The sequence below is a fragment of the Chrysoperla carnea genome, chromosome 2 (assembly GCF_905475395.1).
Source record: "Chrysoperla carnea chromosome 2, inChrCarn1.1, whole genome shotgun sequence".
NCBI lineage: Eukaryota > Metazoa > Arthropoda > Insecta > Neuroptera > Chrysopidae > Chrysoperla > Chrysoperla carnea.
Window position 1 is genome coordinate 91,031,284 of NC_058338.1, and position 71,548 is coordinate 91,102,831.

Here is a 71,548-nt window from a genome sequence, read left to right on the forward strand (position 1 = left end):
GTTTTTCAATAATTTTAATTGTACATTTTCTATAACATTAACCTGTAAAGAACTGCAAATTAGTCACAATTTAACAGCCTCCTTTATAGCCAAAATTTTTCACTGGAAGCGCTGGCATCAATTTTATTGCAAATACAATTTTTATTGCAAATACAATGCAATTTTTATGTTAAGTCATAATAAATATTCTGATCAAATCAAACGTAATGTACGCCCATATTGGGTTGCCTACTAAATCAGAAGTATGTCTTTTTTAAACTAATATTACAATTAATGCATACAGTAGTTAATTCATACAAATACAATTAATTTATAGTACTAAAAGTAGCTATAATATTAAACTCTTTAAAGAATCAAAAGTATTTGAATTCTAAAATCAATACTTTAAATTTTCAGAAAAATATCTTAAATAAAAAAGTAAGCGTTACATTTATAATGTACCAAGGTACGAAAGGAATATATTTTCTACCGGGTGTCCCACGACATCACTCGTTCTTTTTCTTTGAATTTTAATTCTGTTTTATAACCTATTTCGTTCGCAAACGGAACTTCGAAAAAAAAATAATTTTTAGGTTTTTTTCATTTCTGTGGAATTTTTGATTTCACAATTTAATTAAAACTAATTATACTGAAAAGCCATATATTATTTTTAAAATAAAAAATTGCTGATAAGAATTTGTTGATAATTTATACGACAGTTAAAGGAGAATTTGGCAGTGGTTTTTTTCCCGTTAAAAAAATGAAGTATCTATTTTATTCATTAATATTGTTATTGAAATATTATCGATTAAATTCGACATGAATACAGTAGTCGATGATTTTTGCAGTGTGTAGTGCATAAACAATAATAAAAAATAAACTCGCAAATTATCAAAAATTGTTTATAATTTTAAAAGACTGTAGTTGTAGACTGAATAGTTTTAGTTTTTTATTATGTCTCCTAAAACCAAACAATTCCGTGAGTAATCATTTATTTTTTATATTATTTATTCGTATTAAGTCCAGGTACGAAGGCGAACACCAAACAACAACATTAATAGGCAAGATTACCAAAACAGGATTTAAATTCGCAAAATAAATACAATCCCTTATGCAATAGTAGTATGTTTATTTAGGGTCCCCGTTTATTTATGTTCTTTGTTATTTACCTCACTGTTTAGCCGCAAAACAAGTTAAAACTTTTTAACAATTAAACAATTTTTAACAATCAAAAATTGGAGTCGTATAACCAAACAATCTGTAATTACTCTTTAGAACTTTATAAAACAGGGGTGACCAACCTGGGGATGGCGAGCCACATGCGGCTATTTGAAGGCTTATTTGTGGCTCTCGATAAATGTACCCGTATTCCCCTTTCATTTTTGTGCTATTATATTTTTAAAAAATTATTGTTGTTTCATGTGTGTTTCAAAATGTATTTAAAACAAATGAAAACAAACAATTAAATGAGTTAATTGTTGAAATACCATGTATAGACAGTGTTGATGACGCAATCGTTAGTTTTTTGATGTCACGTAAGTAAAGAAAGATATTCACTATTAAATAGCCACACACACATAACTGATATTCCAATATAAAACAAACTATAAAATTTTCACCTAATTTGCGCCCTCGTAAGTAAGCATTGATGTTTACAAAAAATGTTTCAAACAAAAGTTGTTTATTTTTTTATAAGGAACATTAGCTACATTTAAATTTTTGTTCTATCTCTAACGGTTTACAAGATGGGTCCTATAGACCCAAGACCCAATTGACCTATGTTGCTATTTTGCAATTTTTACGTCCTAAGTACGCTATAAAAATTTCATCTTAATATCTCTTTCGTTTTGAGTTATCGTGATGACAGACGGAAATGGATTAATTAAGTGATTTAATGAACATCTATACCAAAATTTTGTTCATAGCATCAATATTTTTAAGCGTTACAAACTTGGGACTAAACTTGGTATATTTCATATACATGGTATAATTACTGATAACAAATATGAAAGACCAAGTGCAACGCTGTAACAAATTTCGTTTCCGCCCAAGTTAAGAATGATATGACTCATAGAAAACTTTACAAAAATCATAAACAGTGGTGTAATCGTCAGAATCAAGACCGATTTTGAATTTGTAAACTTTTGTAAAGGATGGCGAATGTTTATTTAAATAATTTGCATATATATTTTATTATTTAATATGATTAATTTTTGATATTTAAATTCAATACACTTATTTTGTACTTTTCTTTATTAAATATAAATTTCAAATTTTCAAAAATAGCTCAAACTATCAAAGAGCTTAGCCAATTTTGTTATAAAAGATGTTCAAACGCTTTAAGATCTTGAAAAGCTCAAAAACTTTATTTATTTGTATTAATTTTCAGCTTTGAAAATAACCGTTCTGAAGTTTTTCCAGTAATTTTTTTCAATGAAAAGCGGTGAATTTCAATCGCCAATAACTCGGAAAGAATTGAATTTTCGAAATATGCTATGATGACACTTGTTGCTTAGAATTATCCCCTCTTTTGATCCTCGTTGACATTTTCACCCTTTAACTTTTTCCACCCTCTGGAAGGGAGGTCTATCACCCCCTGGAAAAAAGCACCACTCGGCACCATATAACTTGTGTTTCTTGGAATCTTATCTACTTACCATCAGTGGAGAGCCGTTAAATATTTACCTCGGAATACAGGGATAGTCAATGAATCTTTATAAAAACGTTTCGCCTTGTTAACAGTGGACATTAAAAAGTTAAAAAAAAATTGTGCTATCTTGTTCAGGGGTTGGGGGCACCCCTTCTCGGGGGTGGAAAAATTATGCAAAAAATGGCAATGGGAATTGATTTAGGAATGAATTTTAAGCAAAAAGTGTAATTGAAACATACTTCGAAAAGTCAACACTGTCCGAGCTATTGGCGATTGAAATTCGGGGTATTTAATGCCAAGTAACTGAAAAATTTTACGATATTTGAAAAAAGTATATCATACACTTTTTAAGGTACTATAAAAAACTTTGAAAATGAAAAACGTTTCAAGTCATTTGAACGAAAATTAACGGAGTTATATCGAAAAGAAAGTTCCTCGTACCGTTTTTTTTTTTATTTTTTATTCATCACAAAAACAGATGTATCTACCACGGGAGATAATAATTAACGCTTGCCGCTTTGCCATTTATTTCATTGTGGTACTAACAACCTGCTCAAAAAGTTCTAGCGATTTCGTATAAATAATTTTTGAAATATTACAATTAAAATGCAAAAAAATTTTTGGAAAATAAACCCAAAATGTCTTTGTCGTTAAATAACTAAAAAATTAAATAAACTTTCAAAAAAAATCTAGGAGACAGAAATTGAGCTCTTTTCCCGCAAAATATTTTACCTTCCAGACTTTTTTTTGGAACTTTAATATTTTTCATGTTATTTAACGATAAAGACATTTATTGTTACTTTTTTCGATAAATTTGTTTCTTTTAAGTTGCAATATTTAAAAAAATATATATCCATTATAACTGCTAGAACTTTTTGAGCAAGTTGCCAGTACCTAAATAAAATAAATTGAAAAGCGGCAAGCATTAATTTTAGTTCCCGTGGTAAATTTCTCAGTCTTTGTGCTGAATATAACATAAAAAAAGGTAAGAAAAACTTTGTTTTCATTATAACTCCGTCAATTTTCATGCAAATGACTTGAAAATTTTTACATTTTCATGGTTTTTTATAGTACTTTAAAAAGTGTACCATGAACTTTCTTTAAAAAACTTCAAATTTTCAGTTATTTGATGTTAAATACTCCAAATTTCAATTGCCCATAACTCGGAGAGTATTGACTTTTCGAAATATATTTAAATGACTTTTTTTGCTTAGAATTCACCCTTCTTCTTCTTCTCGTTGTCATTTTTAACATAAACTTGTCCACCCCCCAAGAAGGGGGTGGCTCCCACACCCTGGACAAGATCGCATAAATTTTTTTTTTTAAATTTTTTAAGTAAGCTTTAAACAATGCATTCGAACAGTTTGTTATAAAGATTCATTGACTATCCTTGGATTCCCAGCTTTTAACATATTTATACCTTACGGATCTTTGGAAAGAATTTAGAGGTTTAAACTTCGCTCTATATATTTCCATAGAAATTTTTTTATAACCACGAGTGCTCGAAAGAATAACGTTTTTTTTTCTCTAATAAAATGTCAAATTTTTTGATTGAATGTGAAACTAATATTATTAGTATAATAATAAATACATAATATTATAATTATTATGCAATGGATCAAATCATTCAGATAGCAAAAATTTATGTTGCTTTGCATATGGGCCAAGATTTTTACAGCCCGAGCCATTTCTTAGCCCATAAAGTTTACTAAGTATTTAAGTTTTATTTAAGAGTAATTTATGAGTTCGAATTTACATATATGTGAGTATATATAATCCATAAACCAGGTTCAAACACTGCATTATACAGTGTGTCCACGAATAGAGGTAACTCTACTTGTAAATTTTCTTATTTTGCATTTTAAGAAAAAAGTCATTCTTTATAAAAAATTTCCTACCATAAGACATTTTTCAGCCAAAACCCTAAATTTTTATAAACTTTATACAGTGTATGTACATTTATCTCATTAACTGCTTCTGTGAATTTTTGGTAGATCACAATTATTACTTTTTGTTTCAGAGAACCATAAAAAAAATCTAGGGGTGTTAAAACATCTTGAAATTTTGTAGAGAGTCAAAATTGTTAATTCGAAGCAACTTTTCTTAGAAGCATTTTTTCAACTTATAAAAAGGAAGCGTAGTTTAGCAAAAAAGAAGAATAGTGATTCCTTTTTGGTTACATTGTACATTATTTAGAAGTTTTAAGTATGCCTATATACTTTTTAGAATAAGCAAAATTTTTTAACTTCCCGCTAAGAAAATAGGGAAGTTGTTGTTTTCACCCCGTTTTGTCAAAATCGAGTTTTCATCAGATCTCGACGTTTTAAGGTATCAGGAACTTCCCTGACTACTTCCGCGAGGGTGTCTGTATGGCTGTATGTATGTATGAGTGTGTGTGTGTGTGTGTGTGTGTGTGTGTGTGTGTGTGTGTGTGTATGTAAACCTCTCATAACTTTTGAACGGCTTGTCCAATTTGATCGCGGTTGGTGCCATTCGAAAGGGCTTGACAAACTTAGATTTTGAGGCCTATTTGAACCGATAGATTTCGAGAAAAACTGCAAAAAAAAATTTTTTTTTTAGTGGTTTTTTTTAATAACTTTTAAACGGCTGTATCGATCAAAACTAATCAGCTCTCAACATCCAAAAACCACGTCGATCACCACCAGTCCGGTCAAAATCGGTTGATTCGTTCGTGAGTTATCGTTGACGAAAGAAAACCCAAAAAAGCGTTTTTTCGGAATAACCTCAAAATTTTTTGTTCTATCAATTGAAACTTTAAGATTCTTCATGAAGCTTCAAAAACTGCGTCGAATGTCACCAACCGTTTATTTTTCATTGTTTTTCGCTAAACAATGAAAAGTTGAGTCAATACTTAGCGGGAAGTTACAGGGATGACCTGCAGGGTCAACCGTTTTCCAAATTTTTTTATCAAGAATGACATTTTTTCTTAAAATGAAAAATAAGATAATTTACAAGTATAGTTACCTCTATCCGTGGACACACTGTATATTGCATTATTATAGAAACTGTTAAATCATATTATTATACCTGCATGAAAATCGGATTAACACGAGTAAACAATCCTCAATAGATTTTTACAATTGATATAAATAACATTTTTCTAAGTACATTATACATAGGATAATTATCTTTTTAAGTAACAATTATTTTAAGTATTATATTTACAGGATTAATAATTTCTAAGAATGTGATTGTCCGTCATAATATTGACATAAATTATCTATTTCGTAAGAACTGATCGGATTGATAAAAAACACCTTTTTGAAAAAATTCGAAAAAATTACATAAATCAGATTCATTTGAACATTAAGATCTATTTATAAATAATTTTGTGAGTAATTTTCAAACCACCCAAAATTCTTCGTCTCAAAAATAATAAGTTAAAATCTGTCCACAAAGAAATTTTAATTAAAAACAAGTGAAAAAAAACAATTGACTGAGTAAGTTGTTGAAATACCATGCATAGTCAGTGTTGATTTCTTTATCACATTACACAGACAAACATGTGACACATACATAACTGATAATCAAGTATAGTACATATTATAAAATTTCCGCCTAATGGCGCCCTCACAGGTAAACAGTGATGGTTACGAAAAAATGTTTCAAACAAAAGTTGTTTAATTTTTGATAAGGAACATTTTTTACATTTAAACTTTTGTTCTATCTCTAACGGTTTACAAGATGGGTCCTACGGACCCAAGACCCAATTGACCTATGATGCTCATTTACGAACTTGACCTCACTTTTTACGTCCTGAGTACGCTATAAAATTTCAGCTCGATATCTTTTTTCGTTTTTGAGTTATCGTGTCCACAGACGGACGGACGGACAACCGGAAATGGACTAATTAGGTGATTTTATGAACACCTATACCAAAATTTTGTTGGTAGCATCAATATTTTTAAGCGTTACAAACTTGGGACTAAACTTAATATACTATGTATATTTCATATATACATGGTATAATGAAAAAAAAGTAAATATTTTCAATTTTTCAAGAAATTAGGTAATTCTGACCCAAAAATTATAAAAATCTGATTTATTTAAGCATATATTCTCTGTCTATTTCTATCTTGGGTCTTTTGAGACTTAATATTATGGACCTTGTGAATTTGATATATAAAAAATCATAATTCAAAAAAGATTTTAGTCAATGGTAACTATAGCTTTTGCCAGATTAGCCAGATTAACGGTTCTTATATTGCATCAAATACCCCACAATTGCACCCTAAATTTTATCATCGAATTTTACTTTACAGATGAACCAAATCAATATGATCCTGATTTTCGTGGACCATTAGAAAAAAGATCTTGCACAGATGTAATTTGTTTATTAATTTTTATAATTGTAATTGCTGCATGGATTTCAATTGGAGTTTATGGTAACAAAATTATTTTTTTTAATCCAATAATGTTTTAATATACAGGAGGTTAAAAGCATATGGTCACGGCTAAATAACTCATTAATAAAAAGAGAAGATATCGAAAATGGAGATATTGGATTCATTTTTTATTGCAAACCCCTTGTTGAGCTTTTAAGAAGAAAACACGAATAATTTACGAATTTTGAATTTTATGACCTAGTTAATTGAAAAAAAATAATTGACTGAGTTAATTGTTGAAATATCCTGTATAGAAAGTGTTGAATATCAGTACTTGTATTATTTTTTATAAATTTTAATAGTTTTACAAAACACAATTATTTGATTTTCGAAAATTTTCGAAAGTATTTTGCTCGATTTGTTTTTCGTTTTTCGAGAATGTTTCATAAGATCACTATTCAAGCTACCTGCAAATTTTCAATTTCCTATATTTTATAGTTTTGAAGAAAATGAACACCAAAGTTTTTTCCTAATATGCGCCCTTACGGGTAAACAGTGATGTTTACGAAAAAATGTTTCAAACAAGAGTTGTTAATTTTTTTATAAGGAACATGACGGGCGGATGACGGGAAACGAAAATGAACTAATTAGGTGATTTTATGAACACTATTTTCTTCGTATCATGAATATTTCTAAAACTTGGAACTAAAATTAGTATACCTTGATATATATTTCATACATACAGGGTATAATTAGCAAAGAACAATTTAAGTATACCTTTTATAATGTCTGACGAGTTATTCAACCGTATCCATACTTCTGAAGATACCCTGTATAAATAGTAAATAAATATTTTTGAAATCTTTTATAGCATTTACAAATGGTAATCCAAGGAATTTACTTATACCACGTGACAGTGATGGAAGATACTGTGGTGTTGATGCAGATTTAGCAAATAAGAAGTATCTTTTATTTTTTGATTTGATGCAATGTGCAAAACCAAATGTCGTTTGGGCTGGATGTCAAACACCTCAAGTAAAATTTATTTTTAAAATAATTTCAATTTTTTAACTATAAAGGTTCACTCACATTAATATAAAATTAATTTTAACCCGCAACCTCAGCCTCGTGTAATTATATAGCTTCCTTACCAAATTCTGCCGATCAAAATGTTGCCAGACACTCAGAAATTTCTTTATATTTTTTAGGTGTGCATTAACGAATGCCCTTCTGATACATTTATATATAAACGTGATCAAGACCTGGATATAAAAGATTTAAGGAAAAAATTAATATGCCATCCAAATGTTACAAATGCAGAAATTAACAAATTTAATAAAGCAGATATCGAAAAAAAAATTAATGATACAATGTGTGCAGATTGGTATCTTCCAAGTATTTCTGGTAAGTAAAAAAAAAAATTAAATATCTACACATAATAGATTTTATTCTGGGGGTATAACTTTTAAAAAAAATTGGGTTTGCAAAATTTGAGTAAACTCAGCGCCGTAACTAGGGCGTGGCAATGTAAACACTGGCCACAAGTGCAAAAGAATTTGAGATGCAAAACAAAAAGTCAATAATGAATTATATAAAAGACACAAATATATCTTTTTTCATGCTCAAATTCATTATTTTACAGTTTTTATTATCCCTATATATTATAAATGTGAAAGTAAGGATGTTTGTTTGTTACGCTTTCACGCAAAAACTACTAAATGGATTTGAATGAAACTGAACAAAAATGTACCTCATACATGATAATAACACATGAGCTATAATTTAAAAAGATATATATATAAAATATTAATTTAACCTGACATTTTACTGCTACATCTATGGTCATCATTTTGAACCATAAATTACAGATTTCTGTAAAAATTTAAAATAGTAAATTTCAAACAAGTCAAGGCCATCTTTTCTGATATAGGCAATGAACGATGACTATTTTACACTTTAAAAAATTGAAAACTGCATATATTTTTGCTATGTCAAACAATCCCTTTGAGTGTTATGGAAGGGGGATAAGTGAGATCAAGAGAAGTGAAGGCTATAAAGCGGTGGTTTTTAATTATAAGTCCAGTGATGCGGGCGGTATCAAGCTAGTCTATAAATATATAAAAAATATTATGTCCGTTTGTGTATTGCTTATATGGACTCAAGTTCTCCATCGATTGATCCCAAATTTTTACACAATATACAACCTGATTCGAGAATGGTTTTTATCTATTTAACCCCCAGGGGGTAGAAGAGTGGAGGTGGAAGTGGGGATGAAATTTTGTATATGGAAATCCCATGTAAATAATTTTATAGACAAATTAATACAGATCAAAGTTTACCAAAATGCCATGCAACCAGGGTTTTTTTCTAATTTCATGTGATTTATAATATACAGAGAATTCTAATTATTATTCTCACAAGCAGTATGTTAGGAATATCTCTTTATTAATCGAAAATGTGAAGCTATATTTTATCGTTGTACGAAAAATTTGAAACAATGGTCATAAAGCTGTATATGTAAAGTTCGAATCGTTAGAAATTGGCAAACCATTTAAGACAGAAACTTGAATTTTTTAGCAGATTTCTAAAGCAAATACAGTATAAAAGATTTCCCTTACAAGATCAAATATAGAATGAACATTTGATACAGAACTTCTAATAGTTACGGTTCTATAAAAGATCTACCAAATTTTTTCTTTCCTGTCATGGACATGCATGTTCTTCACTTTCATGAACAGTAGAATATTTTCAACAATTATATCAAATAAAAGAGCATGACTTGCACATTACAAAACTGTTATCCCGATGCAAGAGGATATGGGGGGAGGGGTGAAAGTGGGGATGAATGGTCGAATATTTTTAAATATACCCAGGTCTGGCACCACATAAAAGGGTATGACATGTAAATTAAAAAACTGTAAGTTACGTAAAAATCAGTTCAGTCGTTTAAAAGTTGTGAACTCTTTTATCGGGGGTTTATCAAATTTCATAAAATTTACTAGATCCTTCTCATCTATTTTCGTGCAACTATTATGTCCCACAGCGAAGTGAGGCGGGGAACAGCTTGTCTTAATTTGTAAAAAAAAAATATTTGAACGAATTATTCGAATACATCTTTTATTATAAACATAAAAAATATTAATGAAATAAAAGCCGACAGTAAATTAAATGTGGTATATGTATATATGTATATATCAAGAAGCTCGACTGCATTATATAATGCTTTTTTAATGTCTGCTTTATGCTTTTCTAGTGTCAGTGTTGCGTGTATACATGTATAGAAAAAAGCGCACTATTGCATTTAATTTTTGCCGCCCTTAAACTAATATTTTTCTGAAAAATGCCACTCTAAATTTTACCACATACTAATTTAATGTGGTTTGTTAAATTTTTTTCAGAATTTTTAGATAATAAAATTTAAGAAGTATTTAAAATGAGAGGATATTTGGTAAATAGTCCCATTCCGAATTTAGAAAGGCGGAATGACAAAAATGGCACCGTTAATTAATTGTTTATATAACCAATTTTTTCGTATTTTCCGATTTTACCGGTATAATTTATTATACATATTTATATACTTTATATTTTACTTTATTACTGACTCGTTAAAAGTCATCAAAGATAATGGCAATAAAGTTATTCATTAAACTTATCATGATTTATTTCGTAATAACATTTGGACCTAAGTACTTAATTATCTTAATTAAAATATAATTTTTAATTTAAAAGCACTTGTTGGGTAAAATGGCACCAAAGAAACTGCCCGGTTCACAGTTCAAAAAGATTAGACAACAAAAAATATCATTTCATTAAGGAGAGGCGCAATCTAAGTACTTGACACAAGCGCTATGTACCCTCGTTACGGTTCTGGATATAAGCTAATTAGCAAAATTATTGATTAGTGTGAATTAACGATTAAGGATTATTGACTATTATTATTAAAATAATTAATTTTGTTCAAAATACTTACAGTGTATAAGCGTTGTTTTCCGAAACCAGATGTAGATCTTACTGATTTTATTAAATATGGAATTATGGACGAAGATACATACAATTCAGCTGTGGCAAATTTAAAGAGAATAACGCAATTGACAGAGGTAAACTTATTTAAAATACAGTAGACTTGGAGACACTGACACTAAATTTCCAACCATTAGTTACAGTATATGACGACCCGTTAATAGGTTGAATTGCGTAATTGTTGAAAGAAAAATCATAGTCACAGACCTATGGGTCGAGGGATTATCGCAGATGGATTAAAATAACTTATTATATGCGTAATTTTATTTGTTAAAGCTGCTGTTTTTTTTTTTCACTTATCATTTCCTTTTGCCATTCACGAAAATAATCATGCCATACTTTTCCGCCCGTTCCAAATAGGCACTTTAACGTCGCAAATATAACCACCATTTTTCTTTCAAGAACTACATAAGCGGCCCTATTAACGGATAATCTTAAATTTGGGGCTCAATTCATGACATTCTTTTTAGATACCTACACAAAACCTTATAAATAATTTTATATTTATTTTTTATAGTTTAGTTACACGATAGTAGAAGATGTATCCGGATCAAAATGGTCAATTTGTTTTGCTCTTGCAATGGCAATGTTATTATCATTTGTATTTATAGTCTTAATGCAATGGATTGCTCCAGCTGTCTTATATGTTTCTATGCTCGGAGTAATTGCAGCTTTATCTTTTGGTAAGTATTCTTGTTTTAATTTAAGCACTCAAGATACTGCAATTCCATTTACTGAAATTAGAAAACCTCGAAAATAACAGTTGCACTCTTAACAGTATAACTATGCAAAAATGGAAAGCAAAGGATGTGTGTCTATTTGGTCATCTACTAGGGTTTTTGTTGTCTAGAAGTTAGAGTGGCTTTCCGATAGCCACTTTCGCATATCTATGGACTTGAGACTATTTCTTTCGACATTTACTGTCAAATGGACACGCAACAAAATACTTTCTCTTACAGATAAATATACAGGATTTTTTATAATATATTTACGTATGTTCATAAGATAACATAAAACTATATTTTTAATAATATATTGGAATGTGTAAAAAACAAATTTCATGTTTATACAAGCTCATAATTTTGTTGTCAATAAAATCATTGTATAAATTTAGTATTATAATATGCACCCACAAAAAAATATTATCTATTCCCACTCTAATGTTTTTATTTTATTTTTTTTTCAATACTAAATTGATGATTTTATTGGTAACAAAATTATGAGCTTGTATAAACATGAAATTTGTTTTTTTACACATTCCAATGTAAATATATTAGTAACAAGTGAAAACAAACAATTGACTGAGTTAATTGTTGAAATACCATGCATAGTCAGTGTTGATTTCTTTATCACATAACACACACAAACATGTGACACGTACATAACTGATAATCAAGTATAGTACGTGTTAAAAAATTTCCGCCTAATTGGCACCCTGACGGGTAAACAGTGATGTTTACGAAAAAATGTTTCAAACAAAAGTTGTTTAATTTTTGATAAGGAACATTTTTTACATTTAAACTTTTGTTCTATCTCTAACGGTTTACAAGATGGGTCAAACGGACCCAAGACCCAATTGACCTATGATGCTCATTTACGAACTTGACCTCACTTTTTACGTCCCGAGTACGCTGTAAAAATTTCAGCTCGATATCTTTTTTCGTTTTTGAATTATCGTGTCCACAGACGGACGGACGGACGGACGGACAACCGAAAATGGACTAATTAGGTGATTTTATGAACACCTATGACAAAATGTTTTTCCTAGCATCATTATTTTTAAGCGTTACAAACTTGGGACTAAACTTAATATACTATGTATATTTCATATATGCATAGTATAAAAATATAGTTTTATATTATCTTATGACTCCTCCTTAAAAAAACGCCTTTGACTAGCTATGCTGAAAAACCCTGTATAATATTTTTATTTATTTCTAGGAATATATGTATCCACACAAAAATATAAAAAGCGCAACGATTGGGAAAATGCTTGGTTGGCGTTTATTATCATTTGCAGTGTTATATTATTTATAATTCTTTTAATACTAATATTTTTAAGGAAGCGAATTTTAATTGCAATTGCATTAATTAAAGAAGGCAGCAAGTATGTTTTAATCCTATAAATTTTATTTATTGAAAGAGTGCTTTTGTACTTTTGACTCAAGCGAATTTTAATTAATTCCGTTGAACAGAAAATATTATGCTAAAAAAATCAAAATTATTGACTGTTTAATTACTGAAATATAATTACTCAAAGTTAATAAATTTTATTGTTGAACAGAAACGACTATAGTAATAGTATAGATAGTTGAAAAAAGAAGAGAAACTATATTACGAGAATACACTTTATTTTTTATAGAATATCTCCGCATTGTTCTTGCGGTAAATAAAAATGAAACCCTACCTTATATATCAGATATATTTGATAGTTGAAAAATACACATTTTTCAATGTGCTTAGTGCCACCAAATATTTCTGATATATATAAGGTGTTTCATTTTTATTGACCGCAAGGACATTAGAGTTAACAACAACGCACTAGTTGTCTATGCATGTGTAGTATAGATATACATGCTTTTTATAAGTATAGCACAAAAAAATATTTTTAACCCCCGAACTTAAAAAAGGGGTGTTTAAATTATGACCGCTATGTGTGCGTGTCTGTCTGTCTATCTGCCTGTGGCATCATAGCGCCTAAACGGATGAACCGAATTTGATTTTTTTCGTTTGAAAGGTAATTTAATGGAGAGTGTTCTTCAATATGTCTCAAGCGCGAGTGTAGGGTTCCGTACCAAAAAAAATTTGTCTGGGAGTTTTTTTAATCTTGTAATTTTTACTTGTGAAATAATATATTTAAATTTTTATCCTTTTCTAGAGCTGTGACAAGTATATTTTCATCATTATTTTTCCCATTATTTCCATGGTTGCTACAATTAATAGTTTTAGTCTTTACTATTTCATCAGCTGTATACTTATCAACAATATGTCATACAAACTATGTGGTTTCTGGAGATTTTTCTGAAGATGTTGACTGCAAATGTAACAGTTCACTGGGATATTACGTAAGACTGTGTTTATTTTAATTAGGAATTCCATTAGTTCAGATCCGCATAGTACGAGCATGTATGGACGATGCCCAAGAAAAAATTAATGTTTAGAAAAATATCAAGCATTGAGGTTCCTCAAAATGTCTTGCGCAATGGTCGGCATTAATGATATTGGTAGCATTGGCACACTAACTGTGTTTATCGGATACTTTTCTGATTTCGAGTAATAATAGTATTTGGTTAGTATCGATATTAAAATTCGATTATCACAATTGTATACAAACATTTAACTTCGCACAGTAAGCTTGTTTAAATCCAGTACTGTGTTCATTTTTTAAATTAACTTTATGACGTCGTAAAAATTTAAAAATGTTGATTATGCTGCACCACACCAAAATTTTATCCAATTTTAATCAGCCAAGTATGTAATCCTACTAATTTTGGGTCACACTTTTCATATTTTCAAATTTAACGTGTCTTCAAAAAATTTCGAAAAAGCAGTATCGTGGTTTCCACATTTGGTATAGAGGGCTACTATAAACCAATAACTACCGCAAAAAATTAAAAATATGGCCCAAATTTAGTGAGTTTTTAAAAAAAAAAAAAGAAAGAAATCTACACAATTTTTCAGAAATCTACTCTGCCGTAATAAAGTTAAAAAATGTATTAAAAAAAACTAATCATTTGTTTTTGTAAATTTATAATCCTGCCCGTCTTTTTTTACTTTATGCTCGTACTATTAGTTAGATCTGGCTACGGGTCAGCTTGAATTCATTTTGTTAGATTAAATCTATAATATTTTACAGGAAGGGGCCAAATGCGAACCAGAAACGTTTAAACAATTTTGTAAGACCAGTAGCGGTGGCGAATGTGTTAAGGTGCAATGTCATTATATAGGTGTATTGAATCCAGAATACATGAAATATTTACACAGTAAGCTATAATTATATACCCTTAATTTTAATAAAGGAAGATCGAACCTGGGTAAGCGAAAGTTCAAGACCACTTCCTTTCAAGACCAACTGTTTTTCGCTTATGAAAGTTTTTCACTAAACCAGTTTCTCACTTATAGTACAATCAATAAGCCGAGATGACGGGATGCATAAGAAAAGTTGGGAAGCAGCACCGATTTTAATGAAACTTTTTGTAACTTGTTTATTGGACCATACGATTACGAATCCGATGTTCGATTACACGGATTCTATAATGTCTTCCGAAAAACGTGTCATTTTTGCTAGTATCTAAAAATTAAATATTTTTTTCCCAAACATAGTCTCTGGAAAAACTAATACCTTGATATAATTGTGTAAATGTTAAATTTAGTGTTTCCAATGTCAAAATTTAATATTTTCTGGAATAATATGGTTAAAATACCCCTAAGAGCATAGTTTGGACGATAAATACTTAGTTTACCGTTTTTGTGCCAAAAAATTAAGCTTGACCTCTTAAAAAATCCAAACGAGAATATGAAGCATCTTATAATTAATATTTTTTTCCAGTAACTAATATTGTGGTATTTATTTGGGCTATGTTCTTCGTATCTGCGTTGGGAGAAATGATTTTAGCAGGAACATTTGCTTCATGGTTCTGGACGTTCAATAAACATAATGTACCATCTTGTACTTTATTCAAAAGTATTTATCGAACATTTAGGTAATTAAAACTATTTTAAGATATGTATTAGCGTTTAGATCGTTCAAAATTTCAAAGATCGAATTTAATTTTGTTCATAACTTCATTTTGACGGGTTGGCGGCAAACAAGAATTTTGGGTGGTCAAACATGGACAAATCGTTACCAAACGAATGACATCTGTTTTTTGTAAAAATTTCCATTTTGGGGGCTGATGTCAAATTTTAATTTCCTCAAAATTTAAGATTGAAGGGATAGCAAAAAAAATTTTGGATGGGCAAAAGTGTACAAACCGTTTCCTAACGAATGCCATTTCTACTTTGTAATTCACATTTAGGGGTGCTGGAAAAAATTTTAATTTCCTCATAGCTTAAAATTTAATGGTGGACAAATAAAAATTTTGGGTGGACAATCGTGGACAAATAATGTTCAAACGAATGACATTTGAATTTTATGAAAATTTGCATCTGGGGGTGCTGATGTAAAAATTTTTAATTCGGCCATAACTTCCAATTAGAAGGTGGACAAATGATGGACAAACGAATCCAATCAGCAATGTATGAAAATTCGCATTTGGGGGTGCTATTTTCACAGGGCCGTACAAGTTGCCTATTTACTAATTTTTTAAGTTAACTTTGACATGTCATTGACTCTTTCATTTAATTAATAATTTGTAGTTTATATTAACTAATAGAAACATGTGTCTCACTAGCTATAATGCCTTACTAAAGATATTTGTCACCTAAGAAACACATTCCACCAGGTTTTCGCAGAAAGCGAGCCATTTATTTCATTTTCCTTAATTAGTCGATTTTTGTAACATCTTTTATTGCATTAATATCATATCTATGTTTTAAAGACACTCTATACTTTATAAAAGTTGTGTTCTGAAATCAATCCAATATGCTGAGCAGCATGGAATTGCTATTTGCATTCATTGATTATTCCATCAGCGTGCTGGATTGAATTTTAGAACAGAGGCAAAACGATTTTAAATATGTGAACAACAAAATTTTGATTGTAGGTATCATTTAGGAACAATAGCTTTTGGATCTTTGGTTATAACAATTTGTCGAATAATTCGATTAATATTAGAATATATCGATCAAAAATTAAAAAAATGGGATAATGTTGTTACGAAAGCCATAATTAAAATGTTTAAATGTTGTTTTTGGTGTTTTGAGAAATTTATTCGATTTATTAATCAGAATGCGTATATTGTTTGCGCAATATATGGAACAAATTTTTGTAGTAGTGCCAAAGAAGCATTTGGTCTTCTTGTTAGAAATGCAATACGTGTTTTTGTGTTAGATAAGGTAAATCTTAAAATCATTCTCAGACAATATAGTAGAAGCACTTACTTCAAATGAAGTTTAAACCATTAAGTACATAGACTGAGCTTCGCCTATCTTTTCCCGTATAATGAGAGGTGTGCCAACATCTGAGGTAATTGCTTGGGTCAGTTAAGGACATTTATCAAAAAAACATACATTAAATGTCAAATTTTCATATCACAAAATTTTTTTTATAAAACATCGTGATCTCACTGAACTTTTTCGCTTTTTGACTTAAAAAAATACTTATCACGTATCTTTTTGTTTTGTTTTGACATTTCCACACCGCCGCCATGATTGATTTGACCCAAGCAATTACCTCAAATGTTGGTATTGGGAACTGACATGGAGGCGTGGCTTAAAAAACATGTCGGAAAGTAACTTACACTTTTAAATGTTTAACCCATGTGATCAGTCAAAAAACGTTAAAAAAACCTTTTTCGTTTTCTATTCGTCGTTTGTTGATAAAAATTTATTTATAATTAATATAGACTTTAATGAAAATTACGTAAAAATTATGCTCAAAGCTTTAAAGTTGGCGTTTTTTGAACGATTATTACATGAGGCGTGTTTACTCAAAAACAAAAATCCATCAATTTCAGAATAATTATAATATCCACATAATACCTGGCAGTTACATTGAATGTTATGTAAGCGGCAGACAGAATTCGTTGCGAAATAAAATATAAACTAAAGTGTTTGCAGTCTGGAAACTGGAAAAACAAAAATTTTTATAGATCTTACTAATGCCCAAAGTATTACAATGTCGATAAAATATTTAATTAATTTATTATTATTATTATTATTATTATACAAATTTAACTTCAAAATAATTATTATAATATTTGTAGTAATAAAAAATTGTTATTAAAAAAATTTTCTAATAACACTGTACGATCGCTTGCTTTTGGAAATTAATGGGAAAACTACGTTTAAATTTTTATTTGCTTTACTCTTACTGCACAAGTTACTCTATTTTTTGTTTTAACACGTTCTGTAAAAATTCCCACTTCCATTTAAATTTTATTTATCGAGAATTTATTATAAACAATTTATTGCTAATATAAACAGTATGTATTTACTCGACAATTGTAATCCATTAATGGTTTATTTTTCTACCACCAGACTGCGTGCCTCGATTTGAAAGTTATCATATTTGTCGCTCAGTCCATGTACTTACTTAATGGTCTAAGAATAAAATTCTTCAAGTATTTTGTCTGGGGGATAAAATATTAAATAATTCAAAAATATACGAAATATAATTTCTTTTTTTAATTTAGGTCACGGATTTTCTATTTTTCTTAGCAAAAGTTTTCATAACATTGGCAATCACCTTCGCATCATACTACTTCATTGTATATCGTCATAACGATGACAACGAACCGTCAGAGCTACATTATAGTATTGTACCTGTGATTTTAATTGGATTAGGAACTTATTTTATAGCATCAGTATTCTTTAGTGTTTATGGCATGGCTGTCGATACATTATTTATGTGTTTCCGTAAGTAATTTTAAGATATTTTGAGAGTTTTTATCGTTACTCTGTAAATTAATCAAGCCTTTTCTTGAGAAAAATGTCCTAAAAATCTATTTCACGAACTTTTACAAAACCTTTTAAAAAACCCGGTTTCAGTTTGCTATCCCATAGGAACCGTGCATTTTTCCGGGATAAAAATTAGCCTATGTCATTTTCTGACCCCTAAACTACCACTACCTATGCAAAAAAGTCATGTCGATTCTTTGCTCTATGGAAATTTAAAACAAATCCATCCCACGAGAACCATACATTTTACTGTTATAAAAAGCTATCACTATTTCCACCAATATCTCTGTGCCATATGTCATCCTAATCTGTACGGTAGTTTTTGCGTGAAAGAGTAACAAACATCTATCCATCCATCCATCCAAACTTTTACGATTATAGTACATAATCGATTGATTGTCTGATTTATCGCCCGATTAAGTGCTTGTCAAACCCATTTTTCTCATTTGCTATTGATAAATGTTTTAAGTAACCAGGTGGTCTAAATTGGAAGTACTGAAAAGGCGGTCCATTTCCTATTTTAATTAGTACGAATTTATATCGTCACTTGGCGAGATTTATCTGCTTAGAATTTGAATGTGTTGCTTAATCTTTAAAAATGGTAAGTACAAGTATTGCCATCTGGTAATCTAAAATGGAACTACTGAAAACGGACCCATTGTTCGCACTCGCACTCTCTAGTCCCGCCAACTTGGTTATACATTCGATGAATACCCCCCGATAATATTTCATCAAGGAAATACCGTCTGTAGAAAATTGAGAATTCTGTAGACTCAGCAGTACCGTACTTACTATTCAGGCAGCTTAAGCGAACGTGTAGAGCCAAAAAAATTAACTGCTTTTATTTTAACAAAAAAAAAAAATCCTTAGTCAAAGGGCTCTCGTGTGGAGCCCCTGGTAGATTTACTACAATTTAATAAAATAGAAAAAGTGGGAAGTGGAAAGAATTAGACAAATTTTCTGTAAAAGGGTTCTCGTTGAGGGTAGATTTACGAAGATTAAAAATATATGCGGTAGTGTCAGCCGTGGCGTAGAGACAAAAAAAAAGCTTAGTCAGCCTCTGCTTAAAAATCCGCCTGCAACAAACAATTGGAACAGGACAAGGTCACACAGTTGGAAATGCAGCACTGAACTCAAGTTCGACTAGTTCTTTACCGATTTTATTTATTATTCACTCTTTTTAAGCACATTTATTTAAATAATTTTTTTTTTTTAATTTTATACTTACTTTCCAATATAAACCGCCTTTCTTATATGTATAGATATTTTTTACACTCATCTGCATAATTTTTAAATTCTATGGTTCTATAAAATCTTCGAATACAAGAAAAAAACTAATCTAATAACTTTTTCTTTTATAGTTGAAGATTGTGAAAGAAACGATGGATCAGCGGAAAAACCGTACTATATGTCACGTGAATTAATGAAAATATTAGGTAAAAAAAATAAAAATGAATAAAATACATTTTAGTCAGTCTGTAATTTATAAAATTTCTTTTCAAATTTATAAAAGACTAAATTCAATGGCAATAAAAATTTGTTTACATCTTTTTTGTTTTAACATACATTTTTTATATTTGCTGTATTTTTAAATTTATATTTCGTATACTACTACTTTTTTAAATAAAAAGGCTCTGTCTCATCAACTACGATGGAAAATTAAGTTAACTTGGTTAAAAGATTAATATATTCGATATGAATTTTCAACTCAGACAATCCGAAAAATTATCATTAAACATATTATTATAAGCGTTTGATATTTTGCTCCTACTCAAAATTCGATTTCTTTGTGTTTCGAAGCTATGTTTAATATAACTGAAGTCTCATAACAATAATAATAATAACTTCTTATGCTTCGAACACCTACAGACACTCGCCACAAGGCTGCACCCCGAGTGCTGTACAACTTCCTGAGCCATAAGTATGAAGTGGACCCTACGCCAGTCTTACCCTATGCTCCACGCGAAATCGAGTCCGTCATCAAGAATGATAAGTGCATTATCTTCTGGAATTTTACGTTCGCAACTACCAGGCAGCTCTCCGCTACTAACCCTGATATTCCAGGATATTCCATCCAAGACTATGTACGTAATCGAATTCTCTGTGTCCACACAAACGAACATAGTCTCGAAAGAAGAGAAAAAACAGACTAAATATCTATCTCCTACAAGAATTTCGATAACTACACTCTGGCAACTCAATCAAAATAGTTGTTCTCAATATTGGTTGCCTCGTCAAAATTCGTACCACTTTCGAAACGAATCTTTCTCAAATTCCGGTCTGCAGGTCTCATATTCATCATCTTATCTCTGCCATGCAGAAGGCTGTCAGCATAGGCATCCTTCGTACATTGAGATCGCATCATCTGTCTTAAAGTAACAACCCTTGAAATTTCCCATTTATTTTTTTCTTTTAGTAGGTTCCACATCACTGCGGTGCAGAGACGAAGCCTGCTTGACCAGAAAACCAGACAGACTAACGTACCTCCCGACTCGAAAAATAGACGGACCTTCGGACGTCGCGCTGACTGAAGTATGTACAGGTTACACGGCCACAAGTCAGTGAAACTTCTTCAAAGGACGTAACTCCCTTGTGAAGATTTATGTCTATCAAGAAGATGGGTGGCTCTGGGATGTAAACCTTGTATACTCTGCCCCTCCCCCCCTAGAAGGAATGAACTCGTTAATATTTCAAATTTAAACAATAATAATAATAACAATAAATAAGAGGGGTACCGCAAGTGGGTCCCTAGCACCTAGACCTAGGGTTCCTCTGTGCCCTTCTTGAGAATAATCTATCGCATGAAGGCAAAACGTTTCCAAGTAAGAGATGCTATTTTAAGCAGATGAAACTGTAGATTTCTGTCAAAGCCAGATGCCACACAGAAAGCCCACATTTTCTTCGCTGATGGAAGGTCAATCGAAAGAAACCCATCAAGAACCCCACCACCCTTCGTCAAGTGCAAAAATTATGTAGAAGCGAACATTTGATGGCAACTTTGGCACAAAAAATACGATATACTTGAATGGAAATCAAATACCTTTAGGTCATTATTATTTACTAATTTCATTAAAGGATGATATAAACAAGGAACATTTTTAATTTCAAGGAACTTCGAGTACTTAAATAAGAGCCCTAAAAAGGATACAATGCTTGAATTACTAACAGGTGTCTTAAGGGAGATTCTCCAGATTCGATCTAAATTGTATACTTTCTGATATAATCGAAGAGGGTTAAAATTCGTCACGTCTTACAGCAAATGGAAGGGGAAAAGGTGAATATTTTAACTAGTTTGCAATTTTATACCAAGATATTAGCTAACAATAAGTATTTGCAAGCACTTTAACGGGCTGAACACATCTAATTTAAATTAATTTGGACTAACCGACATTAAACTCTCCAATCAAAGATGATGAAACTGAACCTTTAATAAATTACATTCATCTACACATCAAGACACATGGATAAGATAAGTTTTTTTTGGTACAAGATTCATTTACAATATTTGATATTATCTAAAAGATCTAGTGTACCTCAGTCACATTGGAACATATTTGTAGGAAACATCTAAAATAGTGTTATTTAGGACAGATAAATAGAGCTAAGTTTTTATTCCCTAGTTGGGAAATCAACAGAATACCATTCTGTTTCATCTAATGAAGGCAATAAGATATATATTTCTATCGTTGAGATAAGAAAAAGTATGTGGACTCACATAGTGATGTCATTAGGCGTCCATCTGATATGAAATTACGAATGAAATTGGTATTTCTGTCCCAAATGGTAAGTTAGCAATCTTAAAACGTATTATATTTAAAGCTCACGGCATTAGTTTTCTCAGGATCCAAATTATCCTAAAACAAAAAATTATAATTGGAAACAAAAAAAAAAACTTACTTCATGTAAACTTTTTCATGTAGAAGTCAACAGGAAGTAAGAGAATCGAATTTTAGGATCCGAAACTTTGGTTTCAAAGTAGGGAAACTTTTGGTGTTCTGCGTTGCTTCTAATTACGATAGAGTTATGTAATTCTGCTTATAATGGGATCATTGTAAAAACTGGCTATTAAAAATTGTATAAGTTAAGATAACCTCATTTGTTTTGTTAGGTTGTGTTAAGTTAGAGTGGCTGTCCTGGGGTGGGACACACTTAGACCATAGGACCCGTTGTGATACCGAAAAAAGTTGGCACATCCCCGGCCATTACTCCATGAACCATTTGGAGCTGTTTAGAAACAGCAAGGGTGTTTTGACGTTAACGGGCTTCAGGTCGGAGAGATTGTCAAAGAAAGGCTGGCTCAAATAAGTCCACCTCCTCGTGGCAAGAGCTGGGTAGTGACAAAGAAGATGAAACATCGTTTCTTCCTCCTCCACACTGTGACAGCTCCTGCAGTAGTCATTACACTGTCAAGCCCAGGCATTCAGCGTGCCTGCCGCCTAGCCAGTGTCCTACATTAGCCTACGATTGTACTCTGCCCATATCTGTCTTATAGTACCACAAGTACGTTCCTACTTCCATCTAAGATTGGCTTTTTTTAAGGTATCCTCTTTGAGGAGCAACTTGCAGTTCGTAAATGGAACTCCCGGATGTGCATTGATACCAGTTCCCGAAATGTCCCTGTATTCGTTTTGTTAAAAGTACATAAACATTATTCATACCAAAATGGACGCCAAATGACAATCATTACTCCATTCCATCTTTATACTTTTCTTCAACAAGTATAGGTTAACAATCTAGATAGAATATAGACATCTATGTATAAAACAAATATCCAACACCATGTTTACCAAGAAAAAAAGGACTCAAAAAATGATACATCGATGATTTTAACGACGGTTTTACTAAAAGTAAGCAAATCTTTGTTACTTTTTTTTATGTGAATTCGTTGATTGTATCATTTCTGAATGTCGTTCAACAACATTTGCTACAATTGAATCCTCAATTTCAACACCATGATGAATTTGTTCTCGTGTTAAATTAATTTCAAAACTTTCTTCGGGTGTTACAAATATTACCCTTTGTTTGCGTGTTTGCAGCATATTGGCTATAACCAACTGAAATTTAAAAATTTGTATTTAATTAGTTTACAAATTTTTTAATTGACTTACAATGTTTGATTTAAGTATTAGTCCGTGGGACAACGCGTTTTTTTTCTGAATACATACTTGAGACTTCGTGAGTGGCTTCCTTCTACCAAGCTTTCCTCTACGATTTTCTTCAAAAATGCTGCGTTTTCAAATGATCATGATGACGTCTTATTTGAGTTATCGTTCTGAAAAAAACGCAGCAGGGAATTTGTCCGACACTATGACGACTTGATAACATTAATAATTAACAAATCAGCAAAAATGTACCATGTACGTATTCAAAAACAAAAGTACTTAAGTACGACGTTCGAAATGGTTTACAAGTTCATAGGTGCAGTATTTTTGTCGGACAAAATATTTTATTGTTTAATAATTACTAGCAGCCAAACCCGGCGTTGCTCGAGTTAAAATACATTGCATGTTTATTGGTATAAATAATATTTAAGGATTCATTTTTTAACGTAAATATTATAGATGTCTATCTTAGATATTGAGAAAATTATTCGACCATTAAACATACGGTGTATATAGAGTATATCAAATTAATTAAGTTATACAAAATTAATCTCTCCATTGCGAACACGATCAGACTGACGGAAAGTCACTGGATTTGATTTATATACCGTCGAATATTGAAATTTCTAGTACCAGAACACTCTAGAATATTCAAATAGTTCGTTCTTTTTCACTTTTCAAAATCCCTTGAATTTGTTTCATTACTGTTTACTCTAAATTTCAATTAATCTTCTCTCGACTGTAAACATGATCAGACTGACGGAAAGTCACTATATATTTTCCACATTTTTGCCACCCACAACCACCCACTTCTACCCACCGCAACCAAACTCTCTTACTTTCACCAGGAGACCAAGGGGTATTTACCGCCCCAACGGGAAGTTGATTGGAGTTGGTGGTCATAGAGAAAACCCTGTCTTCACGTACTAACATTAGCATTTTATAAATATATATATATATTAGGTTAATGTTATCAAGTGGTCATAGTGTCCGACAAATTCCCTGCTGCGTTTTTAAGAACGATAACTCAAATATGACGTCATCATGCTCATTTGAAAACGCAACCTTTTTGAAAAAAATCGTAAAGGAAAGTTTGGTTGACTCGTCAAAAGGGAAGCCACTGACGAAATTTCAAGTATGTAATTATCATTTAAAAACCCCGTGGTGTCCCACGGTCTATATTCCTTTCCAACTTGAATCAGTAACACAAATTATACTCACTTTATGCTTATATTTCACAAGCGCTTGACGAGCTTTTGATATTAGAAGATTCTCATCGGTTTCTAATTTGAATGAAACAACATATGCTTGTGGTACCCAAATATTTACAACAGATGATAACATTTTTGGAACTAATTTTAATGATATGTTTGGTGGTTGCTCGGATTGTAGTTTATGTGTTGCCTAAAAAGGATGAATTTATAAATAATTCACAATTGGATATTCCTAACTCCTAAATGTTAAACACAAAAAAGTGTACGAATTATTTGGGTACGATTTGATTTTTACTCGCTTTCATGTGAGTTAATGGTTTAAAATTTAAATTTAAAAAATCTCTGAAGTAATTAGCCTTTTGCGTCTGAAGCTTGTGGAGGGGAGGGTACAAATTCATTTTATGAGGTTATAATCTAGATGTATCAATCTATCAACATTTTAAAAATTAATACATACAAAAGTATAATTTGTCCAAATTATCTTAATTAATTAAGTACTGAGTTAGTGATAAATGGTAAGTAATCTGGTAGTCTAATTTGAAATGGACCCCACTTCCTGTTTTATTTGTACGTACTATTATCGCCAGTTGATGGGGTTTATTTGATTTGAATATTCTGATTGGCCTTTAAAAATAATATTAAGTACAAGTATTGCTATCTGGTAGTCTAAATTGAAAATACTGAAAACGGGTCCATTTCCTGTTTAAATTAGTACGAATTATTATCGCCAATTGCAACTTCCAGTTATCAATAAAAAATTTGATTCAAAATTTTTTTGTTTTAAATCGAAAAAATCACAATCTATTTTTTGATTTGACATTTTAACTTGATGGGCAGCGTGGACCCTATATTATAGTGAAATTTTCAGCGGTATCTCAAAAACTGCTTGCCTAGTAGGTTGGACAAATATCACAAGATTAGAAGAAACGAAATGATAAAGAAGGTTGGGGAATAGGTTCTTTGTGGGTAAAGGAGGTCTGGAAAGGCTTACTTGCCAAGTTTCGACCTTCCTCCATGACTACTAACAGTAGTCCAGGCACGTTTCCTGGAGTGTAAAGTCGGAGTGAACAAAAACAAAATCAAGAAAAAATCATAAAAATATCAAACTATAAAAATGTAGAAATGGCAGATAAAGCAAAATTTGTACCAGTATCACTAGCCAGATAATTTGGCGGTATGTGATAGTTTTATTAGGTATGAGTTAGTCTCTCACGATACAGAAAGGCAAAAAACAAATCAAGAGTGTACACATTTTCACAGATATCTAGGAGTTAATAAAATAAATATGGAGTCTGTATAAATTCCATTTAAAAGCTAAAATCGATTTACCATTTCATTTGGTGGAATGTAAAAATCAGATACAGCTGCAGCTAAATATAGAATTGCGTTTCTTCCAAAGCATGCTAAACATTCGCACGAAGCTCGAAGCAACCACAAATAATCGGCTAAAGATGTAAAACTAATATACAGTATCATACCATTTTCAATGGTCTGTTTATATCGTGCTAATACTGGCGCCAAAACATCAACACTGTCAGGTTTTACTGTAAAAATATATTTGTACTATCAACTGTTTTATCTCTAATTTTCATAGCTAGGTACTTCTCTTTCGGCAGGTCTGGAAAATTTTTATTGCGTGAAATTTTTAAAATCATTTCGACCGATACTCGAAAGCAAAAAAATAGCCGTTATCCGACACTCTTAAAAATTGGATCGGGCAAAATATTTTTTGCTTCTTTTATTCAATTATCTGTGTATTTAAATATCCTTAACAAATATTTATTAATTTTAAACTTGACGTGTAATTAAAAATTTTTCATCCCCCTTAAAAGAAAAGCCCCCAGGTATGAAAATTTTCGAAAGAGAAAAAGTATTCTGAAACTGAATCAGAATGAACTAGACCTGTGTATCTAGCTCGAAAAATAGATCTTAAGTCCGATTTAGGAGCTACGCATATCAATTATTAGGTTTTTCTCAAACAAGATTTTTAGCTATTTTGTTGTTACTAGTTTCAGGGATTATATCCACTTGCGAGCGCAAAAAAACCCGTATTTATGAGTTTTGGGAAGACAATTTATTTTACATAAACATAAAAAACGTATACATGTAGAAAATTTCTTTAATTTTAAGATCCCATTGTCCGATTTCAAAAATATGATACTGTACTGCACCTGTAGGCGTTCTCCTGGATGTCCTACAAAAAAAATGTCCGGCGGTGAGCACCATATCTCTGGTTTGGATTATTTAAAATGAAATAATTCCAGAAAATTTCTTTAGTCGCGATAGACGATTACAGGTATTAATCGAAGAAATAGTCAAAATTGTGATTTTTGACAAAATGGCGACTTCCAAAAAAAAAAATTTTAATTCTTCAAAAAATTTCCAACTTCTTATACCTTCGTTTAATACCTGAGGAATATATGTAAGGAGATTGTGTGAAAATTCGAAACCAATCGATCGAGTCGTTTCGGAGAAAAACGCGTTTAAAGTTTCAAAAGACGTTTACACTGAGTTAAATTTTTTTTTTATTAGATCCTAAAAAATTGAAATTCAAATCGAACATTATCGAAACAGGCTATTGTTGTTTGACAGATTGCCAACAATAATTGATTTGAGTAGCGTCTATATCGGAATCACGACCCATTTTTCAAACCAAATACTGATCTAAATAGGTTTTAATCGAACTCAAAATAGCTGAACTGGGAATTTATCTTACAATTAGAATCGATTTTTACCCACCCGTAATGGTTGTATGTCCATTTTTCTCTTGTAAATCCAACATATCCATAAATTTTTGTCCGTTAAAATGTCTTGTAAATGGTTCTAATGATTTGAGACGATGCATAAAAATAACCGAGTAACCATGTTCAAGAAAATATTCAGCTGATGCTGAACCACGTGTGCCTGCACTAAAATTATCAACAAAACGAACTGTGTTATGTTCTAAAGGTACTGTAGTCCCACCAGACTGCAAAAATAAATAAGAAATAAATCAGAAAATTGTAAAACTCGACATCATTGAAGACATGGTCAACTCGTAAAAAGTCTACGAATTTTATCACAGCGTTAACGCAAGTGGCAAAAAAACCGCATACTTGTGCTATCTCCACCCCATTAGAGACCAACTACGCGGTAGAGCTCCTGGGTATTTCAATCACAGGATAAATTAATTAGAAGAAACATACACCCTCACTTTCAATTCATCCAAAGCCAAACGAGATTTAAAACGTACAACCAGACAAAATATAAAACAAAGGAATAGACATGTCGAGAAGTATTATACAAGGTGTCCTTAAAGTAGTGGTCAAACACAAACCCTAGATTCAAGTGATCATTGTCGTCTATCAAATATGGTTTAGTTAACAAGTTCAAATTGGTGAACTTGTTAATTGGTGAACTCTTTGGATTCGGAATGATGTCTAGAAAAATGTGCCAGAAGCATTTCCAGCATATCAAAAATTACAAAAGTTATAAACAATTAAAGATGAAAAAAAAGTAATTCGTTTTTCACCAATATTTCATAAAATATTAATATTTAAGAAATTTAAAAAAAAAAAATTCTTAAAGAGGAGGAAATTTTCAATAAAAAACTCCCACTCCCGGAATAAGTCAATCTCCATTAATTAATAATTTTATGAATATAAGTTATTGAATAGTTTTCGATATTACATTCGAAACGCCGTGAGATATCGCTCTTAAAATAGAATTTTAAGGGATTTCTTAGAAACTAATCGTCCACTGCTAAAGTGAAGAAGCTGTTTTTTACAGCCGTTTCTCTAGATTTAGAAATATTCTTATCAATAAGCTCTGTATAAAATTGATGAGAATCTTTCAACAATAAAAAAAATGTGGTTATACATACCGTTATTAATGCTATCTTGTTGCCTAATTTATAATGCCTGTCGCAAAATTCTTTTAAAATAATTCGATTATCTTCAAAATCAGTTGGTGGAAGATTTGTAGCATAAAATTCTTCCCAATTTGTTGCCATGTTACCCGTATTTTCAAAAGTATATAAAAATTTGAAGGTTAACTAACACTTAATTAACACTTCGGTACAAAAGTCATATCAGTCTTATGAATACCAATCATGTAATAAATTAATCATATATTATTTTAGATAACATTTTTTTTTTCGCTTATCCGATAATAATGATTTAAAGTACCTATCCAAATATTTATATTGAATGATTTTTTTTTTAATTTGGGTTAATCGAAAAATTAAAAACTGAAACTGAAGAGCGCACTCTCCGAATACTCGATGATTCTAATTTCTAAACTGAATTTTGTTATAGGTCAAGAGGTGTTTTCGAATTCGAATATCTTAATCTTGGTTTGATGCATTTTATAGAATTGAGATGTAATATGTAAATGGAAAATTGGCCTGAAAACTGATACCAAAACAACCTTATATGGTATTTTCTTCAATAAATTGTTATATTTTTTAATTACTTTAAAACTTGTCTTTTTCAAAACATAACCTAACTTAACCTATCTTTTATATTGTAAATGACTTTAGGATTAAAAGCATAGAGATATGAAGATATAGAGTGTCATTATCACAGATCTATAAAATAGACTGATATGAGTCCGTAGATCAATAAAGTATACTCCCCCCCTTTCAATTTATTGTCATTACAAACCCCCTAAAATATCGTCTATTGAAAACGACAATAATGTCACAGATTCACAGCAGAACATGTATTACCGGTCTATAAATAATATAAGTTTGTGCTCAGGAATCAGTTAATTTTTTAATTATCCAATAGAATTATCAACATACATCTAGGATTTATGTATTAAGCTTAATAGACCATTTCACCGATTTTTTTTGTTTCGGGAAGTATGTCCTTAAGTTCCTAAAGAAGAAGAAATTTACCAAACTTGTTCTCTCTTTTGTCAGTCTATAAATGTAGGTCTGTGCCCAGAGCTCAGGCTTATGTTTTGTCTCCATTAGCAGTCTCGTTAAAATCCATCATTGAGCATGAATAATTTTCGCATGGAAAATTTTTGTAAGATCCCGTTTAAAAAATGCTTCTGAACGTATAAGTGCACCCTGGTGGAAAAAATATTTGAAGAAAGAATAAGAAATTCTGAAAATGTCTTAGGAACTTTGAAATTCTCAACGTTTTCGGATTAGTCTAATTCAGAGTTATTCAGAGTTCTTAATACTTTTTTAAAGCTTCTAAGACTTTTTCAGAGTTTTCTAAGACTTATTAAGACTTTTTTTTTTCAAATATTTTTTCCACCGGGGCAGGTTGCCGGTGGGTAACCCGGTAGGATATTGTTTAGACTTTTTTTAAACAAATTAATAATGTTGACCGAATCACTTTGGAAAAAATTTTACGACTTTTTTCCTCGAAACTGAAAAGTTTAGAGAAAAATGTCTAAGGCATTTTTATTAATTTTGACCCTACTTATGTGATAACAGTTATCCCGAAGCGATTCTATCATTGTTATTTATTTGTTAAAAAAATTTTGTTTAAACAATATCCCCGGTTTGCCTAGATGCAACCTGAACTTTTTCTTGCAAATGAACCTGCATTTTTTAAACGGGATCCTCCAAAAATTATTCTTATTGATGCTCAATGACGAATTTTACGGAAGTCTTAAAGTTAGGTATTTTCATGTTCCCTTTTTAAATTATTGAAATGTTTAAGACTAAAAAAAAAATACAAATAATTATTGCTCTATAAATTAGAAATCAATTAAAAATATTTCGGTTAACTAAAATTACTAACTTCTGATTAAAATAAAGATTATATATATATATAATGTGAGGGTTTAAAAATTCATAACTTTTTATACCATGTATATATGAAATATACATAGTATATTAACTTTAGTCCCAAGCTTGTAAAGCTTAAAAATAATGATGCTAGGAAAAAAATTTTGTCGTAGGTGTTAACTAAATCACCTAATTAGTCCATTTCCGGTTGTCCGTCCGTCTGTGGACACGATAACTCAAAAACGAAAAAAGATCTCGAGCTGAAATTTTTACAGCGTACTCAGGACGTAAAAAGTGAGGTCAAGTTAGGACCCATCTTGTAAACCGTTAGAGATAGAACAAAAGTTTAAATATAATAAAAAATGTTTATATTATCAATAATTAAACAACTTTTGTTTGAAACATTTTTCGTGAGGGTCGTGAGGGCGCCAATTAGGCGAAAATTTTATAATATGTACTATTCGCTCCGAGCGTGAATTTCGTTTCCATGACAACGATACACTACTTTAATTATAGAATTAATGGATGCATATATAATTGTGTGGATTGCATTGAAAACTTACATTTAAAATTTAATATTCTTGTTTCACAAATTTAAATAAATAATTACGATAATTAACATTTGAAAAATAATATTTGTACAATTTGATTTCTTATTTTCACAATTTTTAATGCATTAAGTTTAATTAATTAGTGTTTTTCAATCATTTTAATTTGACAGTTTCTATATCATTAACATGTAAATAATTGCAAATTAGTCATAACAGCCCACTTTATCTCCAAAATTTTTCACTTAAAGCGCTGGCATCGATTTTATTATCCCTACCATGACTACGCACACAACGAATACTTGATAATCAGTTATGTATGTGTCATATGTTTGTATGTGTAATGTGATAAAGAAATCAACACTGACTATTCATGGTATTTCAACAATTAACTCAGTCAATTGTTTGTTTTCACTTGTTATTAGTTTTTAGCAATCGGAGACCTTTAATTAAGTGATTAATAAAAATGTACATGTTTAAATATTATCTATTTTTATTTAAATTATTTACAACATAGTTTAACAAAAAACTGCAGAAAACTACTATTTAGAAATACTAGCAAATATAATAATTTAGAATTTTGGAGCTGGGCTATCGATGTTGGAGTAATCGCGTTTTGGAGAATAGAACTGCAACAAAAAGAAAAAAAAAACATTAATTTATCTTACCTAGAGAATGGTTGTACACTAAGAAAATACGATCTAAACGTCAAGATAATTCTTTTTTTTTATAGAAAGCTTCCTCAAACGTTAAATAAAATGGCAATTATTACCTTGTATTGCTTGTTGCGGTATGCATCATTTGGATTATTACTTCGGTCCCATGCTACATCAGGATTACGTGTAGCAAGTCTCAAAGTATAGTAGACTGCTCCGGCACAACCGACTCCAACGCAGACATATAATGGAATTAACTATAAAAATAAGACAGACGGAATTAAAATTTAAAAACCATAATTCTAGACTTATTGTAAGCCTATCAAAAAAAATTTCTATTTAGATCAATATCTAAATACTTATATAATAAACAACTAAAATTTTTTAAGTACTTTCAAAAAAAAAATAGTAATGTAATTTGAGCTTTCTTTTACATTAAATCAAGGATTTCACAATTTAAAAAAAAATTTTGATGAAAATTTTAAGTTGTAAAGGACCTTCTAGAAATTATTTATAGATTAAAAGCAAAACGCAATCGTTATTTCTATTTTTGGATAAAATTATTGAGCCTATAAAGACATAAAACGTCAAAAATGGTTGAATGACATAACCATTTAAATAAAATTTATTTATTTACATTTAAAATATAATTTTTGTTATAAATAAGCAAAAGTTTTTTAATTTACTTACAGCTTTGTGCTTTTTCAAGCTCTGTAAACTTAAACCTTGCATTTTGATTTAATTATTAAGTTTTCCCAAAATTATTTTATCTGCTGATTCTATGTAGTATGTAAAATGGCGAATCTTTACTAATCGTAATCTGGAAGCCGAGTCATAACTATTTCCATTACATTATTGAAATGAATTATTTTTTGAAAAAATTTATATTTCAATATTAAAAATGTAATTTTTTAAGAATGTTTTTAATATTAAATCTAATTAATATTGAATAGTTTCTAATTTTATGAAATTAGATTAAATATTTGATTTAGCGGTAAATTTGAATTATACACAAAAATTGTAATAACTAATAGGAATTTATATTTTTTTAGAAAATTTATATTATGTTGTTAATCTTATCTAAGTAGGTAATAAAATCTAAATATTGCAAAAGATATGGTATAACTTTATTTATCTGATTTTATTAGAAAAATCTAAGAACTTCCATTATTTACTTTTGGAAAATCTTTAAATGCATTTCCGATTATTTGAATAATAGACCCAGTTTCAAAAATTTGGGATTTTTTTAAAATACATATAATATTATTAAAAAAATAATAATAATAATAATAAAGAAATAAAAAGTATAGTCAGTTTAGAAGACGGCTGGATTTTAATGTTTCCATAGAAATGCTTGAAAAAAAATTTCAAAATAAATGTATTAAAATCAAATTGTCATTTAGTTTTCTTCATCGAGCTTTCTTTAAACTAAATAAATTTCTATAATAAATTATATTATATATTATCCAATAATTGAAAACAAAATTTACTAAAAAATGCCGGCGACTTGTCTGCCTGAAGTTGATTCGTGCAAACAAGAATTGTCAAAACGTAAAGTTCAAAGTAGAGTTAAAGGATTTTGTGACTTTTTTAAGTTTCTATTTCACTGGGGTTTTATACCATTCATTCTATTTTTGGGTAAAATAAGATATTTCATATTTTTAAATATTACAGGAATCATAATTTTTTTGTGTGTGTGTTTATTTACAGGATGTAAAAAAGGCCCAGATAGTGGAAAATTGAGCTTTACATTTGGTAATATTTTGTGGCAGTGAAATTTTTTAATGTTTTTGAAAAATGTTTCAAAATTGAAAATGTAATAAAAAAATTATGTGAAATAAATACAGTTTGAAAACGGTTGTTTAATTCGTGATGGTTGTATAAAAACAAAAATATGATTCATTTAGCGATTGGAAAATCCTTACTTTCGTAGTAGATTCTCAGTTCTCAAAAACTATTCTTCCAATCTTCAAATGAATCCGATTTTTGTAATTTTTGAATTAAATTTTTCTTATAAAATAAGTTTTATCAAATTCCAGAATTATTTGTGGTTTTTCGGTTTTTCTAAAGAAATAATAATGTTGCAAATAATGAAGACAAAGTAGGAAGGCTGTATTATTAACTTTGAAAATACATATAATAATATATGATCTAAGGTTGTTAGACATTTAGTTAGAATTCAAATTAGCTTAGATTCGATTCCCGCGTTAAATTTGGAATACAATTAATGCACAGTAATGGCATCTATAAGAATTTTATATACGTCAAAAAATATCTCTTATCAATTTACATATGGAGGGTAGAGATAAGGAGAATGATCGCTTTATATAAAAAATGTCTATCGAAAAGCAGCAAATAAGGAGGGCGCTACTGTAGCAAAAGAGTAACTTTTAAAAGATTTTGAGCACAATTCAGGCAAGATTTGAGAAGATTCAATTGTTGGTTCACTGATGGGTCTAAAATTCCTGATCAGGAGTTTGTAGGTTTTGCAACGTTAGATGTATCGACTGGGTTAGTTGGAAAGCACCGTACAGTTAAATATGCCTTTCCGGCTGAAGGTATGGCTATATCTAGTGCTCTGGAAAAATTCTTTCAGATTAATGCAAACGATTTCTGTATTTTTAGTGATTCTAGAAGTGTACTCACTTCTCTTAAAAATTACTTAAAATCAGAGAAACAAATCATTAAAGATCAACTTTCTAAACTAAGTTTGTTAAATAAGAAGGTTAAATTTTATTGGATTCCCGCACATACAGGAATTAAATATAACGAAGCAGTTGATAAAGCAGCTAAAGAAAGTGCAGTAGATGGTATCGATTCACAAATACTTATTCCAGCCTCTGATCTGAAAGCCATTTGGAAGGTTAAAATTAAAAATAAATTTAACCTCTGGTACAAGAACATGGGTAAAGAAAAAGGAAAAAAATACTCCAGTAAGTACTGGTCAGAAGGCGCAGCTCCGTGGTTTAAAAATTTTAAATTTCGAAGAAAGTCAATAGTTTCTCTAAATAGATTAAGAAGTGAGCATATCTCTCTAGCGAGTAGTTTATTAGATTCAACATTGTAAATTCAGATCAATGTCCTTGTGGTGAGGCAATTGAGGACCCAAAACCAGGTTTTTTGGCAGTGTAAATTGTATGAAAAAGTTAGAGAATCTCTAATTAGTGATCTCATAAAAGTTAAATTCTTTCCATCTCACAATATCGAATCCTTTCTAAGTGAAATGAATCCTAGCTCTGTAATTTCTATCGCTAAGTTTATTAATTAAATTGATTTTAATATCTAATATTAAGTATATTATTATTTTGTTTTCTATAATGTATATATAAAAGCTAGTGCCTTTCACGTGATTTTTCACGTAAATGAATACTTCAAATTTAGTACGTAAGAAAAATTATAACTCTGTTTTTTCTCGAGAGGGAGCGTAGGATACAAGAATTTTGTGTTCCATGTATTAACGGCAGAGTGAGCTATTAGCTCAAGCCATTTATATTATCTAATAAAAAAAAAAAAAACTTTTAAAAGAAGTACTCAGTCAGGATTGTGATTTGGAAATAATCTGCTTCAACTGAATCCGTCTGTACTTTCGAGAATTGAATGTGTTTTGGCGCCTGCCTTGAGCCCAATTTCATGTCGTATTCATCGCAGATTTCGTTAAGATATTTTTAAACTTTTACGAATTCTTCTCTAGCATTTCCTCTTCTTCCAATCAAAATCTGCTTCACAGCATCAGGCAGTTTGATAGCATCCTAGTTTAGGACTATGTTGTTTGCTCAAATTTACTTGGAGAGATTCTCAATGGGAGGGCCCGTGCGCATGGGCCTGTTCAAAGTAGCAAGAGTAAGATAAAGATCTAAACAAGTTGTTAGAAAACGATAGAGAAGTTCACATCAAGCACTCTTTGCTACACTAACGGTATTCTGGTCAATTTTAGAACTGTTATTTTTGACACTTTCTTTACTATTAACTTCTTTTTAAGACAGTTCTCCGTATCTCTACCCTCCATTGATTTACAAATTACTAAGTACGTACCATTTTTCTGTCGGTAAAATCGGTATTCTTTCATGGTATCATGGTATTTATTAGTATTTGACGTGACAGTTGTGATTGTAGTAGAATTCTTATCAAATTTATAAAATGTCATAATTTCTAAATCTTAAATAATTCTATTATGTAGTTAATTTAGTACATTCTACATTTATAAATATATATCCTATACTATTGATTAAAAACACACGAAAACCATGGAGTCTACAGACAATGAACCTGGTGAAGGTGCCACGGGAAAAAAATTATCCCTTGAAGATATGTCCAAAGAAGAATTAATCAAAAAGTGTAAAAGTATTCTATTTCTCACACAAAAAGCAAAACAATCTAAGGAAGAGTTGGCCAATGAAAATGTTAAGTTAAAACGTGAATTAACTACTACTAAAGAAATGGTTAATTCATTGTTAGAACAAAAAATGGAAACAGCTCAAAAACTTGAAAAATTTAAACTTCTAAATAAAAAATATACCGATTTGGAGAATAAAAATGAAAGTTTAGAACGGCAGATAACACGTTTAACAACGGAAAATAACGATTTATTAAATCATTTAGAAAAAGTGGAAAATCAAATTGTGAATTTAACTGAAATTGGTATCGATCAACGTAATAAATTGTTTAAGTTATTAAAAAGGAATGATAATAAATCTGATGAAAATGTGAATTTTCCTACAGAACATGCAAATGTTAGTCAAGAAGAGTTAAAAACAATGTTAACGATAAGTTTAGAAGAAATTAAAACTGTTCGACAAGATCGTGATCATTTAAAAGCACAAATAATCGATTACGAACAACAATTAAATCAATTCAATGATTTAACTTCACAATTAACTGAAAAAGATCAACAGATTGGAAAATTAACTGAAAATTTGAATGCGTTAAAAGTGAGTAGTTTAGAATATCAAGAGAAAGAAAATAATTTAAAATGTGAAATAGAAAAATTAAAATATGGTGCATCAACTAATCAAAATACGGAAATTAAAAATTTACAAGAACGTTTAAATACGTTAAATAATGAATTAGTGTTATCGAACGAGAAATGTAATCAATTACAAAGTTTAAAAGATAAGTTTATTGAAAGTGAAAAACAAATTGAAAATCTAACGAAAGAAATTGATGTGTTGAAATCGACAGAAAATGAAAATGTACCACGAAAAGTATTCGATGAAATGATGGAAGTTAATGAAAAATATAAAGAAAAAATTATTTTGTATCGAACAAAATTAAAGAAGTTAGCAAGTGCGTTAAAAGAATTAAAAGAAACGAAACAGAATTTGTTAGAAACTGTTAAAGATTGTAATACATGTATTGGTAAGTGTTTTAAAAATTTGGAAAACCTTTAATCGAGTCATTTGTTCTTATTCCATGAAGATTAAATACATAATTCCCTAGATATCGTCTTGATAAATCCCATTCGAATGAACTGGATTATAGTGACTTTTAGGTCTTAATTACTGGGTGTCTAGCGGTCATTGAAAGCCTGGAATTGTCCTTGATTTTAAATTTTTTCTTGATAATGTGTATTTTTTTTTATCTCGGTCAAATAGCATTTTGAAACTTCGTAAAAATATCTCTTTTATCCGGTCATCTCCGGCCAATGGTTAAGAAAAACCATTTCAAATCGTTCAATCATTTTTCGAATCATTTTTAATAATTCTAAATCGTCGATGGTACTAGAAATTCATTGAAAATTCATCGATATAGAACGATTTAAATTTTTGCTACGTTTTAAACGGTAACCTATAGTTTTTCACCGAACCATACGAAACGATTCAAAATGATTTCTTTTCAAAACATCTCGAAAGCAGACAAACCATTTAGCGATTTACAATCATTCAAAATTATTAAAATTTAATGGTTTTGAATTGTTTTAAATGGCTTTTTTTATGGGGAGCTGGTGACAGTTTTTAAATCATCATTTGAGTAAGGTTGAGAACATATTTTTTGACACACAGTGTCCGTCCGCAGGTCCTGAAACATCGCAAAAAATTTCTAATGTACAATTTGATCAAAGACGAAACTTATTTTTATCGATTAATTAAAGTCAAAGAAATGGGAAAATATAAATTCATTCGAAAAAAATGTCTTCCCACCTCAAGGACTCGAAAGACCGCCCGACTATCTAAAAAGAAGTTGATATATGCTCTGCTATAACCTTTCGAGTTACAGATCTGCGCACCTCTAAGTATGGATTGAAAAAACATCACATATGGATCAAGAAGGATCGAGTACTTTTATTTAACTGTACATTTTTAGTGCTGATACAAAAACTGAAAGATCGAAATTTGGCAATTTAAGCGTGTTGCTCTAAAATTGATTAATGTACTTACATACAATTTAATTGGTTATTCTTTTGCAGGTACCTGGAAAATTGAAATAGCGAATGTATTAAAAGCAATCGCTGATATTTCAGACTCAACAAATGTATCAGATAATTCAAATCAACATTTATCAAATTTAATATCACAAAATAAACAGCTACAAGCTGAAAAAGAAAGTTTACAAGCTGAAATCAACAATCTAAAACAGAAAATTCCACAACAAAGTCCCACTAAAGATGACACAATACAAAAACTAACGCATGCAAATCAATTATTACAAACGGGAAAATTAGGTTTATTCAAAACAATATCCAACTTACAAAGACGTGTCCTCGCGAATGAAAATCAAAATGAAACACCTCAAGGAAAACCAACTGAAAATTCGAAACAAATAACTGAAATTTTAGAGAAATTACAAAATCATACAGAATTAGAAGAGATTATTTTAAATGAAAAAACTTCGAAACATATTAATCTAACATCGAATCAATTTAAAAATGTTATTCGAGATATCATCGAAATTGTATCGTTAATTATAAACGTTGAAGATTTTAAAAACTTAGATAAGGATAATTTAAATATAATTTATAGTAAATTAAAATTAATTGAACCAATTTATACGATATTCGAAAATCGAATTACAACATTTGATGTATATCAAAAACACTGGAATATTCTAGAATCAAAATTACAAAATCTCGATCAATCTGAAACAATGGAAGAAATTCCGATTAACAATGAAATTGTTCCTGTGGAAATATCAAAAGTTTACGGATTGATAACTGAGATAAAATCTCGTTTAACAAGCAATCGACAACTTCATGATAAGGAAATGTTAGAAAAAAATATTAATGGTTTGTCGAATGAATTAAAATCGTTAAGTGATGAATTAGGTGGCTATCAGAAGAGCGAACAAGAGTTTAATGAAAAGTATGATACGTTACAAAAGAAATTTGAAACTATGTTTGATGAGAAAAAAACTATTGAGACAATTTACAACGAGCGTGTCCAAGAAATTGAATTTTTCAAACAAGTTAATGAAAATTTAAAGCAAGAAATTATTTTTGATCGAGAAACAATTACAAAATTAAAAAATCAAATTCATTCTTTGGAGGAGAAATCATTAAATCAAGATAACGAGATTCAACAGTTGAAAGTTGAATTGGAAAATTTCAAAAAAATTGAAAATGATCTACAAATGAAAATTAATTCAATTGAAATGGAATTAAAATCGGTGAATGAACAGAAAACAATGACGGAATTGTTATTGGAAAAAGAAAAACTTGTAAATTCAAATCTTAAAGAAGAGTTAGAAAAAGAACAAAATCTGTTAAAGATGTACAAAGATGAAAAGAATTCCGTAAATGAAGAAAAATTGATCATAAACGATTTGAATTTAAGAATTGATTCAATTGAAAAAGAATTAAAATCGGTACTTGAAGAAAAACTTAAATTGGAATCTAACATTAAAGAAAAAGAGGTTGAAATTGAAAATCTTAAGCAAGAGTTGGAAAAAGAGCAAAATTGTATAAAAAATTTGAAAGATGCAAAAGATGCTTTAAATACTGAAAAATTGTCTCAAGAAAATCAAGTGAAGGCGATCATAAACGACTTGAATGTAGAAATTGAAAAATTAAAACAACAATTTGAACAAGAAAAAGAAAATAGCGCGGCGTTAAAATTAAAAATAGTCTCAATTGAAAATGAATTAAAGTCGATACTTGAAGAAAAACTTAAATTGGAGTCTGAAAAAGGGGTTGAAATTGAAAATCTTAAGCAAGAGTTAGAAAAAGAGCAAAATTGTATAAAAAATTTGAAAGATGAAAAAGATGCTTTAAATACAGAAAAATTGTCTCAAGAAAATAAAGTTAAGACGATCATAAACGACTTGAATGTTGAAATGGAACAGTTAAAACAACAGCTTGAACAAGAAAAAGAAAATAACATGAAATTGAAAAACGAATTAAAGTTGGCGCTTGAAATTAAACTAAAAATGGAATCTACAATTAATAAAAAATGTGTTGAAAATGAAAACCTTAAACAAGAGTTGGAAAAGGAACAAAATTTAATAAAACGATTAAAAGAAGAAAAGGATTCTATAAATACTGAAAAATCATCACAAGAAAATCAAATTAAGGCGACTATAAACGACTTGAATGTTGAAATTGAAAAATTAACGCAGCAGCTTGATCATGAAAAAGAAAATAACGCGGCGTTAAAATCGAAAATTGATTCAATTCAAACAGAATTGAAATCAGTGCATGAAGAAAAGACGAAAATCGAATCTGAAAAGGAAAATTTCAAACAAAAGTTTGAAAAACAAAAAAATCTTATCAAGAAATTAAAAGATGAAAAAAGTACCGAAGAAAATCAAATAAAATCAACCATAAATGATTTGAATATTGAAATTGAAAAATTAAATCAACAACTGAATCATAAAAAGACGGAAAATGAAGATTTAAAAGCTAAAATAGTTTCAATTGAGGCAGATATGAATGGAAAGGATGCTTCAGTGGATTCAATAATTCATAAATTAACCACCGAAAATGAGAATTTAACACAAAAATTGGTTGCAGAAGTTGAAATCAAGGAAACATTGAATAATGAAAAACAATTAATCGATTCAACATACAATGAACTTAAATTGAATTATGAAGAATTAATTCAAAAGTTAAGTAACGAAAAAGAAATTAATAAAACACTTAACGAAAGAATTAATTTAATTGAACAAGAATTGCAAACAGTCAATGAAAAAGCCACCGCCGATAAAGATCATGCTATCAAAGAAACGGAATCATTAAAATCAGAAATAGATTCTTTAACAAAAGAATTAACTTTAATCAAGGATGAAAATGATAAATTAAATGAAAGCGTATTATCACAAAAATCTCAAAACGAGACACAATTATTAGAATTACAAGAAAAATATTCCGAAAATAGTGAAATAATAAATGAATTGAATCAAAAATTAGAATTACAAAATTATATTGAAAATGAAATCGATGTTTTAAAAAAAGAAAATGCCGAATTAAAACAAATTTTAGAAAAAGGTCATGGTAATTTAGATGAAATTAAATCACAAAAAATTATTATTGATGAATTAAAAAAATCAAATATACAATTTACGGATGATATTAATCGTTTACAAAAAGAAAATCAAGAGTTAAGTACACAAAATGGTTTATTAAAAACGGAAAATACAGAGGTTATTAAAGAAATGCAAGATATGGTCCAAGAATTAAAGATTCGTGGTGAAAATTTATCAAAATTACAAAATTCACAGCTAGATTCACAATTGAAATTGGAAAAATTGAATATTGAACATGATAAATGTTTGAAAGAATTATCTGAGAAAGAGAAAATTATTCATGAATTACAAGAGGAGTTAGAAAAAACTAAAGATAAATTATTAGGTAAGTACTCTGTCTAATCTGGATAAACGTGAAAATTCTATATATGAGAATAATTGCTAGCTTCCATTATTTTAATCCTCGAAAACATCTTTAATTTAAAAACCTATATGTGACAACACCTTTTTAACAACAAAGGCTACTGTCGCGCCGACTACATATGAGACTGTCTTTGGCCTTCCATTTTTAACCCCCTTAAGAGGTTATATACTGTTAGAATTTTCAAAGAATCGATTTTTGCATTTCCGGAATGTACATATATTTAAGTATATTTTCTGAAAATTTCAAATTGATCCGATAAATATTCACGAAGATAAACGCATAAAAAAAAATTAAACAGATTGTAAAAGTCTTTTGAAGATTTCTCCGAAACGACTCGACCGATCGGTTTTGAATTTTTTCACAATGTTCTTAGATATTTTCCCCAGGTATTAATCGAAGGGATAAGATTTCTGAAAATTATTTCGATATTTTAGACCACTTTTTGTTGTTTTAAGCCACCATTTTGTCAAAAATCATAATTTTGACTATTCTTACGATTAATACCTGTATCACTGCCGGACACCTTTTTTGGAGAAACTCCAGGAGATCGCCTACAGAAGCAATACCATATCAAATTTTTGAAATCAAACAACGGGATCTTAAAATTAAACTAATGGTCTATTTAAAAAACTCTTAAAAACGTGTTTTTTGCGCTCGCATCTGGATATATCCCCTTAAAACGAAGAACCTCTACAAGAAACCATTTAAGTCAAAAGTAGTTAAACTTCTGTAAGCGTGAAATACCTGGTTCCTCAAACTTTCGCTTTTTCAGGTTTGGCTCTATCGACTAGTTTGAAAGATTACACAGAAAGATTCTGAGTTACTTTTTTTTACAGATGATTCTTTGTCAACGTCAACAATATCCAGAACAGAAGATGTTAATAGATTTGCTGAAATCGAAGGTACTTGGGAGGAACGATACAACAAATTAAAGCATTTGGCTATCAAATTAAAAAAGAAAATAAGTTTCTTGAATGATGAACTACAGGCTTTAGGTACAAAAAAATCAAAATTAGAAGAAATTGTGGCTGAACAAAATATAGAAATTGAGGTAAGTAATGAATAGAAATAATTACCGGAGTAATCTTATATGTTAACTGGGAGTTGCAACCCCGCCAACTGGCGATAGTAATTCTTTCCGACGCTTCTTCCTTTGTAAGCCTCCTTTCTATTTGTGACAGCTACTGAAATATTCACAACAGGTCCAATACTTCAGCGTACCTGCCTCTCATATATAAAATGGTTGCAACGATATCGCTTTTTTGAAATGCCTCCGGTAGTGCTCTGACCTTCTGTCCAAGCACTTTCGAAACACCATTTAGAAAAGATCAATAGAACTGATCGTTTGATTTGACCTTTGGTTACAGCTATATCGAGAGTAGTACAACGTATTTACTATAGAGATGATACCATAGAACTGCATAGACATAGGAAACCCAATAAATGAATTATTGACCACAGAGAGAGCAGTAGACAGAGACAGAAATTGTAGGCGTTTAAGAGAGACGAATCAAAGGTAGCACAAGACTGCCGTACGTTCTTAAATGAGCTGGCGGAACAAATGAATGTAAACCTGGTATGGGTACCGGACGCAGAGACAATCCAGGAAATTGTTAAGCCGACGAGCTTGCTAGAGAAATGGTACAATGCTGTCGGACAAAACAATGTTCCGTTCGGGAACATCTTAAAAAGTGCCAATCTTAGATAGAAGAAGTGTCTCTTCCAAAGGTCTCTGTTAGCAAAGTTGTTGCGACTACTACAGGACACTGGTTGGATGTCAGGCATACTGAACGCCTGGATCACGGACTACTGCAAGAGCTATCACAGTGGAGAGGAAGAGGAGATAATGTCTCTTTTCTCTGTCACTGCCTAGCTCTTGCCATGGGGAGATGGACTTACTTGAACCAGTATCACAACGGATCCTATGGTCTAAGTGTGTCCCACCGCAAGACCTAAGAAAGAAGAAGACAGATATACGCCCCTACTTATCTGTCTCTCGCTACTGCGATCAACCGTTTGGGCGACGACTTTGCAGCTCTATGGTATTAACTTTATGGCATTTGCTAACAAAATTTTATTAACTTTTAGAATTTGAAAAAAGAATTAAAAGAAACCCAAAACGAAAAAGTAACAACACTAAACTTACAAAATAATCCAGATTTACAGAAACTAAGTCAAGAAATCGAAACATTAAATAAAGATAAACAATCAACGAAAAATATTATTAAAGAATTTAAAAATGAAATAAAAATATTAAAAAAAGATCATGATAATGATTTAATACAAATTAAAGAACTTGAAAATAAATTACATAATTATGAATTGGAATTAAAAAATAAAGAGAAACAATTACAAGATGAAATTACAAAACATAAACAAACAAAAGATCAATTAATTAAATCAAATAAAGAATGTAAAAAAAAATCAGTGCTCAGTTTAGAAATGGAAGATTATGAGCGTTCTTTAAAAGATTTAAGTCAAAAGTTAAAAGATAAACAACAACAAATCACCGATTTAGAAACAACAATTGATACACATTCTGATACGATCAATACGTTACGTGAACAAATACGATCGTTAGATGATGCATTAACTGTTGAAAAGAATGAAATTGAACAATTAAAGGGGCAATTAAATGAGAATCGTATTAAAGTTAAAGAATCAGAAGAAATGTGTATTGAAAAAGATAAGCGTATTATGAATTTAGAAAATATGTTGGAGAAAGAGAAACGTACGTTAGAAGAGGTTAATGTACAATTGTCAAAAGTGATTGGAGAAAATCAAAAGTTTATGGTGAATCATAAAAATGAGAGGGATCAACTACGATCAATTATTCTTAGCCGGGAAGAAAAGGTAAGTTTTATTTCGAATTTATAAGCCGGAATGCATAGGAAAAGTTAGGAAACAGCACCGATTTTAATGAAACTTAAGACCCTTGATTAGGCCCTTAAGGAACATTCAGCCAACTTAACCTAGCCCCAGCAGAGGGTGCATATGTAGTCCAAATTTTTTTTGAAATGCTTATTTTAATATAAATTATAGCCCAAACTGTGTTCTAGGTACTTTTCGTTGGTGATTACGAATCCGATGTCAGATTACACGGATTCTATCACATCTTCCGAAAACCGTGCTATTTTTTGTCAAGAATTTCATTTTTTTGGCTCAAAACGGCAAACTAAATATTTATCGTCCAAACTAGTTCTAAGGGGTATAGATAACCTTGAAATCGACAAATTGATAAGAGATAAAAAAATACTTAAGTTATTCCTTATAAGAAAACTAAGAGTTTCTTTGAAAATCGAGTAGATTCAGCTAAAGTTATTTACCTACAATAATTGTTTTTTCATTCGATTTTAGATTCGAGAAATTACAGAAAATTTAGAATTAACCCAACAAGAAATGACTCGATTACATGAAGAGTTTGATAAATATAAAATTCGTGCAACGAATATTCTACGTCAAAATAAAGAAATTAATAGTCCATCACATGATTATCAACGTTTGAGTGAAGAAAGTATTGAACTTAAAATGCAAATTGAGACATTAAAAAGTCACAATTCAATCTTAAGGTATGTTTAAAATAAAGGATCAAAGGCGTATACAGTAGATCCGCGGTAATTCAGTCCCTATCTAATCCGCCATCCCTTGTAATCCGAAATATCTTTTCTGAAAACCAAGCGATACTGTTAACTTTCAAGTACCTCGTTTGTAAAACCGTGCAAGAATGTGAGAATTTAAAGCTATGATTTATTCGTTATAGGAGAGATCTTGGGAGATAAGTTATGCATTTAATGAGTGACCGCTCGTATTAACAATAATCTGAAAATGATCCAATAGTTACGGCTATTACGAACTTGTAGGTTCGCTCACGCGCATAAATTTAAAGACTTCACTTGCTGACTAAACTTGATTTTTTTCTATACCCTCATACGAACAGTTTGCGTCAGTTCCCGTAAAAATCGGTGGTCTACTTTTAAATTTCGAACTCAAAAGTGTTATTTTCTCAACTATTTTAAATTGAACTTTGACAGTTGTGTGTTTGAAGGCAAAATCATAGCTACCTACCATTTTGCGACACTTTCGGTATACTAACCTGTAATAAAAATAATAATGAGATTTCAGATATCGCATTTTCTTATAAAATTGCAGTCACATAAAAAGAAAAAAAATGCTATTTTTGAGATGTTTTTAAAACCAAAATTGTGATAGAAAAAAGTTTTTTACAAAAAAACTAATGTAAGAGTTTAAAAAACTACACTTTCGTTTTCAATGGGTGTTAGATTCCTTTGCTCTCATTATTTCAAGAGTTACAGTAATTTAAAATTAAAAGTGCATTCATTATTTCTAGGCAGATCAGATTAACCATACCGGAGCCCCCAGACATTGAAATTCTCAAGGCTTCTTTTCAGCCGTTTGAAGATCATGATCTCTTTTCAAGTTGATGAAGGGATGTGAATAAAATAAGATTCGAGTTATTTCCCGTTACGTTATGCACTCATATTATTAATTCCACTACCCGATATCATTTTCTCTCTATGAAACATTTTCAATTTTTTGTGTGTGCATATGGGGTCCCTAGACAGTTGCCTTCTTTGTCTAATGGTTAATCCGGACCTGTTTCCAATTTTAATATTATTTTTAGCATTCTCGGTTAGTTTGATCGTTCATTTTATTAACCCCCAAACCAAAAAAGGGGTGGTATTAGTTTAACCGCTATCTGTGTGTGTCTGTCTATCTGTGGCATCGTAGCTCCTAAACGAATGAACCCATGTTGATTTTTTTTGTTTCGTTTGAAAGGTAACTTAATGAAGAGAGTTCTTACATATGTTTCAAGTGCGAGTTTAGAGTTCCGTATCCGAAAAATTTGTCGGGGGTTTATTAAATTTTGTATTTTAATAATATTTCATTTCATTACGTTTAAATAATTCCTTTTTCTTCTTCAAAATTTTCAGTAATCAAATAAAATCCCTTGGATTAGAAAATGAAAAATTACAAGAAGAAAAATTAGAAGCAGAAAAGAAATATGAAGAATTATTATCAATGTTACAAACATTAAAGAAAGAACATGATGAATTAATTGAAACGAATATGAAACAAACATCAGAGCATAATGAAGCATTACGTGCACAGAAAATACGTAATGAAACATTATCACAATGTTATAAACAACAAATTACCGAATTAGAGGAGAAACATGTCAAAGAAATGCGTGAATTACAAAAGAAATTACATAAACAATCTACCGATTTAAGTCATAAACAATCAAGTCAATTAATTAATAAACCACCAGCATATTTAACGACGAAATCGAGTATCACTGAAGACGTTGATATTAATTTTATGAAACGTGAAGATGCTGAGGTAATTTTATTTTATTTTTAGTCCCCGAACCAAAAAGTTTGTTATAAGTTTGACCGTGTGTGTGTGTGCTTCTGTCTGTCTGTGGCCTAAATAGAAGAACCAATTTTTTTTTTCGGTTGATATGTAATTTAATGGAGAATGTTCTTAGCTAGCTTCTAATATAATTAATACTTTTGTAGGGATCGGAAAGTTTTGATTCAACGTCATTTGGATCACAACCAATTCCATTGGATCAATTATTATCCACTAATACACAAATTTCAAATGTTCCTCATAATGAAATAATACGTCCACAATCTCCTGGAACGGAATTACGAGCATGTAAAGAACAACTTAATCAACATAAGGCACAAGTTGTTCACTTAACTGGTGAGCCAAAAAAAATTCATATTTTTTAAGTGAAATTAACAACATTTTCACCGAATTTATTAAGGATATTTGTTTAATTATTTTCAGGTTTACTTTCTGATACTGAAAAAGATGTTGCTAAATTAAGTCAATTAAATGAAATTTTAAAAGAAGAAATTCGTCGACATCAACGCTCTGTCGAACGGGAACAACATGCCGAAAATTTAGAATATATGAAAAATGTTATTTTTAAAGTAAGTCTTATAAAAAAAATTACTAGGAAAATTTAAAAAAATGCAACTTTATAGTTAAATTTGGCTAAGTCATTTTATAAGGGCCTTTAGACTCCGAAGGTTGAGTTTTATTAATGTTGAGGCCTTTTATAGACTGAAAATATAGTCTGAATTATTGGCCCGAGAGTGGAAAGTTTCGATCAATTTTTTCTATTATATTTAATCGGTTTTTTGTTTTGTTTACAGTTTATAACATCAGGAAATGCTGATGAAAAATCTCACTTAATACCCGTACTGAATACAATTTTGAAACTTAGTCCAGATGAAACACAGAAACTTAACGCTGTTGCAAAAGGTATTATTAATTTTTATAAAGTCTATTATTAATTTTTATATTGCAGTTTTAGTACAATAAAATTAAATATTTATAAGGAAAAAAGTGTTGCCTCTTTCAAATTTGATATAGTTGTTTATTAGGTTGTAACTTTTTACCGTAAAATTGACTACTCAGAGAGAGGCTTGAACCTCTTTTTTGGGAGATTTAGAAAAAAATCAGTATTTTACAAATTACAAAAAAAAGTATGAAAACAGTAAAAAACTGAAACCAGTAATTGTACACATTTTTATTTTTTATTCGACTTACTAGCTTCGAAATTAACTGAGATAAGTTTTAAGATCGTGCATTTTTTATCTCTTATTTTTTGCTGTAGTCCACTTTATACTAAAAATGTTATATTTTCGGTTTGATTTATATACGCTATGCTTTAATCTTTCATATTTCGATCAATTTTTAACCTAGAAAGAAGATTAAAACTTTTTTTAAATCCCCCAAAATGGAGTTTAAGTAAACAACAACACCCCCCCCCCCCATGGTATTCGTTTTTTCGGTACGCAGTTTTTACAATCAATCGTATCAATCAACTGTACCAAATTTCAAAGATGCAACTGTTTTTTTTTTATTACCATGAATTTTTTTAATAATTTTATTTTACTATTTAAAGAAGCTATTTAATTGAGTTTTAGTTTGTAATATTACGTAATTATTTTTGTAATATTAGGTAATTAATATTACGCAATATTCGTAATATTGCGTAATTATATTCATAATTTATTTTTGTTTAATTTAGGAATCGATCCTGCAACTGGTCGTCCTGCATGGAGCGCTTATTTACCTTTACCAAAGTGGCCAGGAACATAATATTTATATAAATTTTAAGTAAAAATCATTCCTAATTGTATGCAATATTGTAAAAAAAATATTTAACTGTATTATAATTTAAACAAAAATTATTTAAAAAATAAAAAATTTTATATATATTTTAAGAACCATTTTTAATATATTTAATTGTATACCTTTTTTACAGCACATCGCCAGTTAGAAAAAGTTATAAATGGCTCGTAAAAAAGTTTAAATTAAAATTCGTCGCAGAAGTAAATATATTCTGCAATTCAAACGTGTTATCTCAATGGTCTACATGAGAGTTATTTTTTTCAGGAGATATATCATCGATAGAAGACTCGTGCTATTTTTAAAGTTCTTTCCAAAGAAACCCTATACGGTGTATGCATAGAATCTTGCGAATAAAATTGAAGAATGAAACTTTTTTAATCCACCCAATGGGGATGATGACAAAATTTTTTTAACATTTTAGGTGAAGAATTCTTCCTGCACGGACTTACTTGAAAATCTTAAATTTGTCGGCGACAAATTAACCAATCTAAGTGATAGATATATTAGATTTAAGGTCTCCAAACAACCCCCTATGGCATGAATGAACAAAAAAATCTAGTGTCAAAACTGCACTGAACTAATTTGAAATATGTATCAAGGTATATTAATTTTAGTCCTAAAGTTTGTAACGCTAATATTGATGATACGAACAAAATATTGGTATAGGTGTTAATAAAATCACTTAATTAATCCATTTCCGTTTGTTCTTCCGTCCATCCGTCTGTTTGTCAGCACGATAAGTCAAAAAAAAAAAATCTCGTGCTGAAATTTTTAAACCGTGTTCAGGAAATAAAAAGTGAGGTCGAGTTCATAAATGAGTAACAAAATTTATTTGGATCTTCCGTAAGAGATATAACAAAACCTTAAATTTAAATACTATTCCTTATAAAAAATCAACCAACTGTGAGGATGTAAATTAGGGCAAAAATTGAAAGAAGAGTTGAAAATTTGTAGGTAGCTTCAACTAGTGAGCTTTGTGAAAAAATTTCTAAAAACGAAAAATAAAAAATGTAGAAAAGACTTTCAAACCACTGACTATAATTTTAACAATTAACTCAGTCAATTGTTGGTTTTCACTTATTACTTTAAAATTCACAGTTATCATTAACCGATAAAAAATCTGATTAGAATGGATTACCGCATTTAAATTACTAGAATTGCGACATATTTTACAATAATTATTTCGCAATGTGTTTTAACTATTCGATGGAGTATTTCAAATCTTAGTACACTGAAAAAAAACATTTTCAAGAAATGTTAGAAGTTGTTACAATCTTGAAAAATAATAAATGAATGTTGTGTGTCTTGATAAAGCTTATCACAATCCTTAATTTGATTTTAATGATAAGGGATATCAATAATATGTTAATTTATTTATCTAATTAAATATCTCAAAACCTTATCGAAATCATCTCTCCCAAAATAAATAAGATTCTATAAAGATTTCCTTTTAATTAAAATCGATATGATAAATCAGTTTTCGATATTTATTGGCTAGAAAGGTGACGATGTAAGGCTTACGATTGAGGAGTTTTAATAAATTTGAAAAAGAACTATAAGCATAAGAAATACTTGTAATTCCTACTTCTCAGATTCTAGATTCAAAATTGCTTTTAATTTAGGAATAAAACTTTGATTTGAGACTGTGTTTTCGTGATTCGTGGACAACTGATATCCGAGCAGGTATTTGGAAATAGTCAATCTCCAGAAACAACCCAGCATGCCAAACCATAGTATACTGTTTCAGCGTCTACGTGAGAAGCTGGAAGAGGCAGTATGTCACTGGGGGAGGCAAAATGGTGTTGGAAGCAAGATAGGGCGAACATCTTAAAGATAATTAGTCCAGGGTCCCAGGCAGCAGTAACCTGCTTTCAGATAAATGCACAATAGAATAAGAGTGTGACATCAACCCCTGGCAAAAATAACATAGTAGCTAAGATAACAAGATATATGCAATGATGATGTCCAACTTCAAAAAGCAGGAGGAAAGGTTCATCGAATTTAAAATGCCTGTAAGCGACCGATTAGAATACCTATATCGATTAGGTAAACAATGATTCAAATCATCAACACATGAATATAATTAAAAATTAAGTAGAGTTAGTATATAATTGACAAAAGTTAATATTTTTCATTAATTAAATTAAATGCAAATAATTATATTAATAAAATTAAACAAATTAATCAAAATCGAAATTTTAAATAAAATAATTTATGCGGGAAAATTTTGAATTAAATAAGGTCATTAATATCCGGATGCATTCTGATTGGTTGAAACATAAACCATATTAATTATTTCAAATTGAAATAATTAATAAAAAAATAATACAATTGTAATAAAAATAGTTTTAATAAATTTTTTAGAATTAATTACACAATATTATTTAATAAATTTTCATAAATATATAAATATCGATAATCATATAATATTATGATCAATATCCTACCCCCACTGATAAAAAACATTGTTAGAACTCTGCGCATGAACTTTGAAATACCGAGTTCATCCTCTTTCTGCCGTGGTAACTGGAGGTGAGTGTGTGTTCTGTAGTTTCTACTAACAAATCATAAAATATCATTTTAATTCATCCATCATCAAATTCAGGTACTGTTTTATATTTGTTTAATTTTCAATAAATATTGTTAATATTGAAATATTTTTCGTATATTTTTATTCAATTTCAATTTATTGGTAAATACTTTTTCATGTTTGTAATGCCGGTTTTTCGCAAAATGGCACATGCATGATTTTTATCTTATTGAATTTTAGTATTAATTCTTTTTCTATAAAGGGTTGTACTTCAAATAAGATCAAAATCATATTAAATTCAGTTAATATTATTTTTATATTAGTTTTATTCGATATTTAATTAATGTCTGCCATATTTAAAGTAGTCTAGTCTGTTCAAGTCTTGTGTATTTGTCAGTGTTCGATAAAATTACCAGGCTTTGTATTCAATATTTTATTGATTTAAGTATGTCAGGAACTTTATTTATTTATTAATATTTATAAAAATCTCATTGTGGGGTTAAATTTATTATTTTAATCTAATTAAATTATTTTCTTTTTATTACAAAAAGACGTCATTGGGGAGTTAATATTTTTTCTTTTTTATACGTGAGTTTATGATTTTTTTAATTAGTTGTTAGGTGGAACTAAAAATTTGAACAGTATTGTGAAATCATCCTTCAGTTGAGTTTTATACTTCGAATTGAAAGGTAGATACCGTTTCCATTACACGTGGTGATTGGTGCCGACCATCTTGGTTTACTTAACATAAAAAAAAATCAACTTCATTTTTCAAAGCTTTCTAAAATCATTTCATTTATATTAAATTACTGTGTTTTTTTTTTGGGTTCGTTTTTTAATTTGGTTTATTGTTTTGTTAGTTTACAGTAAATAAAACAGCCGAACATTCCTAAATCAAAATGGGTAAAGAAAAGACACATATTAACATCGTCGTAATTGGCCACGTCGACTCTGGTAAATCAACAACCACTGGTCATTTAATCTACAAATGTGGTGGTATCGACAAACGTACAATCGAAAAGTTCGAAAAGGAAGCCCAAGAAATGGGTAAAGGTTCCTTCAAATATGCTTGGGTTTTGGACAAATTGAAAGCTGAACGTGAACGTGGTATCACCATCGATATTGCTTTATGGAAATTCGAAACAGCTAAATACTATGTAACCATTATTGATGCACCTGGTCACAGAGATTTCATTAAGAACATGATTACTGGTACATCTCAAGCTGATTGTGCTGTATTGATCGTAGCCGCTGGTACTGGTGAATTCGAAGCTGGTATCTCAAAGAATGGACAAACCCGTGAACACGCTTTACTCGCCTTCACATTGGGTGTGAAACAATTGATTGTTGGTGTTAACAAGATGGACTCAACTGAACCACCATACAGTGAATCCCGTTTCGAGGAAATCAAAAAAGAAGTATCATCATACATTAAGAAGATTGGTTACAATCCAGCTGCTGTTGCTTTCGTACCAATCTCTGGTTGGCACGGAGACAACATGTTGGAAGCATCCGACAAAATGCCATGGTTCAAGGGATGGGCTATTGAACGTAAAGAAGGTAAAGCTGATGGTAAATGTTTAATTGAAGCTTTGGATGCCATCTTACCACCATCAAGACCAACTGAAAAACCACTTCGTCTTCCTCTCCAGGTAAATATCAATCTACTATTTTTTTAACGTCATTTATTTTACTTACATACCATGATCAAAAACACTTTCACCATTATTTCATCAAATCTGTTCTTACCCAAAAAAGAAACTTTGCTATCTTTTACTATAATCGTACAAAGCTTTATAAAATTATTCTTGAAGCTGAATATTTCGTGAGATATAAGCTTCCAAAGTTATTAAAAACTTAGTCTTCTTACAATGATGGAATCACTAAAAATCTTGATTGAAACTTTCCAATTATATTGATGGGGGCGGGAGCTTTAAATGTTATAAAGTACTGAAGTTAGAAAATAAATATGTTTAAGGGGGGAGCCTTTTTACTTAAAAATCGTATAAAATAAACTTGACGAAAATTAAATCTCCATTTTATTATCTTATAATTTTTCAGTCACGTGCGAAAAAGAACCACGTGATTCTGGAAAAAATACGGATGTAGTTATCCCGTTATTTGAATGTTATCTATTTTCAAAGCTTTTCAAACTATTTACAGTTGTTTAAATATATATTTTTTCTAAAGCCTCTAGAATTCTCTTCATATATTAAAGAAGTCCACAAAAAAAAAAGAAGTCCATAAAAAATTGTAATTGAAATAATCTCTGCTCTAATTAATTTTCACTCTCGAGCATACATCAATAATCACGTGATCACTATTTTTAATTAGCGCATAAAAAATAGGTTCCTAGCGCAAGAGCTAAGTTAGTAAAGCGAATTCCCTCAGTAATTAAAAAAATATCACACTGCTGTCATTTTTAAAGAATTTTAATTTCGAAAGCGCATAGAAACAAAATCTTATTCTTTTTCATAAAAAATATCACACAAATCACCACCCCAACCCCTTGTTTATCATTCGATTTTTTTATTAACCATCTTGGAATTTCAAACCCCCTTCTTGATACCAAATTTTATTCAAACCGGACTTAAATTTCAACCGAATTGTATATATGCGAATAAATTTAAATGAAAATATGTAGACGTTATGATTTTCAAAGTTTAAAAATATCTAACGCGTTATTTGGAATATTTGAAATATCGATCTTAAAAGAAAACTATGAAAATTCATTTCACATTAATGCTTTTTAATGAATTCCATAAAAACTTAATAAATTAAGCTACAATTATTTTACGCGTGTTTGACTTGACCCCTCATGTGGCCTATTTTTTTTAATGATGAGATCTATTTTACTTGTGACCACGTGATCAATAGTAATGGCTTAATCTTTGCTGAAATATACTTCAGAAAATTCGAGGAAATTGTATTTAAATGTTCGAGAATAATAAATAGATTTTTCTTTTGTTATAGGATGTCTACAAAATAGGAGGTATTGGAACAGTACCAGTAGGTCGTGTTGAAACTGGTGTATTGAAACCAGGTATGGTTGTAGTATTCGCTCCAGCTGCACTTACTACTGAAGTAAAATCCGTTGAAATGCATCACGAAGCTTTACAAGAAGCCGTACCCGGTGACAATGTTGGTTTCAACGTTAAGAACGTATCAGTCAAAGAATTACGAAGAGGTTACGTAGCTGGTGACTCCAAGAACGCTCCACCACGAGGTGCTGCTGATTTTACCGCCCAAGTAATTGTACTCAACCATCCTGGTCAAATTAGCAACGGTTACACTCCAGTATTGGATTGTCACACCGCTCACATAGCATGTAAATTCGCTGAAATTAAAGAAAAATGTGACCGTCGTACTGGTAAAACAACTGAAGAAAATCCAAAATCAATCAAATCAGGTGATGCTGCTATCGTAAACTTAGTACCAACAAAACCATTGTGTGTTGAAGCTTTCCAAGAATTTCCACCACTTGGTCGTTTCGCTGTACGTGATATGAGACAAACCGTTGCTGTAGGTGTTATTAAATCTGTCAACTTTAAAGATGCCTCTGGTAAAGTAACAAAAGCCGCCGAAAAAGCCCAAAAGAAGAAATAACTAAGCACATCATTCAATATAGTTAACGTTGCCGCTTTCCTGCAATTGCTCTCACAGCATTGTTTTTTTCATCGTAAAGAATTTCGCAGGAAAAGTGCTTTCTTGATTTATATAAGGCAACTATAAACAATTATGAAATCTTTTGAAACCTTTTATGGTAGTTACACATTTATTAAAAATGGGGGATAGATTATAATTAATCTTTCAGTTTTAATTAAAAAATAAGAAGATGGCTTCAACGATCCACGATCTCCACAAGTGTGATGATGATGATGATGAAGAAGTTTTGTTTTTTTTTAAACAAGTGTGTCGTTGAAAAATTTAAAATGGAATGACTGAAATATTATATTTACGAATGGGAATTTAATTTAATAATTTTTTTATTTAAATTTGTGACCAGAATTAAGGTTTAATAGTTATTTATAATTGTTTATAGATTTTTATTTTCAATTAAAAAACTCTAAAACAAACAAAAAACAACAGAATTAGATTCATTTTTCATTCCTAACTATAAGTTTTTTTTGTTATTTTTTAGCAGCCTATACTATAATATATATATTTAAAAAAAAATACAAACAATTGATTTTTTATCAAAATTCTTTTTGAGGATGGCATAAATATGTAACACTTTCTATACTATCAATAAAGAAAGCTTTTGGAACCAAAAAAATACTTATTTTAAAACACCCAATATTCATCTGTGAAGTTCTTAGCATTGTAAATTTGGGGTTTTAAGAAGCTTGAGAGGGTTTTCTTTCAGGAAGTTTTAAGAGAAAACTTAATACAAGCAAATGAGTTTGAAATTTACATAATTTTTCAGGAAAAAAAAAACCACACACGCACGTAGACGGCAAACTTATATAACACTCTTTTTTTTGGTTTGGGCGTTATAAAAAAATAACTCTCCTTGTTTTTCAGCGGCATAATTAGAAGGAAATTAGTTTTTTAAACGTCTTGATAACAAACCATTCATTTTTATGGACGTTAATAACTTTAGTCCCAAATATATGGGACATTCTATTTTCATTTAAGGCGACGAAAAATCACAATCCATGATATTCTAAATCCCGTTGAAAAACCAGATGGGTTAATTTTTTTTTCAATTGAGGTATTTTCTGCCGTATTTATTGAAAAAAAACAAGTAAAGGAAAAATCATTTTGAATAAAATCCAGCGTTCCTGAATTTAGGAACAAGGCTTTTCAATGTCGAAAAGCGATTTTTTAAAACATTCAATTTTTTTCTTTGAAGTCGTCTTATCTATTTGCAATTTATAATGGATTTATTTTTTCCCTGTTAATAAGCTCTAGAAATGAGTTAAAAGGATTTCAGTGCACATCAATCCCTTATACACAGAAGGATTGGGCGTGAAGATTAATAAATCACGTCTACAGAAGTGATTAATAAATGACCCTCAAGTGAAATTTTACGGCGTTGAAGAATCTACGTTTTAATTAGGATTTCAAATTCTGGAGAATTAAAAGCAATAAGTCTGTGTATTAATTAGGGTAAAAAGGATATTTTTCATTAGAAATAAACGGATTGGTAGGTACTGATGTAAAACGATATTTACAACCGAATATCCTTAACAGTACACCTGCTAGAGTTCAATAAATTAGCAGGTGCATGTCTACAGAGCAGGCGAATTCAAGGAAGAATGTTAATATTGAAATTGATTTCTAATGCTTCCTTGTGATTAAATCATTTTTAGACATTTTAAAGAATTCCGATGTCTTTATTATTCACAGGAATATGTTTTTTTTATAGAAAATGTATCCCATATTAAAAGGGTTTAGTATATATATGTTTGTTTTATTACAGAATTGCGCAATAACGTGTAATAATTATTTCACAACGTGTTTTCATGATTCACTAATGAATTTATACGTTTCGAGATAAGCAAATATGTATTTTGAAAAGCTAGAAATTAAAGAAATGGGCAAAAATATGATTTGATTGAAAATTTTAGGGGTCAAATTTTCATGAAAAGTTGTTTATAATAATAGATAAGAATTTTCAGGAAGGGTACAAAAATATATTTCTCAGTACAATGTATGAATAATAAAATAATTTCTTGTTGTTTATCTAAAAATAGTTTTACAATGATAAGTCTAATAAGATTTTTATTTGTAACATTATTGTGTGGGAGAAACCAGGAAAAATTTTATCATCGTAATATGGTGTAATATTTTCTGTCAATGTCTTCTAATTTTATATTTCCTCATTGTTTCGTACATTTCATGCTCGTCAATAAAAAGGAGGGGATATCAAATTTTCTTTTCCTTAAAATACATAAAAGGAAACTTTTCATAATATGAAAGTGTTATTTTTTCTTTATACAAAAGCAAGGTGAAGGTGTCTAGTCTAGATCATTAACCTTTGAAAATATTTCTGCTATTTTCCGTGCTTAGTCAATATTTGTCTATGATTGTAGTGAAATTATTAGAATGTGATGCATAAAATTTACTAGACCGGTTAAAAGTTATTTAGGCTGCTACACACAATACACTTTATACGAGTTTGGTTTATAAGTTTATTATTAAAAATGGGTCTGAGAAACCATGATGTCGAATTCTATACTTTCTCCAGGGACTCGCCGTTTCTTGACAAATTTATAAGTTACGAATGAGGTAATTTTAGTGCCCTGCGTTATTGTAACAACGAACGCATAAAATTTGGGTTTCGCATTAGGATCTATCTTTATATTTTGAAAAAAAAAAAGGTGATAGGCTGTTATGCAATTCAATTTTTTCTATTAAATTTGCTCAATCTAAAAAATAGACATCTAATTTATGTCTAATTTCTAGAAATACGCTTTTGCCCGTTAGTTCAGTAAAATAATACATTGTGGTATGCAAAAGGTCGGGTAGTTTTGATTTTTTCCTATGTTGTTAGTGTTAGGGCCATGACTTAAAATCCAAGTTTTCCACTTCGGGGTGCCAAGGCGCGCCGCGGGGCGCGCCACTTTTTAATGAAATATCGAAAATTTGACCATTCCTAAGTAAAATCTCGCGAACGGTTTATTTTACAGAAAATATTATTTTAATAAATTAAAGGGTAATAAATTTGTGACAGTTTAAGCCCAACACCAGGTTTGTAGCGTAAATAATGGCTGAAATACAAACCTTCAAAATAAACCAATTTTTCAAAGATTTGTGAAAATCGTGATTTTTTAAAAATATTTCCACAATATAATTGTTTAAATCAAACGCCGTATAATTTAATTGTGTATGTTAGTTTATTTGCTATAAAAGAATAAAAGAAAGTATTAATAAAATTATGCAAGAAAGAATGAAAAGTGTGTTTGTAGGAGTTATATATTAACATTTTTTTATCAATGAATGTCCTATTTAGTTAAAACAATACAGTACACTTTGGAAGTATTTGTTACAAATAACGATAACAGTATCTATTTAAAGTTTTCGCATTTTTGATGTGCCAGGATGGAAATGCTCAAGCTCTGCCTGATGCTCCTTGTTCTCTTCATCCAGTGGAAAATTTAACTCTCCTATATCTTCATGTTTAGAGTTATTTATTGACGCCAGCATGTCGTCTTCGTCTTCAAAGCTCCCCTCAAACGGATTTATTTCCGAAACGTTTTCGCAAGATTCTCCTAGAGAACAGGTGCATAGAGAAGAACATATAAGACCAGCTTTACGGCAACCACATGAGTTCTTGCACGCTTTCTTACAATTGCAAGATATCATTTTAAGAAGGGATTCAGGAGCTGCATCTCTGTCCATTTTGAGGGGAGAGAGCCCAAATCTGGTAGATACCCAGCCCCATTCAAGAGGGTTTTTCTCTTGACCTAGCCACTTCTGTATCTTAAAAATGATACTTTTAAGCAATAACCATGCACGAACATTCAGATCATTTTAAACAACAAATCTGACAATAACATGACAATAGAATTAATTAATTTGTTTTTACTAAACTACTAACACTCAGCTGATTAATTAATAATGCAGGTTTACCAACCTATATCATTGATCCCAATTATCTTAGTTAATTTATTTTGAAGATCTATAATTCAGCCATTATTTACGCTACAAACCTGGTGTTGGGCTTAAACTGTCACAAATTTATTACCCTTTAATTTATTAAAATAATATTTTCTGTAAAATAAACCGTTCGCGAGATTTTACTTAGGAATGGTCAAATTTTCGATATTTCATTAAAAAGTGGCGCGCCCCGCGGCGCGCCTTGGCACCCCGAGGTGGAAAACTTGGATTTTAAGTCATGGCCCTAACACTAACAACATATCCAAAAATCAAAACTACCCGACCTTTTGCACAGCAACCCCATATTTTCATACATATTTACTGGATTACATTAAGAATAAATAAGATGGATAAGAGTTGCTAATGATTTAGCATGATATGTAGATAACAAAGCACAAAATTATTTTTTATATAAAATAAGGATTATTAATATTTTTAGAAAATAAATTCAGTAAAATTAGGCACTCATAGTCACGTGACTGCAAACACCAATCAAAAAGTGCTACGTCATGCCATACCAAACGCTATTAATGTTTTAATAGCTTTAAATTATATTTTAATAGAACGAAGAAGATTACTTGATTTATTTTCTTACCCAAAGAAAGATTGTTTACTTACAATTTTTTACAACTTGCATACACAAAAATGATTGTTTGGCAAGTCGTGATGTCATTCAAGACGCCATGACACTCTACACTGTTTTCGAAGTAAATAGTAAATTTGAATTGGTTTTTGAAAATGCAAAATACATAATGCAAATAATGTTTTTTTTTAATATAAATAATACTTCTTTGGTGTAAATCAGATATTAATGTAACGTATAAACGAATTTTTCAAAGGACCTCGGACATAAAACATTGATTTTTGGTTTCGGTTAAAATTTTTTGAAAACAATGGATTCAGTTAGTTTTCTTATTAACTCAACCCTGAAAATTCTTCCCTTCCGGGCTACGAATAAAGGTTATGGATAGATGAAAGTTAATAAAATGATACGTGTATAGCTAGCTTTATAAGGGGAAAAAAACCTGAATTGATTTAACCTAATAATTTATTATGTATACAAATTTATCATCCCTTTGAAGACCTTTATCTATATTAATTTATCTTTTTTTTTTTAATAAAATGTAAATTTCAAAAAAGAATGATTTTGTCGATTTTGTAACTAGAAAAATTAACACTTTTAGGTTAAGTTTGCGAATTAACCCCCCTCCCCTCTCCCGTACTTTAATTTGTCCAAATGACATGCTTATTATTATTTGAAAACAAGCGTCAAAATTTTGTTTAGGTGAATATTTCTTCAATTTATTAATTAAGATTTCTTTGAAATTGAATAACTAATTAATTTTATTTTGAATTAATTCATAATGTTTTAGTTTAAACGTAAGTTAATATACACAAAATTTAAAATTAGTTCTTGTTTTAAAGCCGGTAAAATTGTAAAAAATTTTCACAGCTCGGAGACTTATTCTTCGAAGTATAAATTTATTTCATGTCAAAGCCAACTTTTAATTAAACGGATTTGTTTAAAAAAAAAGTTTCTAGATTATGTCATTTTGAAATTTTTATTTGTAATGTTAAGAGATAATCTTTAATTTGGGATGCTGTTTTAAGCAATTATTTAAATAATATACATATATTAACAATCTAAAATTGTTATACTTTCAGGACAAAATGGTTTATTTATAAAAATTACGTGTAATTTGTTGAATAAAACAAATATTTCATCAGTATATTTGAATAGTTAGAAGTATCGAATATGATCATAAGACCAGCAGGATTGTCAAGTAGTGATGAGGACGATGATTACGACGGATTTGGTTATATTAATTTGCCAAGTCGTAAGGTTTGTATTTGTGCCAAGTTTATAGATAGAGAGAGAGAGCGATCTTAAATTTATTATAAAGATTCTAGTACAATTAATACTCCGTGATGCATTGGGAAAGTTGGGAAACAGCACCGATTTTAATGAAACTTTTTAACGTGTTTATAGAACCCCAAACAACATTCAGCCAACTTAACCTAGTCATAAGAGGGCATAGAGCGTCAGAAAGGGCATATGTACCCCAAAATATTTTTGAAATGCTTTTTTTTTTTGCTTAAAAATGTTGTTTGGTAGGTATTTTAGGTCGCTGAATACGAATCTGATTTCAGGTTCTGTCAGGTATTCTAAAAATCGTGCAATTTTTGACCGGGAATTCCACTGCTTCGTACAAAAACGGAAAACTAAGTATCGTCCAAGCTTTGCTCTAGGAGGTATTTTTGGTAGCTGTTTACGAATCCAATGCCCGATTATACTTATTTTATAATGTCTTCCGAAAATCATTTTTGATAAAAACTTAGTTTGCCGTTTTTGGCCCATAGCAAAGTTTGGACGATAAATACTTACGTTTTTGTACTTAAAAAGTGAAATTCTTGGCAAAAAATAGCACAGTTTTCGCAATACTAGGCAGAATCCGTTAATCTGACATCAGATTCGTAATCAGCGACCAAAAATACCTCCTAGAGAACAGTTTGGACGATAAATATTTAGTTTGCAGTTTTTGTACCAAAAAGTGTAATTCTCGGTCAAAAATGACACGATTTTTAACAGAAATAGTGTAATCTGACATAGGATTCGTATACCAACCAATTTTTCCGAGCAACCAACTTAGTTGGAAAATACCAACTAGATGATAATTTTAAGCCAAAATAAGCATTTAGAAAAGTTTGGGCTTCATATACATCCCGCTTGGGCCCTACGCCCTCTTATGATTAGGTTAAGTTAGCTGAATGTTCCTTGGGTCCTATAAACACGTTACAAAAAGTTTCATTAAAATCGGTGCTGTTTCCCAACTTTTCCCATGCATCCCGGCTTATTAGTTGCACTAAAAAATTTTTTTAAACAGACGAGTGGTAATTCGACGTCTTACAAACGTAATTTGGGAGAACCATGGCAAACCGTTGACAAAAAAATTTCTGTCATGGAGCAGATAAAAAATTCTATTCAAAGTGGAAACGTCGAAGAGTTGGCTAATGTTTTATCATCCGATGGTAAATTTTTAATTACGTAAATTTAACTTTAATTAAAAAAATGACTCGATTATTAATTTTACATATTCGACTTAGAAACGTTTGTTATAAATATTCTTGTACACCTTATTAAATATATTTTGATGTTTTATCCAATTTATTGAATTTTTATTACATACAGGGTGGGCCATTTCAATTTATAATAGCTAATAGTTCGTTTTTTAGTTAACCAATTAAAAAACAAAAGTTGCAGAATTTGATGGGGAACCTCATGTTCTAATATCAGATTGGACCTACTTCTTCGGGTTGCTTTAAAAGTCAATTTAGATCCTATGCGGTAAGAGATAGAAGAACACTTTAAACTAGAAAGTTGATTCTCATAAAAAAACTAACAATTTTATTTTAAAACATTTTTTCGAAAAACGTTAGCTTATGGAAGAAATGCGACTTAAAAATGTTATTATTGCATTTAATCGAAAGAAAACTTTAGTCTACATAAAACTGTGTTTAATAGCTAACTGTAAATTATTTAATATTCGTTATGGTGTTCGCTTGCCCCATTTTCTATGAATTGGAGAACTTAAGAAAAATAATTGAAATGTATAATAATTTACGGATAAATTTTTGTTTTCTCCTTAGTTCCAGGACTTGATATAAATGGTGAATTTGAGTCAACGGCATGGACGCCTCTTTTGTATGCTGCATCATTGGGTAATGCGGAAATCGTTAGTGAATTATTAATAAATGGAGCAGATCCAAATATTCATAAAGGTATACATTAAAAAATAAAATTTCTAAACATATACCATACCATGTAATTCTAATAAAAATAATAATTTAAGAAATCAAAATCAGACTGCGTTAAATATAAACTGAAAAGAAAAAAACAAGTCCAGCAATTTACATAGCGACTTTAAAAGTCGGAACCCATTATTGGGAAAATTTGAGTTGTTGTAGCGTGTAGATTTTAATGGGTCCCGATTGTTAAAGTCAATATCTAAACTGCTGGACTTGTTTTTTCTTTTCAGTTTATATTCAACGCAGTCGGGTTTTTTATTTTTTAAATTATTTTTTTTTATTTATCCTTTTTAGTTAAGATTTTCAAATACTTATTAAACAATAACCCACTTACCATAGTTCGTCGACTTTCATTTTCAGCCTGTGTAAATATGTATGTTTGGTCTTTTCAGGCTTTCTAGAGACCAAATTCGTGAGCCGATTTTAAAGATTATTACGTTAATCGATTTGTTTATTTAATAGCTATTCAATGATACCCCACTTGACATAGTTCGCCGACTTAAATTTTTCTATTTACAATATGGCGTCTGGTGGTCGCCATTTGAATTTTCATTACTGCCATATCTTCAGTAGCACTCGCAAGGTTAAAACAAATCGATTGACGTAACAAACATCAAAATTGGCCCACGCGTATGGTCTCCAGTGTATCACATAGGAACACACATACATTCTTTTTCACAATATGGCGTCTGGTGATTGCCATATTGATTTTTCATTTCTGCCATATCTTCAGTATTATTCGCAAAGTCAGGGGTGTAGTTACCGTCGTACCAGCCGTATCAATGAAACGAGGCCTCCGGGTTACAGAGGTCCCTCCTAATGTGGGTACAAAAATTTACCAAGGATTTCGATGAGACAGGAACGGCTCTCAGACTTGTTACTATTGTCTATAGAGGCAAAAATTTTAGAAAAACTGAAATCGACTTCAGCTATAGATGATTTGAATAGTCAATTTGCCGAAAAAAAGGCAGGAAAAGTGTATATTTAATTAGAATTGTTTGGCTAGCTCAATTTCTGGGAGTAAGTGATAACTTATAATCAATAAACATTTATTTTAATTTAATGCAAGCATTTTTGTTTCTTTTGAATCCCCGAACTAATTTTAATACATGGCCCCTTCAAGGCGAGCTACGTCACTGCGCAAGGCTAAGACAAGTCGGTTGACTTAAGTAGAATGGGGCAGGGGGGGGGGGGGGATGTCTTATTTAATTAGAAATTCTCAGCATAAATACTTACTGCATAGAAGATTTACTCCTTTATTTATCTCTGATCTGAAGGTATCGTTGTCCCTAGGGAGTGAATTTCATTTAAGAAGGGCAAACAGATCGTATGGATGTAAGTGCTGGGGTCCAAAATATGCTGGCAATCCTTGCTCATGTTACTATATTATATTAATTATAAAATGTACAATTTAGATTCATATACTCCGTTGATGGCTGTATGTTCATGTGAATTGGAAAGAGATGAAAATTTAGTACAATGTGCGAGTGATTTAATTTCCTTTAATGCTAAAGTGAAAGTGGCCGATCGTTATGGTATGACTCCATTAATGTTTGCTGCGTTACATGGTCACGAACAGCTTGTATCACTTTTAATGCCATTAAGTGATTTAGAAGCGGTGGATACACAAAAATGGACGGTAACTAATCAAACGAATTCGTTGATTTAAATTACATATTTATTGATTGATTTGTTTTATAGGCTTTATTTTTTGCTGTAAGTCGTGGTCATAAAAATGTTGTCGAACAATTACTTTATCCGGATATGGATTTATCGAAAACAGATATTCGTGGAAGTACTGTAAAAGAATTAGCAATCAATAAAGGATATTTAGATATTGCAGAACTTGTTACAGATCCCAATGCACTTGATTTGGTAACTTTAGAAGATATTGAAACGAATACAGCAATACCCGAATGGGAAGATATGTTTCCAGGCATAAAAGATACAAAAAAGTAAGTCTTCTGTTTTATAAAATTTGCATTCATTTTATAATGACCTAAAAAAGTCTGGAAACTCGAATCGTATTCATAAAGTGATTAGAGTATGCTTTATCCACCTGAGAGAGATAAGAGTTCTTGTAGAAGATAGTGAGGTCCTGGCACCGGTATTTCGCACAAAGGTGTGAGTTAGCTAAAAAAATACCATCAGAAGTGGGTTTCAAAAAAAAAATTTCATTCAGATCGGATAAAATTTGGATGTATTATGGAAAAAAAAAAATTTTTTTGAACTTTATGACGTCATAAAATCACATCCAAATTTTATCCAATTTTAATAAACCAAGTATTGAATTAGTTTTAGATTAAACTTAATATCACTTTTTTATTTTAGTCTTCCTCCATATTTTGACGATGTAAAAAGTTTTATGTATGGCATTAATCTACCACAATTTATTGATTTAATGTATAGCCATAAAATTGGATTTCCCACCTTGTTAACGATTACAGACGGTCAATTAGAATGCATGGGAATTTTATTGCCATTTCAACGACGTCAAATATTACATGGCTTATACGAATTTCATGGTCATCGCTGGAATAAAAAAAGCCTTGGTGAAATACCAAAAGAATTGTTTAGGTAATTGATTTAGACGTTCCAACAACATGTTGGAACTACTTAAAGTAATCATGTTTTTTTTGCAGTGTTTATGATGTTTTACATAATTTTGGCGCATCAAATAAACATATTTCTGTAATGAAATCATCGATACAATTTTTACATATGCGTTTAAATTATATGAAAAATACAAAAAATATAATGGCAGGAGGCGATGAAAAAGAAAATATTCAAGGGTTACATGATAATAAAACTGCAATACTTAAAGAGCTTAATGATTTAAAATATCGTATTGAATCAATTAAGTGCACCTTGCACAAATTACGTAATCGAATGTCTAAGGTAATTCATTTTATTTATTCATACAATCAGAGGAGAGGAACAGAGGAGAAAAGTTAAACTTGAAATTTTTCTATAACCCACGATCTTTCTTAAACGATAAATACATACTTGAAACTTCGTTGGGGGTTTCCTTTTACGAGTTTTCAAATGAGCATTATGACGTCATTTTTGAGCTGCCGTTTTGAAAAAACGTAGCATTGGGCGCACAAGTGCTTGAATCCTCCGGCAAAAACGACAAAATTCAACTTTTTCCTTGCAACCTCCCTAAAAATTGGAAAATCACCCCCAAAAATCTGCTCTATACATGCTAGAAAGATGGAGTTTTCACCATTCGATACCTTATAGAGTTAAAATAACATAATATTTTGAATAATTTCATAAACCACATAGCAGCCTCCCGGAAAATAGAACAAGCCACAAAATAACGTTGCTCTGTTGTATACATGCTAGAAGGGTGGGATTTTCACCAATCGAAACTTGAAATAAAGTCAAATTAACTCCTCCCCAAAATTATACTTTTCAGTTCTATGCACCTCTGTACACAGAAAAGTTGAAGAGGCGCTAAAATTCAAAAGAATAGTGCCTTAAATTGAGAAAATTGACCGCGTTAAAATAAAATTCACAACGAAGTATGAATTTTCGAGTCGAAGAGAAAATTTGTAGTTCAAATTTATACGACCGCGGTCAATTTTCTCGATTTGACGCACTTTTTTTCTGAATTTTAGCGCCTTTTCTCCTTTTTTTTATTGATAACTGGGGTTGCAACCCCGCCAGCTGACGATAATAATTCGTACTAATTAACAGGCAAAAAGTGGGCTCGTTTTCAGCAGTTCCAGTTTAGACTACCAGATGACAATACTTATACTTACCATTTTTAAAGGCCAATAAAATATTTAAATTCAAATCAGATAAAGCTCACCAACTTGCGATAATAATTCGTTTTAATTAAAACAGAAAGTGGACCCGTTTTCAGTAGTTCCAATTTACACTACCAGGTTACTTACCATTTATCTGGCCTCTTTTTAGTAAATTTTGGGGATGTTCAACGTTTAGTAAATAAGTTGTTGTTGTAATAATGAGCTCTTGTGTTTCAGATTGAAAAGAATGTAACAGAACCAGCTGACTATATAACAGCAACAAATTTTCAAATAACAAAGTTTCAATTTTCAAAACGTATAATATTTTATAGTGTGATCACATTAAGTTTAATGTTAGCTATTAAAAAACATTATTATATTACAAAAATATCGAAATTATCTACAATATATCATCCAATTTTATCTAAAATATTTAATTGGCCATTATTGTAATTAATAAATACATTGTAATATTTTAATACTTAAAATCACAAAATGTGCTTTATTTTTTATATTTAATTTTATATTGTTTTTTAAAAACGTTTATGAATAAAAAATTTTGTAATGATACAAAAAAAAAATTATTGGATACTCCCAAAACTTCTCACTTCCTTGATACTAATTCAATTCACATATCTTTCCATTTGGAATGGCTTGGAGGTGCACAAATCCTTCAAAAGTGTAGAAATTATTATATTTCGTCATAAAAAATGGGTTGAAGCTGCCAAAACGTTATACAAATTTGAAACCCTCTTATTCGATTTAGAAGAGATTTATAAAAGAGCAAACATTTAAAAACGAAAAGAAAACGATTTTTCCTCTAAATATCTCCTCCAAATAAATAACCAAAGATAATAAATATTTGTAAATAACCCCACACTAGACATGCCCAAAATCTCCGTTAATCGTGTTCTAGGGGTTATAAAACTGATTTATAACTCTTCCGTCACTTTCAGTTTATCTTGAACAAACATAGAAAGAAGACTAGAAAAGAAAGAGAGTGAACTCTGGGTTTTGAGTTTGCCCATATACGTTAGGCACTTGAAAGTTCGCATACCTGAATTTGATCTCACGACCGTAGCGTATAATCATCATAGCATATATGAAGTTTCACAGAACTATAATACGCATGGTCGTGAACAAAGACATAGAAAATGGATTGAGCAATACCGCACAAAATTGACCTCTCTGTAGAAAGAAACAAAGCGACTGTGCAGTCAATGCCTGTCCCTTTTCTATAGGACTGTAGAAATTCTAGAAAGTGACAACTACTGCTCGTATCATTCACTTTATCTCTTTCATAGTTTCTTGCCTTTATTTACTATACAGCTTAATAGGGAACACACAGTCCATTCTCTACTTCTTTGGTCGTGCGATACAATCAGCGCCGTAAAATTCAGATAAGTGAACTTGCAAGTACCGGACGTACTTTCTTTTTTATTACGCTTGTTTGGTTTTTTTACGGTTAAACCGCTATGATTGGCAGTAAAATTTGGCTGGTTAAAATTCTGGAGAAGAGATATAATAGGCTACTTTTTATAATTGTGTATGCAATCATTATTACATCAATGTTATGATAGTTGCCACCGTAAGTGTTGAATAATGAAATACGATTGTTGAATAATGCATTATAAAAGAATTTCAAGAAGTGAAATTGTGGGCAGCTTCTTTTACATTAATATTGTAAATATATTTAAAGCAAAGCGTGGTGGATATGGCCTTGAAGGGCCACATCAATAACTTCCTGATTCGGTAAATTATTATATTACTTAATTACATTAAATTTAATTTGCTACAAATTAGCTTAATAATTATTTCTATTTCACATGTTTTAGAACTTTAAAATCGTAAAATATGTTTATAAATAGAAGACATATATGTAATGCACATATATTTCAATTTTTAAATTTTAGAAATAACTTGTCTACATACAAAATTTTGGTATAGGTGTTCATTAAATTTATTGCCGGTTGTCATTTCGTCTGTCTGTCTGACTGTTTGTGAACACGATAACTCAAAAACGAAAAAAGATACCAAGCTGAAATTATTATAGCGTGCTCAGGGCGTAAAAAATGAGGCTAAGTTCGTAAATAAGCAACATAGGTCAAAGTCTTGGGTACGTAGGGCTCATCTTGTAAACTGTTAGAGATAGAAGAAAAATTTAAATGTAAATAATTGTTCTTTATAAAAAAAAAACAACTTTTGAATGAAAAATTTTTTCATAAACATTACTGTTTACGCGTGAGGGCGCAAATTAGCTTAGAAACATTATATAGTATGTATATATAGGTACCTATTGTTTATATTTTAAATTTATACGTTACATACATATTATGTATGTGCTTATCTTTCTATACTTATATGACGTAAAAAAAAAAACTAATGCGTAATCAAAACTGTCTTTACATGGTATTTAAAAAGTTAAGTCAGTCAATGGTTTGTTTTCACTTGTTAAAAGTCAAATTCATTTTTTCTCTTTTTAAATATAATTAAAAATAATTTGAATGACAGACTTTCATTATTACCATTTTTCTAATATATACCTAAGCCGAGAAATTTCAAATTTTGTGCTTGCGTCCCTCAAAACTCTTCTTTGCTACGCTCAACTTTTTATTTCGGTTTTCGAGATGAAAACAATTAACTTTCTATCTCAAAGGAAAAACAATTTGCGAGTTGGACGATTTTTTCGAATTTAGCTTGAAAAAATCGTTAGAATTTTTTGATTAAAAATTAACCATGAAACACGTACACCAAACTATGTTTCTAAGAACAAATATGCATTAAGTTCTAAGAATTGTATTTTATGAAATGCTCGCAGGGAATTTTTAAAGTCCGACCCTCGAGTACCGCTTTGATTTTGATTTTATTACCAAAACCTTGTTTTAAACTTCTTATAAACAATGTCATCCAATGTAATGATGGATGTCTGAAACAGAAATTATAGTGTAAAAAAATTGTTTCAATAATTTGTAACAGTTTTTGATTGCACAATAAATGCGCAAAAAACTTTTTATAATTCGATTTCATGTAGTCCCTATACAGTTATCTTTATCTAACTTACTTTTTTTGCAATTAAAATTATGACTTACCCAAACTGAAAGTTAGAAATATTGAAGGTAATATTTATAATGAGGAATAAATACAACCTTACCTTGAAGAAATTTTAAAGAAAAGAGAGTCATGGGCAATAAAACAGGTAATCTTATTGACTATATTTTCAAGTACAGACGTTGGAAGAAATTGATTTTGTAAAATATGAGAGTCCAGAAATGTTAGCTTTATATTTATCTTTTTGATAACCGTATAAATTCATAATGTCCGAAATTTTAAAGTTCTATATGGAAGTCAATTTCATAATAAAAAATAATTATAATAAATGCATTAGCAATTTCCATCTTTTTAGGAGACAATAAATTCAAATAAAATCGACTTTCGTGAATTATGAGCTAAATGATTTTTATTAAAATTGAGAACAAAAATATTTTGATTATTTTTATAATTTTTACTAAGAAAATCGAAAAAATTTAATACCAATTTGTTAAGGTATCCAATTTCATGAAAACTGGTGTACAGTTTATTTTTTATTTTTCTCAAAAATTTAGGCTCGTTTGAATCTGGCGAAAATAATACTACTAAAGCTTAGGAAATCGATAAAATTAAAAAAACAAACTTATCTGATATCTTATCAAATCTTAACGTATGAGATTTTAACGCCAAGATGTTAGCGGCACGAGTAAAAAAAAAATGTAAACCGTATTTATAAGACTCAGCTGAATTTTTCATTGAATAAAAAGACAAAAGATATCAACTTCATTATACATTTTATTGTGCTGTACCATATTTGCCCCCCTTAGCCCCCTTTTATAATTGAAATGGTTTTCCTAGTTTTTAAAAAAACTTTGTAGTTTGTGTTTTTATAAAAATTTTGTACATATAATTTTCTGTACTTAAGTCGCGGTTTACTTTTTTTTTTGAAGAATTGTGCGTTGACATACTAAAACGACATATTGACCTAAATTAAAATAAAAACAATTATTTTAATGTTTAATATAATTCATTAACAAAATTTTGTTGTCAAAAATTGTTACATTAAATATACAGGGTGAACCATTTTAATCTATAATGCCTAATATCTTGTTTTGTAGTTAACCAATCAAAAAATAACTTAAACAAAAGTTGCAGAGTTTGATGGGGCACATCATGTTCTGACATCAGATTGGACCTAGTTCTTTGGGTTTCTTTAATAGCCAATTTAGACCCTAAACGGTAGGAGATAGAATAACACTTGAAATAAGAAAGTTGATCCTCATAAAAAACTAACATTTTTCATCCAAACCATTTTATCGAAAATCGTCAGCTTTCGGACCCGAGAAAAACTGGATTATATATCAGGATATCTCCAATGATATCTTTTGATAAAAAAAAAGGTAAAACTGACATCATAATTAGATCTAGTTGGATCTTTTTTGATTGGTAAACTACAAAACGCGCTATATTAGCCATTATAGATTAAAATGAGTCCACACCTTTGAAAATTCACTACTGGAATTGTCAACAGAGTGAGAACCACGTCTCAAAGTAGATTGACAAGGATAATAAATGCCGAGGCCAGGTCATAATACGCATGTCTTAATATACAAAATAATATTCTGGCGTGTATTTAAAATAAGATTATACCACTTTTAAATAAAGTTAAAACAGTATATTTTGAACAAATTACCATTTTACCATTAAAAAAAATTTTTTTTATAGAATTTAAACAAAATTATTTAACAATATTACTCTTTTGAACGTTAAAACAAAATAAAATTTTATTTATTTATTTTAAGCACATGTGAATGTGAAATATAAACACATCATTGAAGTAGCTGATTCCGGTCATACGATCATGCGCATTGAATACCAGGCCTCCAAAATGGTGTTTTCTCTGTCAGCTGTTTGAATATTATATTTTCATTTTTGTTAATCTACTCTGTGACGCCAAAATATATATACTTGGTATACACTGGGCTCATCTATTTAAAATAAATGATCTAAGGTCCACACTGTATATGTATG

General features: G+C 30.1%; 7 protein-coding genes across 9 annotated transcripts; 5 read left to right on the forward strand and 2 right to left on the reverse strand.

Moving 5' to 3' along the window:
• Positions 1-804: 804 nt before the first annotated feature.
• Positions 805-20,024, forward strand: LOC123291883 (choline transporter-like 2). Its single transcript, XM_044872322.1, has 13 exons — positions 805-958; positions 6,913-7,035; positions 7,847-8,010; positions 8,184-8,379; positions 10,948-11,072; positions 11,513-11,678; positions 12,937-13,102; positions 13,874-14,060; positions 14,852-14,978; positions 15,545-15,698; positions 16,701-16,992; positions 18,291-18,513; positions 19,917-20,024. Exons 1-13 carry the CDS (start codon positions 934-936, stop codon positions 20,012-20,014), a joined length of 2,046 nt encoding a protein of 681 aa, XP_044728257.1. The 5' UTR covers positions 805-933; the 3' UTR covers positions 20,015-20,024.
• A 1,635-nt stretch (positions 20,025-21,659) lies between these two features.
• LOC123291915 (phosphopantothenate--cysteine ligase) lies at positions 21,660-28,943 on the reverse strand. 2 transcript variants are annotated; one of them, XR_006534984.1, is made up of 6 exons: positions 28,734-28,943; positions 27,611-27,839; positions 26,201-26,415; positions 24,879-25,061; positions 23,214-23,609; positions 21,660-22,409 (listed from the first exon to the last, which is right to left on the reverse strand). XR_006534984.1 is itself a non-coding variant. In XM_044872377.1 (5 exons), the coding sequence occupies exons 1-5, from the start codon at positions 28,860-28,862 to the stop codon at positions 23,418-23,420; spliced, it is 948 nt and encodes a 315-aa protein (XP_044728312.1). In that variant the 5' UTR covers positions 28,863-28,943; the 3' UTR covers positions 23,094-23,417. The 2 variants fall into 2 exon arrangements, 1 of the variants encoding a protein (XP_044728312.1); XM_044872377.1 differs by lacking the exon at positions 21,660-22,409 and having other exon boundaries at positions 23,094-23,609.
• A 2,679-nt stretch (positions 28,944-31,622) lies between these two features.
• Positions 31,623-32,645, reverse strand: LOC123291922 (cytochrome c oxidase subunit NDUFA4). The gene is made up of 3 exons (XM_044872383.1): positions 32,494-32,645; positions 31,920-32,060; positions 31,623-31,776 (listed from the first exon to the last, which is right to left on the reverse strand). Exons 1-3 carry the CDS (start codon positions 32,533-32,535, stop codon positions 31,720-31,722), a joined length of 240 nt encoding a protein of 79 aa, XP_044728318.1. The 5' UTR covers positions 32,536-32,645; the 3' UTR covers positions 31,623-31,719.
• Positions 32,646-33,253: 608 nt separating this feature from the next.
• LOC123293038 (mitochondrial import receptor subunit TOM7 homolog) lies at positions 33,254-33,578 on the forward strand. The gene is made up of 2 exons (XM_044873754.1): positions 33,254-33,441; positions 33,514-33,578. The coding sequence occupies exons 1-2, from the start codon at positions 33,300-33,302 to the stop codon at positions 33,576-33,578; spliced, it is 207 nt and encodes a 68-aa protein (XP_044729689.1). The 5' UTR covers positions 33,254-33,299.
• A 2,324-nt stretch (positions 33,579-35,902) lies between these two features.
• LOC123293039 (GRIP and coiled-coil domain-containing protein 2) lies at positions 35,903-48,797 on the forward strand. The gene is made up of 12 exons (XM_044873755.1): positions 35,903-37,158; positions 38,207-38,696; positions 38,760-41,581; positions 42,457-42,671; positions 43,709-43,828; positions 43,937-44,473; positions 44,978-45,189; positions 46,573-46,981; positions 47,161-47,350; positions 47,438-47,583; positions 47,809-47,917; positions 48,690-48,797. Exons 1-12 carry the CDS (start codon positions 36,048-36,050, stop codon positions 48,758-48,760), a joined length of 6,432 nt encoding a protein of 2,143 aa, XP_044729690.1. The 5' UTR covers positions 35,903-36,047; the 3' UTR covers positions 48,761-48,797.
• A 2,489-nt stretch (positions 48,798-51,286) lies between these two features.
• On the forward strand, positions 51,287-55,225 carry LOC123291898 (elongation factor 1-alpha). Of its 2 annotated transcripts, none has more exons than XM_044872348.1 (3): positions 51,287-51,398; positions 52,184-52,975; positions 54,297-55,225. In XM_044872348.1, exons 2-3 carry the CDS (start codon positions 52,223-52,225, stop codon positions 54,927-54,929), a joined length of 1,386 nt encoding a protein of 461 aa, XP_044728283.1. In that variant the 5' UTR covers positions 51,287-51,398; positions 52,184-52,222; the 3' UTR covers positions 54,930-55,225. The 2 variants fall into 2 exon arrangements, with proteins under 2 accessions (XP_044728283.1, XP_044728284.1); XM_044872349.1 differs by having other exon boundaries at positions 51,301-51,325.
• Positions 55,226-60,684: 5,459 nt separating this feature from the next.
• LOC123293040 (ankyrin repeat, SAM and basic leucine zipper domain-containing protein 1) lies at positions 60,685-65,690 on the forward strand. Its single transcript, XM_044873756.1, has 7 exons — positions 60,685-60,771; positions 61,814-61,958; positions 62,577-62,708; positions 64,151-64,374; positions 64,437-64,690; positions 65,067-65,312; positions 65,378-65,690. Exons 1-7 carry the CDS (start codon positions 60,685-60,687, stop codon positions 65,688-65,690), a joined length of 1,401 nt encoding a protein of 466 aa, XP_044729691.1.
• The last annotated feature ends 5,858 nt before the right edge of the window (positions 65,691-71,548 follow it).

What these genes read in the sequence shown, in the direction of transcription:
- LOC123291883 (XM_044872322.1), top strand. Translation starts at nt 934, where the DNA reads ATGTCTCCTAAAACCAAACAATTCC. An exon ending in TCCTAAAACCAAACAATTCC is followed by an intron (nt 959 to 6,912) that starts GTGAGTAATCAT and finishes TTTACTTTACAG; the next exon opens with ATGAACCAAATCAATATGAT. An exon ending in GTGTTTTTGTGTTAGATAAG is followed by an intron (nt 16,993 to 18,290) that starts GTAAATCTTAAA and finishes TTTTTAATTTAG; the next exon opens with GTCACGGATTTTCTATTTTT.
- LOC123291915 (XM_044872377.1), bottom strand. Translation starts at nt 28,862, where the DNA reads ATGGCAACAAATTGGGAAGAATTTTATGCTACAAATCTTCCACCAACT. An exon ending in ACAAGATAGCATTAATAACG is followed by an intron (nt 27,840 to 28,733) that starts GTATGTATAACC and finishes TTATTTTTGCAG; the next exon opens with TCTGGTGGGACTACAGTACC. An exon ending in TGGACATACAACCATTACGG is followed by an intron (nt 26,416 to 27,610) that starts GTGGGTAAAAAT and finishes ATATTTTTACAG; the next exon opens with TAAAACCTGACAGTGTTGAT.
- LOC123291922 (XM_044872383.1), bottom strand. Translation starts at nt 32,535, where the DNA reads ATGCAAGGTTTAAGTTTACAGAGCTTGAAAAAGCACAAAGCT. An exon ending in GCTTGAAAAAGCACAAAGCT is followed by an intron (nt 32,061 to 32,493) that starts GTAAGTAAATTA and finishes TTATTTTTATAG; the next exon opens with TTAATTCCATTATATGTCTG. An exon ending in ACCGCAACAAGCAATACAAG is followed by an intron (nt 31,777 to 31,919) that starts GTAATAATTGCC and finishes TTTTTGTTGCAG; the next exon opens with TTCTATTCTCCAAAACGCGA.
- LOC123293038 (XM_044873754.1), top strand. Translation starts at nt 33,300, where the DNA reads ATGCCGGCGACTTGTCTGCCTGAAGTTGATTCGTGCAAACAAGAATTG. An exon ending in ACCATTCATTCTATTTTTGG is followed by an intron (nt 33,442 to 33,513) that starts GTAAAATAAGAT and finishes GTTTATTTACAG; the next exon opens with GATGTAAAAAAGGCCCAGAT.
- LOC123293039 (XM_044873755.1), top strand. Translation starts at nt 36,048, where the DNA reads ATGGAGTCTACAGACAATGAACCTGGTGAAGGTGCCACGGGAAAAAAA. An exon ending in ACAAGTTGTTCACTTAACTG is followed by an intron (nt 47,351 to 47,437) that starts GTGAGCCAAAAA and finishes AATTATTTTCAG; the next exon opens with GTTTACTTTCTGATACTGAA. An exon ending in TGAAAAATGTTATTTTTAAA is followed by an intron (nt 47,584 to 47,808) that starts GTAAGTCTTATA and finishes TTTTGTTTACAG; the next exon opens with TTTATAACATCAGGAAATGC.
- LOC123291898 (XM_044872348.1), top strand. Translation starts at nt 52,223, where the DNA reads ATGGGTAAAGAAAAGACACATATTAACATCGTCGTAATTGGCCACGTC. An exon ending in CACTTCGTCTTCCTCTCCAG is followed by an intron (nt 52,976 to 54,296) that starts GTAAATATCAAT and finishes CTTTTGTTATAG; the next exon opens with GATGTCTACAAAATAGGAGG.
- LOC123293040 (XM_044873756.1), top strand. Translation starts at nt 60,685, where the DNA reads ATGATCATAAGACCAGCAGGATTGTCAAGTAGTGATGAGGACGATGAT. An exon ending in TGGATACACAAAAATGGACG is followed by an intron (nt 64,375 to 64,436) that starts GTAACTAATCAA and finishes TTTGTTTTATAG; the next exon opens with GCTTTATTTTTTGCTGTAAG. An exon ending in GGCATAAAAGATACAAAAAA is followed by an intron (nt 64,691 to 65,066) that starts GTAAGTCTTCTG and finishes TTTTTATTTTAG; the next exon opens with TCTTCCTCCATATTTTGACG.